The following is a 71685-nucleotide window of genomic DNA, read 5'->3' on the forward strand; positions in this document are numbered from 1 at the left end:
CTCCTTAGAAGTGTTAGTATGAAGTAGCCCTTTCTAAGAGTTGTGTGTTTCACATTCTAGCTTGTCATCACTACACAAAGCCAGTTCTTGTTTACTTAAACTGCTTAAATTAATTCTAATTGCAGGAATATTCCTGGGTGCAGCTAGTACCCCACATCCAGCCCCACCCCACCAGCACCCCACATCAACCCCCTCCCAAACCCAACCTGGCCAGCAGACCAGGTTTCAGTTCCCAGGGCTCTGAATCACTTCAGCTTCATCAGCAGGACTCCAAGTACAGTTTGGTTCAGTCACTCAGTCATGTTTGACTCTCTGGGACCCCATGGACTGCAGCATGCCAGGCCTCCCTGTCCATCACGTACTCCGAGAGTTTACTCAAACTCATTGTGTCCGTGATGACATCCAACGATTTCATCCTCTGTCGTCGGACATGGAGGACTCCAAATGTTATGCCAAAAGCTTTTTTCTTTCCATTGTGATTATCCCAAAGAATTTTAAGGTTTTATTAAAACTGTTCCAGTTACTTAAAGTAATGAGCATCAATGGTGCAACACAAGACGTGAGAGACCCTCAAGTATGCTCGGCCCCGCTCGGCCCCGCTCGGCCCCGCTCGGCCCCGCTCGGCCCCGCTCGGCCCCGCTCGGCCCCGCTCGGCCCCGCTCGGCCCCGCTCGGCCCCGCTCGGCCCCGCTCGGCCCCGCTCGGCCCCGCTCGGCCCCGCTCGGCCCCGCTCGGCCCCGCTCGGCCCCGCTCGGCCCCGCTCGGCCCCGCTCGGCCCCGCTCGGCCCCGCTCGGCCCCGCTCGGCCCCGCTCGGCCCCGCTCGGCCCCGCTCGGCCCCGCTCGGCCCCGCTCGGCCCCGCTCGGCCCCGCTCGGCCCCGCTCGGCCCCGCTCGGCCCCGCTCGGCCCCGCTCGGCCCCGCTCGGCCCCGCTCGGCCCCGCTCGGCCCCGCTCGGCCCCGCTCGGCCCCGCTCGGCCCCGCTCGGCCCCGCTCGGCCCCGCTCGGCCCCGCTCGGCCCCGCTCGGCCCCGCTCGGCCCCGCTCGGCCCCGCTCGGCCCCGCTCGGCCCCGCTCGGCCCCGCTCGGCCCCGCTCGGCCCCGCTCGGCCCCGCTCGGCCCCGCTCGGCCCCGCTCGGCCCCGCTCGGCCCCGCTCGGCCCCGCTCGGCCCCGCTCGGCCCCGCTCCTCACACGTCCCAACGCAGGCGGGTGTCCTAGGCTCCTCCGCCCCTCATTGTCCCTTTCCTCTGGAACCTGCGGCTTGGGAATATCTGGTATCTCCCCTCAAAGGACGTGAGTTTACAGCAATTACTGAAGCCGAGACTTGGTAGGTGCGGTCTCCCCGGCTTGTGTTGCACCATTGATGGCTCATTAGTTTAAGGTACTGTTTTTTGCTTTTTAGTCTTGTTAAGCTCCGCCCATAGGGTCTCCTCTACTCCATATCTGTGGTCTCGGGTCACTTGGAACCTTCCTAATCCACCAACCTTTCCTCCCTCAGTAAAGTCTGTTGTTACCTTGAGAGGCCCGTGGTCTAATTTCCTTTCAGTGGAAAATGCTGAGGTAACATATATCGTACACGAAACATATAGTAATTTGTTACTAGAGAGAAAGTTATTATAATTGAGAACTGGCACTGAATAATTTTGTAAATATACCAAAACACGTGTTCAGGAACTAGCTTAGACTTTGATCTTTGCAACTGGTGGTGGAGCTGGAGTTCTTTCTGGAGTGTTAGGGAGTCCTATTACTGTCCTTTTCTGGTTTATATGACCAGGGTCATAAATTGACTACAGAGACTCTTCATTTTAGGAGATTATTTTTAGTGATGCTGGTTACATGTATGAGCTCTAGAATCAGAGAAAAACATAAAATGGTCTCTATGCTCAGACATTTCCAACTCTTTGAGACCCCATGGAGTGTAGCCCGCCAGGCTCCTGTGTCCATGGGATTTCCCAGGCAAGAATACTGGAGTGGGTTGCCATTTCCTAATCTTGGGGATCGTCGGACTCAGGGATAAAACCCCCATCTCTTGCATCTCCATTGGCAGTATTCTTTACCGCTGAGTCACCTGGGAAGCCTCTTTGGTGTGATACTAGTGTTTAATTTGAATTAAAGAAGTGAGTTTTGGTTGGTAGTTTTCCAGTCAGTGAGACCCAGTGTGGATAATGCTGACTTATGGACTGCTGACAAGTACAGTGGAAAGTGGTATATAATAGTGAGAAAGTATCTTAAGAGATCAGAGAATCTGAAGTCATTTGAGAGATAGTTTCAGGTTTTGTGCATTACGGTTGACTGTCAGTGCTACAGTAAACCTAAGGTGATGATGTGGGGCAGTGGACAAGGAGCAGTTAGCTTCAAGTAATGAGGCCTGGTTATTTGTGGGAAGGTTGTTGGTGGAATATTGTCAGAGATAAAAAAATAGGTTGAAAATGCTTCTAGCTAACAGACCTTTGACAGAGAGTGACCCTCTATCAGGAGAGACTCGCCTAAACTTACCTGGACTTCCTGAGGAGGAGGATGGGCCCAAGAGGCTGTTGCTGATTTACCAAGGTTACTATGTCTGAACCTACCTGTTTTTCTCCAGCCTGCATTCCCCTCAGGGTGCGTTGTTGTTGGGCCTCTGCAGTGACTAATAAGCTTGATCTTTGAAGAAGTGGAATGTCAAGATATTTTTTTCTTACAGGTGTTAACTATGAGGTGTTACTAAGAGCTGTGTGATTCACATTCCAGCTTGTCATCCCTACACAAAGACAGTTCTTGTGTACTTAAACTACTTAAATTAATTGGAATTGCAGGAATATTTCTGGGTCCAGCCACCACCGCACATCAACCCCCACCCACCCCTACCCACCGCCAGCCCGGCCACCACACCAGGTTTCAGTTCCCAGGCTGAACTGCTTCAGCCTCATCAGCAGGAATCCTGTTTTGAGGAAACCTTACTTTCCAACGCAATTATCCCACAGAATATTAAGTTTTTACTTTAAAACTGTTACAGTTATGAGGAATCCATGATGCAATACAAGACGGAAAAGACCCTCAAGTACTTCTAAACCTTGGCAAGGTACTTGGGAACCCAAAGGGAGAACACAGCAGGTGTCCGCTCGGCCCCGCCCCTCACACGCCCAGGCGCAGGCGTGTGTCCTACGCCCCGCCCCTCCTGTTCTGGTACCAGTGGCTGAGGAGTTTCTGGTCTCCGTTTAGATGCAAGCCATTCTGCAGCAAATTCCTGAAGCCGAGACATGGTAGCTGCGGCCGACCATTGGGAACCTGAGGTAGTTGTTTGTTTTTGTTTTTGTTGTTAAGCTGCGCCCGTGGGGTCCCCTCTCCTCCCTATCCGTGGTCTCCAGTCACTTCGCACCTCCCTATTCTCCGACCCCTTCCTCTAGCCGAAATAAATTCAGTCGTTGCTGTGAGAGGCCCAGGGTCTGATTTCCTGTCGAGGTAAGATCCTGAGGTAACACATACAGTGCACGAAATATGTAGTAATTTATAAGGAAAAGGTCATTTTAATTTTGACATGGCAGTTGATGATTTTATAAGTATCAAATCACGTGTTCAGGAACTAGTTTCGAATTTCTGCTTTGGGACTGGTGCTGGAGCTGAAGTTCTTTCTCGGGTGTTAGGGAGGTGTATTACTGTACTTTTCTGTTTTATATGACCATGGTAGTAAATTGACCGCAAAGAATTCATTTTAGCAGGTTATTTTTAGAGATGCTGGTTACTTGTATGAGCATTAGAATCAAAGAGAAATATAAAATGGTCACAGTGCTCAGTCAGATCTCTTTGAGCTCCCCAGGGACTGTAGCCCGCCAGGCTCCTGTGTCCGTGGGATTTCCCAGGCAAGAATACTGGAGTGGGCTGTCGTTAAGTCACTCAGTCCTCTCGGACTCTGAGCAACCCTATGGACTGAAGGAGGCAGGATTCCTGCCCTTCACCATCACCAGGACTTGCTCAAACTCCTGTCCATTGAGTCCGTGATGACATCCAACCATCTCATCCTCTTTTCCGCCTGCCTTCCATCTTTCCCAGCATCAGGGTCTTTTCCAATGAAAAGAAACGTTAGAAATGTAATGAGTGTGGTAAATTCTTCAGTGTACTTTCAAGCCTAACTTGCCATCAGATGATGTACAGAGGTGAGAGCCCTTGAAAATACAATTGAGGTTGCAGTGCTTTCAGCAGTGGTTCATATCTTCTGCTTCATGAGAATATTCACACTGGATTGAGAACAAGTGATGTTGAATGTGGTCAGGCCGTTGAAAATCTACTTATTCTAAAAGAGTTCATCACCAGTGACAGGAATGTGAGCAACGTTTTCTCATTGGTCCCCCTTGCACCAGTAATCCAGTTGTTTGTACTGCACCAAGCAGTACTAATGTACTGAAGTTGAATAACTTTTAGGTTGTGCCTTAGACTTACCAAATACTTCATGAGTTACATTGCAGTGAATATGCTGAGGCTTCATGTTATTGTTCATTTATTACTAGATGGCAGAATATTTATCGTGAAGAGAAAGCACACAGATGTAAAGTGTGTGGCAAGGCTTTTACCCAAAGATCACAAGTTGGGGAACATATTGGAGCTACACCTCCCAAATGCAATGAGTGTGGGAAAACCTTTACGTTGAGTTCAGGTATTAGGACTTGAGCAATCTGATCATGAGAATGTTCAGTTTCTGACCGTGGAGCCTAGCCATGATGAAAGCTCGGTTTATGAGTCTTTGGGATGGACTGGATTCGGATCCCAGGTGCCAAGTCCTAGTGATGGGAGCTTCTGATCATGCTGAGGATTTTGACTCAGCTATAAGAAAAAGAATGCCTACGAGATTTCGTATCAAACAGCCTGCTCTGAAACAAACCTAAGTGTGGGAGTTGGCTACTAGAAGTGCATCTAAGAAGATATTGCTAAGATAGATATATTTTGACATGTGTTTTTGAAAATAGCATATAATCTGCAGTTTTTGAATGTTCTGAAAATGATTAGATCCCATGGTTTGATGGGGGTATGGAGTTCATCCATAAATCCCAAATCTTCGGAAGACTGTATTTTTCAGACTTTGTTACCCACATTTGAGAGAACGTTGTTGTCGTTCACTTGGACAGTCATGTCCGACTCTTTGCAACCACATGGACGGCAGCATGCCAGGCTTCCCTGTCCTTCACCATCTCCCAGAGCTTGCTCAAACTCATGTCCAATGAGTTGATGATGCCATTCAACCAACTCATTCTCTGTCGTCCCCTTCTTGTCCCACTTTGAATCTTTCCCAGCATCAGGGTCTCTTCTAATGAGTTGGCTCTTCACATCAGGTGACCAAAGTATTGGAGCTTCAGCTTCAACATCAACCCTTCCAGTGAATATTCAGGATTGATCTCCTTTAGGATTGACTGGTTTGATCTCCTTGCAGTCCAAGGGACTCTCCAGAGTCTTCTCCAACACCACAGTTCAAAAGCATCAGTTCTTTACCACTCAGCCTTCTTTTTTATTTTTTTTTATTTTTTTATTTTTTAAAATTTTTTAATTAGTTGGAGGCTAATTACTTCACAACATTTCAGTGGGTTTTGTCATACATTGATATGAATCAGCCATAGATTTACACGTATTCCCCATCCCGATCCTCCCTCCCACCTCCCTCTCCACCCGATTCCTCTGGGTCTTCCCAGTGCACCAGGCCCGAGCACTTGTCTCATGCATCCCACCTGGGCTGGCGATCTGTTTCACCATAGACAGTATACATGCTGTTCTTTTGAAACATCCCACCCTCACCTTCTCCCACAGAGTTCAAAAGTCTGTTCTGTATTTCTGTGTCTCTTTTTCTATTTTGCATATAGGGTTATCATTACCATCTTTCTAAATTCCATATATATGTGTTAGTATGCTGTAATGTTCTTTATCTTTCTGGCTTACTTCACTCTGTATAATGGGCTCCAGTTTCATCCATCTCGTTAGGACTGATTCAAATGAATTCTTTTTAACGGCTGAGTAATATTCCATGGTGTATATGTACCACAGCTTCCTTATCCATTCATCTGCTGATGGGCATCTAGGTTGTTTCCATGTCCTGGCTATTATAAACAGTGCTGCGATGAACATTGGGGTGCACGTGTCTCTTTCAGATCTGGTTTCCTCAGTGTGTATGCCCAGAAGTGGGATTGCTGGGTCATATGGCAGTTCTATTTCCAGGTTTTTAAGGAATCTCCACACTGTTTTCCATAGTGGCTGTACTAGTTTGCATTCCCACCAACAGTGTAAGAGGGTTCCCTTTTCTCCACACCCTGTCCAGCATTTATTGCTTGTAGACTTTTGGATAGCAGCCATCCTGCCTGGCGTGTAATGGTACCTCATTGTGGTTTTGATTTGCATTTCTCTAATAATGAGTGATGTTGAGCATCTTTTCATGTGTTTGTTAGCCATCTGTATGTCTTCTTTGGAGAAATGTCTGTTTAGTTCTTTGGCCCATTTTTTGATTGGGTCATTTATTTTTCTGGAATTGAGCTGCAGGAGTTGCTTGTATATTTTTGAGATTAATCCTTTGTCTGTTTCTTCATTTGCTATTATTTTCTCCCAATCTGAGGGCTGTCTTTTCACCTTACTTATAGTTTCCTTTGTAGTGCAAAAGCTTTTAAGTTTCATTAGGTCCCATTTGTTTAGTTTTGCTTTTATTTCCAATATTCTGGGAGGTGGGTCATAGAGGATCTTGCTGTGATTTATGTCGGAGAGTGTTTTGCCTATGTTCTCCTCTAGGAGTTTTATAGTTTCTGGTCTTACATTTAGATCTTTAATCCATTTTGCCACTCAGCCTTCTTGATGGTCCAGCTCTCATATGCATACATGACTACTGGAAAAAACATCGCTTTACTATACAGACCTTTGTGGGCAAAGTAATGTCTCTCCTTTTTAATATGCTGTCTAGATTTGTCATTGCTTTATGAAATAAAGACCTAAAATATATTACACTTTGCAAATAGAAAGTGAACAATTCTAATTCTGTTCATACTGAACATATAATCAATTTGAAATTACATTATGGATATTATTTAGTTTAGTGTAATTTCCTAAACAAGTTTTTGGGAAAGATACTTAACAGTCAGGCTTCCCTGGTGGCTCAGACAGTACAGAATTCGCCTGCAATGCACAAGACCTGGGTTCGATCCCTGGGTTGGGAAGATCCCATGGAGGAGGGCATGGCAACCCACTCAAGTATTCTGGCCTGGAGAGTCCCACGGACAGAGGAGCCTGGCAGTCCATGGGGTCCATGGAGTCCATGGGGTCACAAAGAATCTGACACAGCTGAGTGACTAAGCACTTCCTTCGAAGTATAGGATAGAGCATTGTAAAGAATAATGCACTTCTCATCAAAAGAAAAAGAAATGTTTTTTTCTCCTATTTTGCTTTCTCTTTTTAGGTTATCTATACAAAATTATGGATGCTAGGTAAACTTATTGTGCTAATCGTTTCACAGTGTACATATCAGTTAATTTTTCTCTGTAGCTTAAATTTACACAATGATATTTGTCATCGAAAGAATTGCTTATACAACCCCCTTTATGTCACTGTTTAGAGAGTTGGGTTTAGACAGGGAAATAATTAAAACACGTTGGATAAAAGAAACAATAACACAGTTTATAATCATTTAAAATGTCTTGCTCTTTTAAAGGCTTTGGTTAGTGACCCAAATGATCACATCTCTTAAGTCCTCCATCTCAGACACCCAGGTACTGACCCTGAGATTGTTAAACTCAGCACTATGCTGAGTTTGCTGTTTTGTAGGGTGTCAGTAGGGAATAGCCCATTTCTACCCAGGGAGAGTTTTGTTATTTGTAATATACACACTAGTCCCATTCTTGTTTCTTAAAACTGCCCAAGTTCCCAGATCCCTGAATTGCTTCAGCCTCACTAGCAGGATCTGAGCACAACATGCTGTGAAAAACAGCTTTTTATTGCGAATAAACCCTTTTAGTCTTAAGAGGAAGGATCTTGGTTCCGACATAACTTGAAGCTTTTACCTGAGCAGTGTTACAGATGTAACTTAATCCTGTCAAGGTAACAGGCCCCGCCCCCGTCCGCGCCCCGCCCCTCCCACGAGCAGCGGGCACGGCGATGCTCGCCCCGCCCCTCGTCGGAAGCCGCGGCTCTAATACCAAAAGCCCTTTCCCACGGACCCGGAAGTTGGAGAGCGCGGAGCCGAGGTCCCCGAGCGGCGCCTAAGGTTCCTTCTAGGGTACTACCCCTCCGGCTCACTCGTCCTCAGGGTGTGACAATTGTCAGCGACCTGAAAAGCCTGGCGCCCGGTGCTCGGCCCCGAATAAACGCTGCCGCTGCCATTGCGGCCCAGTTATTTTTTCGTTTGGGTTTTAAGAGTTTCTGAGGCGGTTTCGGTCCTCCGTCCGCGTAGCCACCGCCTCTGGCGACATTTTCCTGCTTAAAACCCTTTTTTACCTCTGGCCTCACCAAGTACAGCCCTCTCTCGCGAGTTAGAGTCGCGCCCCGCCGCGTCGCCTTCCCGACCGCTGGAGGCAGAGCCCGTCGCCGCCGCTCCCGGAGAGGCCGCGCCCTCTCCCCGGTCCCGGGATTCGGGAGAGCCCGCCCCGCTCCTGAGACCCCTTCCCTCCCAGCCCCTCTGTCCTCGCGTCTCCTAGGCCGCTCCTTGTGCCCCGCAGGGCCCCCCTTTCCTGTCAGCCCGTCCCCTCACCCCGCGTAGGTAGGTGACCTGGGCCAGCCCTGTGACAGCCAGTGCTGTTCCATGCCCAATTCAACTCGGTCAGAAAAGGTGCTCTTCCGCTCCGGGGGCGTGTCCTTCTGTCGCCCACTCAGTAAAGACAGGAGGCGGGAGGATCAGGAGAAGCAGAGTCAGGACGACTGAGAGAAATAACTGAAACTGAGGAGAAAAGCGTCAGGGAGAACCAACGCTAACTCTGAGAATGGCTGAGGGATTGCAAAGGGATAGTCAAGTCAAAGAGGTTAAGCCTTGAAAATACCCAAGTGGGTAAAATAGAGAAGTATTAATAAATTAGAAAGCCAGATCTCCAGGGATTGGAGAACAGCATAGGGAGAGCTGCCCTGTATCAGTGATGGGAGCAGGGAGGCGACGGGTGATGAGGGAGGTCAGAGGTGGAGAGTCCCGAACTGGGTTTTGGCTGGGTTTGAGTCCAGGCCTCTTGGGTTAGAGTCCCGAGTTGTGTTTTCACCCGGTTTGAGAAGGGGAGTAATCTGGAGCGCAAAGAGGGAGCTGAAATGGGGGAGGAGGCAGACACAGGTATGGATTTTTGAAAGACTCAGGAAGGTTGGAGAGAGGGGGAACGAATTGCAGCAGCCTGGGACAGGACACGTGTGAGGGAGGAAGTAGGACAGGAACAGGAGGGCAGAGGGGGAGAAAAAGAGACCCAGAGACCCAGATGAAATAAGGGAGATAGGTGAACAGAGGGGTAAGCTCGATCCAGGGGTGGCCAGTTGTTTGGATACAGACGATTTTAGTTCTACAGAGGAGGATGAGAATTTCAAAACTCCTGTCTACAAGGCTTGTGTCTTTTTTTAATACTTGTGGCAGAAGATGGCTTTCATTTGCAAACCCTGTTGAGCCTGGGGCAGTGGCTTGATTCACTGACTTCTGAGTGACCCTCTTCTCTTTTCCTGGCTTTTCCATCTCTTTTCGTATCGATGTCGAGGAAGAATAGACCTGGGGCAAGAAATGACTGACTCTGTCACTCTGTGGTAGCTTTTTTTTTTTTTAATTAATTTTTTGTGGCTGTGCTGTCTTCGGTTCTGTGCGGTGGGCTCAAGAGTTGTGGCTCCCAGGTTCTAAAGCACAGGCTCAGTAGTTGTGCACAGGCTTAGTTGTTTGTACTTGTGAGATCTTCCTGAACCAGAGATAGAACCCATGTCCCCTGCATTGTCAGGCAGATTCTTATCCACTGTATCACTATTGGGGAGCATTTTTAAGGCATTTTTTTTTTTAATGGATTCACATTTTCTCCTTTCTTTATGTATAGTGCTTTTTGTAGCTTGGAATAGGTCCTAATTCATTCAGTGTCTGTAATCATTTTTATCTTCAGAATTAAGCGTTTTTAGTTTCCAGTATTCTAGTCTTAATCACCCTTTTGTAAATATGATTATTCTCTGTTTTTTTAAACTTTGACACCAGATTTTTAAATTAAAAATAATTCACAATTTTTTTTTTTTTCAAATTTTTTTCAGATTCTTTCCTTGCCTGAGCACTTTCTTCCCTTCATCTCGTACATTTGAAATTTTCTTTGGTAAGTAGTAAATCATATTAGACTATTTTATGCCATGCGTAGCAAAAATGTCACCTCGTTTATCAGTTCTAATGAGGTAGATGAACGTAGTGCCTATTATACAGAGTGAAATAAGTCAGAAGAGAAAGACAAATACTGTATATTAATGCATATATGTGGAACTTAGAAAGATGGTACCAACGATCCTACATGCAGGACAACAAAGGGAAACACAGATGTAAAGAGCAGACTTTTGGACTCAGTGGGAGAAGGCGAGGGTGGGATGAATTGAGAAAATAGCATTGAAACATGTATACTACCATATTAAAATAGAATGATCAGTGCAAGTTCGATGCACGAAGCAGGGCACCCAAAGCCAGTGCTCTGGAACAACCCAGAGAGATCGGGTGAGGAGAGAGGTGGAAGGGGGCTCAGGCTGGGGGGACACATGTCGAATTCATCTAGATGTATGGCAAAAACCATCACAATGTTATAAAGTAATTATCCTCCAATTAAAATAATTAAAAAATAAAAATGAGGAAACTGTAAAAATAAAGTTAATTAGCAAAGATCACCTCCCCTCCCTTTCTCTGAATTCAAAGAGAAATACATCTTGGGGGCTTTTATGTATGGGACATCGTGTAATAAAATAGACATATTTTCAACTGTGGTTGTACCAAAGACATGGATTGTGTGTATGTGTTTACTGTGCACACACAAATGGATATTTCTGGTCTCAGCTCTTTACCAGAGAATAACGGAGGTGTGACATTAGATCTTGTGAAATTAAAGGCATTTCTTTGAGAAATGGGAAAATAAAAGAACATTTAATGTGATAAAACCAACAAAATGCTTCATTCTTTCCTTTCAACAAAAAAGAAAAAAGAAAAAAAAACCACCTAGTTTAACTGGTTAGTCTAATGGTCTGTTTTCTCCATTTTCTATGATCAGTGAAAAAAGTGAGCTGTGAGGTGATATGAAGATGTTTCCTTCAGGTCCCTTTTTGACTTTTCTGTGCAAATGAAGAAGGATGGGCTGGATTGACCAGGAACCTTCCAACAGAGCCTGTCTCTTCATGATGAAAAACATTGCTCAGATCCTATTTCTAAGCTGACCCCTTACAATGTGTTTTGTACCAGTGGCTAGATGTTTGCAATTCTGTATTTTTAAAATATTTTACTGCAATCTCATAATAAAGAATTACCTGCTTTGTATCAGTTTGACCCAATCTTGAATGAAGAGTTTCTTTTGCTCAGATACATGACAGATGTTCCTGGTGTTAAATGGGATGGGCAACAAGGACAAACTTGGCCCACTTGCCCTTCAGCCTCCCATTTCATTATTCAGTTATACCCGGTTCTCTTCACTCAGCTCAGATCTTCTCATAAACGGCTTCTCTCTGGGCCTGAGGGAGCCCACTTGTACCATGGAAATGAGAGACTAGACCGGAAACTAGACCAGAGACAGGACTAGACTTGAGCGTGAGCAGCACTGACCCCTGAAATGACTAGCCAAATTGTCTGTGTGTCTGTGTGTGGCAGTTCTGGTTTGGAGGGAGTGACTGGTGGTAATTAGAATTTTAAATAGATCTCAGTCCTCCCTAAATGAAAAAAGAAAAGGAAAACTGTAGGATGGAGGCAGGATCACAGGCTCAGAATCAGATGACTTCTATGAATAAGGCTAAATCTGAAGGGAGATTTCTTTTCACGTCCAGACGTTCAGACCTCCACTGGCTTTCATTTGTTCTTGGGACAGAAGCTTGACTCCTCGCTGTGGCTCCACAGCCCTCTGTCAAACTCAGGGCCCTGTCAGTGTCTCCAGCCTCATCCTGGGAGCTAACCGTCTGCTCACGGTTCAGCCTGTCGTCGTCTCATTTACTTTTTCTCTGTTTCCAAATACCAAAACCATTTCTGTCTGACATCGTAGTTCTTTTCTCACCTTCAAGTCACCCTGGCTCAGGCCCTTTGTCTCCCTTCAAGTCTAGGCTCAGAGAGGTTCCCCATCCGCTCCTAACTGTCTGTCTCATGTTCCCCAGGTTTATTGCCTCTATCAGTTGCCATCAGCAGAGATTCTTGCCCTTCTTCATGGGTTATTTTGAGTCCTTCCTGGTTCCCCTCTTTTTAGGGCTCATAGTGTTCCCCTTCTTCCCAGCGTGGTTGCAGTACCTGATACTGGAAATGTCTTTAGATGACAGCACTATGGGTTGGGCTGAATAATCCTCAGGGAAGACCAAGAGAACAGGGCAGGTGATGAAGATATTTCCCATGTTCTAGACATTTCAGCTGTAATTGATCTTTACCCCATGGGACTACTTAATTACTCAAAAGAATAGCCAAGAAATATAGGAAATCCTGAAAAGCCCTACAGAACTGGTGTCCTCAAGCAGTGGACTAAGATGTCCCCATGTTTAGTCTGCTGAGTTTAATCTGCTGCAGCCCCCAGATAAGCTCTGTCCATCCAGGGACCAGTCACCATCGTGGACAGCAGCTTTGCCATCTAGGAGTTCATGTGCTCAGTGTCAGCGATTGTGATTTCAGAGCGCTGAGGATGAGCAGAAATCCAAAACCTAACGGGGCAGGAAGGAGATGTTGCCCGCCCCCCAAGAGCTAGAATATCTTCCCAGTAGGTGTGGGTGGTAAGAACAGGAGATAGTGAGACCTGGAGACCCTTGATTTGAGATTTCCTCATCTCAAATGCCTTTGCACCTGGACTCCATAATGTCCCCAGGTGGTGGCTGACTTTCCGAGGAGGGCCAGTTTCTTGATTTTCATACTGAATGTGAGTGTCCTTTCGGTGGTAGCTCGTGTGCACTCCTCTTGTGATCCCCTTTGCCAAAGGCCCCTGTGCACTTTAGTCTTGCTTAGTCCAGTCATGCAGGGAGGAGAGGTAGACAAATGGGGAAAGCGGATGGAGCCTGGTGGGGTCTGCAGGAGGCTTGTGTCAGCACTTGGGGGCATCAAGGTGAGACCAGTGAATGGAGTGTGCACCCATCCCAAGTGTGGTTACAGGGACAAGGGGTGTGTGGGTCTGTTGGAAAAGAATGTCTCAGTTCAGGCTGGAGAACCTGGAAGTGGGTTTGTTGGAGAACCGACATGGAATGGTTTGAGGTGTTAAATGCTTTAGCTCATATTCCCTGGGACAGCAATACTGAGACTGAGATTTGCCTGCACAGGTTTGATTGGACAACTCATGACCACACGTGAGCAACAATGAAAGACGTGGAATTGGGCCCAGAGAAGTCTTTTCCACTGTTAGAACTGTGCCCTGGGCTGATCCCACAGGCACCTGTGGGTGCAGGAGGCTGGGAGCCTTGGGCTTGGGCTGGTTCTAGCAGGTGCCCCCATCACCCACTCCACTCGCTGGCTTTTGTTGGCTCTTTTAGCAGGCAGGCACCATAGAGTAACAGGGAACATCTCAGGTCATTCTTTGCATCAACTTTGGTATCATTGTGTACTTGGGGTTGCTGGTGAAGAAAGTTTCATGTGCGTTTGGAAAGATACCAAGAGAATCTGGAGTGTTTCCATGGAAGATGCTGAGGTCTCACTGGGCCATGTGCATCATTGGAATTATCCCTCTTTTTCACAGTCTTTGGAGATTTCGGTGTTTGACCTGGATCACTCACTGTAAATGAAAATATGGTGTCTTGTGTCTATGGATCCTTGGGTGTCCTCTTTTGTCTTTTGTCTCATGCATGAGTTATTAGGGCTTGGAATGCTTTGTGTTGGTATAAGAGGGTTCGAGGCTCATTATGGGCTTTGTGGAGACACTGTTGGACACCATGAAAGTTTGTAAGCTTGTTTGAGTTCCGCTGGGAAATTAAGAGTACTAAGGTTAAGATCTCAGAATGCTTGTTATAAGGTGGTCCTGCTCGGTAGGGATCTCTGGGCCCAACCTGAGAAGAGTCATAAAGTCCTGTAACGTAGGGGAAGATGGCTCCGATAAATGAGAGGGCAGCGATGCCACAGTGATCTGCAGCCCTGAGGCTCGTCCTCTAGAAGATGCAGCTGCAACTCTCTTGCTGCCAGGCCAGTGCCGGCTTCTCTGTTATCCACTACTATCCCTCCCAAAATAAGCACACACACAGGCACAGTACAGAACACACGGAATCTTACCTGCACTGTTGGTGGTAATGTAAATGGTACTGCTGTGTTGGAAAAGAACATGGAAGTTCCTTAAAAAATTCACATAGAAAGACCTACAGTCTGTCAAACCCATTTCTGACAGATATCCAAAGGGAAAGTGATCAGTTTTTCAGGGAAATGTCTGCAGTCCCATGAGTGTGACTGGATTTGCAAAGCCAAGGCATAGACACAGGCCAGATGTCTCTTGACCAAAGAATAAGTAACAAAAGTGTGGTATAGAAATATTTATTATATACTCTATGTTCCTGAACTATTTTTCTCCATGTATAAGTATAAAAATGAAGGATCCTGCATTTAGGCCAAAATGAATGAACCTAGAGAACATTATGCCAAGTTAAATAAGCCTGACAAAGGAGGACAGACACTGTATGTGGAAACTAGAATTGTCAAACTCATAGAGCCATCGAGTAATAAGGCTGTTACCAGGAGCTGGGTGGAGGGGGAAATGGGGCACTGTTAGTCAAAGAGTAGAGATTTTCAGTTGTAAACTAAGTAAGTTCTGGGGATCTGAGGTAATGCATGCTGCCTGTAGTGTTTCTATATACTTGAAATTCACCCAGAGAGAAATAATACAGTGTACTCATAGGTGGAAGTGTAACTTACTCGACTATAATAATTATTCAGTGTGTGAATCTATCACATGTTCACTTTGTACACAGTACATTTATAGCATTTTTGTTAGTTACACCTGAGTAAGGCTGGGAAAGAAAAGGAGAGTTGGGGGATGCTTCTCTCCTCTGAATGGTGCTCAGTCCAGGCTTCACATTTCATTGATGAGTCATTTTGCATACCCATGTTTTGTACCCTCTGACCCGAGATTCCTGTTCAGGTAGTTTGTGTTGGTCCACAGCTCGAGAATGTTTAAGATGCCCCAGTTCATTCCAGTCTGGATCCCTCACTGAGCATCAGGACTGTGAGTCCTCTCATTCTTGAGGGCTGAGATCTGGGCTGAGGAGGGGGTGCTCTGTTCTGAGTGGGGATGGATCAGGGCCTTCGGTGTGACCTGAAGGAGAATGCCTGGTCAGTGGAGGTGCCCCCAGCTGCTGTGTGCTGAGTCCTCACCAGGAGGGGAGTGTGATCCCAGGGAAAGTGTGGGAAAGTCCTGTGTTGGTCTCTCTGTGGGAGTTGATTGTCCTGAGTCCCTCCTGAGACAGTGGCCACAGGGGACTGTGTGTCCCTCATGGTGAGGGCTTCCCTGTGTGTGTGGTTGGGGCTCAGGAAGGGGATGTGTTGACTCTAAGCATTAAACAGCATGTTTTCACTTTCATGATAGACCTCTGAAGACTTGTGTTGCCTGAGGAAGCCCTGAAGTTGAGGAAGAGGAAAGAACAGGAGTCAGGCATGGCTGTTTCTCAGGTGAGGTCATATTCAGCCTGTCCTTCCTGAAATGCCCTTCTCTGGACTCGCTAATCGTGTCTGACTCTGGAGTGTCCTGTCTGACTCCTGTACACGTACACTCACCCGGGCCCTTCCCGCAGGGCCTGTCGTCTCCACTTAGATCCCATGTCCCCATGATCTGGTTACCTGGCCCTTGTGAGGAGGTTCCCCTGGGCACCGTCCTGGGCCGGGCTTCTCACCCACGGGTTGGAGACGGGGTCTCAGTGCTGTTGGGCAGCAGGGATTGCTTAGGGACCCTCTGGATGTGCTGTCTGCTCTGTCAACCAGGGTAAGGAAACTGCCCATGGAAGTCAGGTATTAATATGCACAATAGCTGGTAAAATCTGGGAATCAGATCAATTGAGACTGTCCTTTCCCTTTTGTGTATCTTGACATCCTTGTGAATATACCTTACATATACACAAAGAATTATTTCTGAGTACTGTGTTCTGTTCAGTTGGTTTATTTGTCTGTTTGTATACCAGTACCACATCACCTTGATTACCTTGTAATAGGTTTTGAAATAGAAAGACCTCCATCTTCCTTCTTCAGGAGTGTTGCTGTTTGCTCTTTGAAGAGTTCTGTGACTTTCCCATGTTTTATTCTGCTTCTACAAAGATTGCCATGGCAGCTTTGAGAATGAGTTAATTGGTTGATTGACCCTTTGTGTGGTTATTAAAGAATCGTTTTTGATATAGCATGTTTCTTTTGTAATCTTTATGAGTTTTACCTGTGAAACTTTGTCATGTGGGAAAGAAGATAAATTGACTTTGTTTTCAATTTGGGGACCTTTGATTTCTTTTTCTCATCTAATTGCTCCAGGGGTTTCAGTGCTTTGTTGAACTGTAGTGCAGAGTGTGCATCCTTGCCGTCTGGACCTCAGAGGAAAAGCTTTCATTCTTTCCCCATTGCTGTGCTCTTTTCATAATGGCATTTCTTATGTTGACGTTGGTATAATTTATTGTTTGTAGCTTGTTGAGTGTTCCATCTTGAAGGGTTGTCAAATTTTTGTCGAATGGTTTTTTCCTGCATCGAGATGATCCTGTTTTTTTCTTCCCTTTAGTATGTTAATGTATTGTGTCATATTAATTGATTTTTGTATGTTGACTTCTCGCCTTATGTGAATAAAACCCACTTGGTCATGGTGTCAGATCTTTTTATTTATTTATTTAAATTATTTTAAGTGAAGGATAATTGCTTTACAGAGGTTGTTGTTTTCTGCCAAATACCAACATGAATCAGCCACAGGTATACATATGTCCCCTCCCTCCCATCCTCCTCCCTATCCCACCCCTGTAGGCTGTTAGAGGGCCCCTGTTGGAGCTCCCTGCATCATTCAGCAAATTCCCATTGGGTCTCTACTTTACATATGGTGATGTAAGTTTCCAAGTTACTCTCTCCATACATCTCAGCCTCTCCTTCCTCCCCTCCCCCCTCTGTCTGTTCTCTCTGTCTGTTTCTCCAGATCTTTTTAATATGTGTTGAAGTTGGTTTGCAGGTATTTTAGTTTTGCATGAGTATTCGTCAGGGGCATTGGTTTCCAGTTTTCCTTTCTTGTGTCTTTCGGAAATCAGCAAACTATTAGAATCATGCTTGCTCCATAGAATTAGCAGGATCAGTGGTAATTATTTGTAAATGTTTGGTAGAATTTGGTCCCATATTTTTCTTAGAGGTTTCTGACTACTTTTTAAATCTCTCTAGTTACAATGGGCTTCCCTGGTGACTCATATCATAAAGAATCTGCCTGCAGTGCAGGAGACCCAGGTTCTATCCCTGGGTGGGAAGATTCCCTGGAGAAAGGAATGGCTGGTTAGTCCAGTATTGTTGTCTGGAGAAATTGCATGGACAGGGGAGCCTTGTGGGCTACAGTTGGTGAGGTCACAAAGTGTCAGACACGACTCAGTGGCTAACACTTTCACTTTCAACACTTCTTGATTTTTTAATTTCTTAGTAAGTAAAATACTTTGTATGTTTCTGAGAATTTGCCAGTATCTCCTGTATTCTGTCATTTGTAGGCATTATTGGTCATAGTACTTTCTTATCTCTAGAAACTTTCTTTGACTTCAGTTGTAATCACTCCTGTTTAATATCTGTTTTTAGTTATTTGACTCTGTTTTTCTCTTTTCCTTAGTCTAGGTGGGGGTTTTCCTATACAGTTTTTTCAAAACATCAACTCTTGGTTTGTTGATTTTTATATTTTTCTAGTCTCTATTTTCTCTGGTTTAATCTTTCTTACTTACCTCTTTCCTTCTGCTAAACTTGAGTTTAGTTTGTTTTCCGTTTTCTACTTGCTAGAGGTCTAGCAATAGATTTCAGATTTAAGATCTTTTCTCTTTTATACTGTAAGCATTTAACAGTTCAGACTTTCTTTTAATACAGTCTTTGTGTGTTATAAATTTTGTACTGTTGTCTTTTCGTTTTCATCCACATATTTAAAATTTTCCATGTGATTTTTGTCTTAGACCCATTTGTGGTGTAAGAGTAAGTTGTTTAATGGCCACATTTGGGGAATTTTCTTTTTTTCTTGTGTTTATTTCATTGTTGTTGGGGAAGATACTTTTATAGCATCAGTCTCTTAAAATTGTTAATTTTGGCCTAACATGTGGTCTCTCATTGAGAATGTTTTATATGTCCTTGAGATGTATGTGTTTTATGCTTTTGTTGGGCCGTGTGATGTGTACATGCTTGTTCAACTTGGGCATTGAAATCTCATACTATTCCTGTTTCACTATTTCTGTCTTCCTTTCCCTTAATGTTTGCTTCATTTGTCTGAGATAGCTAATGTTAGACATATATATATTTTTACTTGTTACAGCTTTTTGGTAGATTGACCATTTTATCATTCTATAATATTTATCTCATTGCACTTGTTTTTTCTTCAGTTTATTTTGTCTGATATAACAGTCTCCCCTACTCTCTTTAGGATGGACTGTCTTTTTGCATTCTTTCACTTTTCAGCTTTCCATGTCCTTAGGTTAGTGAGTACTACCTGTTTCAACTCTCTGACAAACTCTGTGTCTCTTGCCCAGTGTTTTTCCTCCTGTTACTTCTTCTAGTGGCCCCTGCTCATGGGCATCCTATCCTGGTGAAAGACAGGCACCCTGGACAGCTCCTTTCATGCCACTGTAATTTCAGAAGGAATGTATTGAATGTTTCCTTCCCATCCTGATGTTCCTTGAGATAGTCTTGCTTAATGACTATATTTTTTTCTATATTCTCTTTTGCCATGATTTTTAATTCTTCAAGAAGTTTTTTTTACTTTACTCTTGTGATAATTTTTTTTTGTCATAATCTAATGACTCTTCTAATTTCAAATCACTGTTTTATTAATGGAAAAAAAAGGAAAGAAAGTCTTTGGCTTCTGTTAATGCCTCACTATGTAAATTTAAATGGATCAAATTGTATTTGTATTTTTGTATATGGTAATTTTATTACGAATTGAGTTCAAATTCTCTCTTTTTTTTTTTTTAAATGTTTTTACCAGTTTTCTTTTGGTAGGCTAGTATAGAATCCTGTTGACAAACTCAACTGAGTACAAAGTATACATTTTTATCATCTGGAACATGCTGAAATACATGTGAATAAAAGGATGATGTAAAATTGTCCAAAAAATCTGTCAAGAGACAAATCCTCTCATTTCAGTTAATTTTTTATTTTTTATTTTTTCAGTTAACTTTTTATAGATATGTATGCATTCATGTGCAAGTCTGTGGTTTAGATAGAAGACATCTTGATTTAAAAGCTACATATTATTTTCTTTTTTTTCAGTTGAAATTATGTTATCAGTATAATCTGTGGCCTTGAAATTGTCTAAACAATCCTGTTAGTGTTTTAAGTAGTAAGTTGCCAACAGTTGTGTTTCTGTATCCATTTCTCTAATGACCTTCATGCCATTCCACATTGTTCAGCTTCGACTTTTTTTTTTTTCACATTAATACAATATTTATTTGCTTTCCTTCTGTCAAACCCTGAGCCCACCACTGTCCCCAGGCTGCCTGGGGAGTTACAGGAAAGGGAACACACAGGGCAGACACAGGAGAAAGAACTGTGGGAGGTGGAAGCTGCTCCTTCACGTCGTGAGGAAGATGAGCTAGACCACCATCAGGCCAAAGAGCCCCATGGCCTTTGAGAGGGCCAAGCCCAGGGCGCAGACGAGCTGCTGTTTCAGAGAAGGGTTCCTGGGTAGCAGTGGTGACGCTCCTGCACACGGTCCCACCTCCAGCCCTGGACCCAGCCTCCCCTGCTCTGGCCGCTCCAGCTCCAGGGCACTTGGCTTCTGTGTCAAAGTCCCTTGAAATGGCGCTGGTTTGGAAGCTGCGGCTAGGAATGAGTGAGATGGTCCGGGGACCCGGGGCTGCCACGCTGCCATGGCCCTCATCGGTCAGTGTCTCCGGTCCTTCACCACCGCGGACAGTGATCACTCAGCAGGCAGGTTCTCCCGATCAGGGACGGGGTGGAGAGGAATTCGGCGCAGGCGTCCATTTTCAGGGGATGAAGGCGCGAGGCCTGAGAGCTGCTCCCCCTGCAGAGAAGACAGAGGGGCGGGGAGGAGGCTCACCTTGGACTTCTTTCAAGTTTTCTTTAGGAGCCCTGTGTCAAAGGACTTTTAATGTTCTCCATATTACTTAACTGGTAGATGCTTAAGCTTCAGTTGCTGAGCCCAAGTCTCTGAGTTCAGGTGCTTAGTGTAACATTTCTAACCTTCTTGATCTGAGTCGAGTTTCTCAGCGTGTCTGTGACACGGTTTTTCTTTGTAAGGTGGGAACAGATCTTTCTTTAATGAGCTATTATATTGATGACAGGTTCTTGTCTGTAACTTACTTGTTTAATGTTTAGAGTAATCATGGTAATTTAGATCAACAGAAACCCTTCAAACACTTTGGGTCTTTGCTGCTGTTCTCAACGTCATAACTGTAAATTTTGACCTTTCCATTAAAAGTGCTGTGGACTTCATCATCTCTGAAGACACCACTCATGCTGTACCTCATCTGGATAATGAATTACACTCACTGGGTCCAACGTAATACCTGACACTTCTGTGTAGCCAATACAGTGTTGAGTTTTATTTATATATAGTTCATGAATTTTGAACAGTGTTGAAAAGTCCATATTAATTGGAGGATCTCATAAGGTCTTATGAAAAAGCATAAGAAATTAAAATTAGAGATCCATAATTTCTCCAGATACCCCTGCATGGATCTGTTAGAACACATACTTCAATCCAGTCAATTCTTAGGCCTTACTCCTTCTTACTATCCTTTCTCTTTTGCATGGAAATGAGAACTTTTCATGGCCCTTTTGGTGACATGTGGTTTCATTTCAGGAACAACTGACCTCTGAGGATGTAGCCATCAAATTCACTCAGGAGGAGTGGGAATTCCTGGACCCTGCTCAGAGGGCCTTGTACAGGGATGTGATGCTGGAGACCTACAGGAACCTGCTGTCTGTGGGTGAGGATGACTTGCTTCCAGAGCTGCCCTTGGGTATCTGCATTTTCCCTGTGTGCCCCTTGGGAGGCCCTGATGTCTTTCATCTGAGAGTTCTGGTGACTTGGGCATGACACAGTTTGACAAGGTTAAACTGACCCTCTTCAGATGCTGTGTCTGTCTCATGTCACATCTGAGGTTGTCCCAAAAGCGTAATTATGTCCAAAGCTCACTGGCAAATGTTAAAAGAAAAACACCAAGAAACCGATTTCCTGTTTTCTACCTTTTGACTTTTGACTCAGTGTTTAAAAAAATGCACAGCACTTTAGATTTCTTTCTTCTGATAACCCTGAATATCTATTTCTTTTTGTTTGTTTTTGCTTGATTGTTTACTTTTTTTTGGCTGCCCCATTCTGCATGTGGGATCTTAGCTCTCTGACTAAGATTCACACCTGAACCCCCTGCATTGGAAGTGTAGCATCTTAACCACTGGATCACCAGTGGAGTCCCAGAATTTCTGTTTCTGATCTGAATATTATCTCCACATTGGAGCACGAGAGAAAGCTCTAGACAATGGGGAGTGATGTAAAAATAGCCAAAGATACAAGGTATAAAGAAAAACCTGTATCTCAAAAGGGCTGTTTTTTTCTGGTTAGGAGTGGGACAAGCTGGTGGATTGGATCCTCTGTGGTTGTTACTTAGGAAGATGTAAGGAGAGTGGTAGAGAGATCGTCTTTTTGATCCTAGATCCGACAAGGGGAGCACATGTGAATCTCGCGGGCTCTTAGCTTGTCATCTGTAGGTCAGGCGCATGGTCCCATCTCAAGATCCTGTAATGTCTGACCTTCGTGTTGTATTGTTTTTACTCTTGTGCTGCTCTACCCAGTCTGGGAATGTCAACTGTTCCCAAGGTTACATTCTCCTTACTTTGTATCATTTTACTTCTTAAATTTCTTTGAAATATATTCCTGAGGATCTGAAATTTTATCTGGTTTCCTTGCTGTGATAATCCACCTATGTTTAATTGGCAGCCTCTGGTGAGTCTCTGTGGAGTGGATTTACTAGATTTACTAGAAAACTCTAATGGAGATACTATTCTTAATGTTATTTTCTTGCTCCGTTCAAAGTCACTGCTTGAAGCTATCCAGTAGAGTGGTCAGTATGTTCTAGGATTATGAGAAAGAAAGTATCACGAGGGCCTGATGCATCTTTCCAGGTTATTTTCTGGCTTTAGAGGCTGTGTTTCATTCATTTCACTTTCTGATATATTATTATTACTGTATAGAAATGAGGCAGTTTTCTATATATTTTGTATCCAGCAAGTTTACCCTGTTCATGATGAGGTCTAGTAGTCATCTGGTGGCACCTTCGGGATTTTCTGTGTGTAGCATCATAGTGACAGTTTTACTTCTTTATATTTTTTTAACTTAAGTTCCTTTTATTTCTTTTTCTTTTCTGATTGTTGTGGCTAGGACTTCCAAAAATATGTTCAATAGAAGTGGCAATAGTGAACATTCTTGTCTTATTCATGGTGTTAAGGGGAATGATTTCAGTTTTTCCCTGTTGGGTATGATGTTAGCTGTGTGTTTGACATATACAGTCTTAATTTTGTTGAGGTAGGGTCCATCTGAGCTGACTTTCTGAAGGTTTTTATCATAAGTGGCACTTGAATTTTGTCAGAACCTTTTCTGCATCTACTGATGATCATACGGTTTTTAGTCTTCAACTGTTATGTGGTGTATCATACTGAATAACTTGTGGATATTGAGAAATCTCGCATCCCTGCAGTAAATCCCACTGGATCATGGTTTATGATCCTTTTGTGTATTAGTAACTGTTTGAATCTGCGCTTTGGAACTCAGGGAAGGTCTAGAAGAATAAAGCCTTTTTCTACAAAAAGGAGTTGGAAGCCTCAGAAAGGCTTTTGTAACTGAGACAGTCCTCCAGAGTCAATTTCAATCCCTTCTTTTCTTTGATACTCCTCGATCTTGAGATGAACATGTGTGGAAGAAGAAGCGAAATGAATGTCCAATAGAGAGGTTAGTCATACTTGGCAGAGGAACCCAGGTTTAGATAGGCTTTTCCTGGATTTTCCTTCTGATTTTTGCTAATAAGATTCTTATACAATATCCTGGAATATTGTGTATGTTTTTCTTGAATATAAGCATGCCATTGTAACGTACAAAATTCACAGTTGGATACATTACATTGTAAATAGTATAACAGGTATTATCCTGCTTTCTCCATATATCACCACATACATGGTGATATCATATATCACCACATAGTCACTTCTAAAATCTCTCCTGTTTCTGTCCCATACCCATAGTATAATGCCCATAAACTTGCTGAAGCAGTTCTTTTCTTTTCAGGTCAGTATATTAGTTTGCGCTCTCAGTTATTTTCACAAAGACATGCAGTCCCAAGCTGATATCTGACATCAGCCTGTGTACCCTATGCTCCACGCAGGCCCTTTGTTAGTCCTGACCATTCCTCACATAGTACCTTGATACGGATGGAAACATTGTTCTTACCTACCACATCCCTGCACCTTCTACATGCTCTCACTGTAAAGATAATCTCTGGTCATTTATTGAACAAGTTTCTCAGGACATGACCTCAATCACTGTGTGCATCCATGATGACTCACAAACCAGTTCGAGATGGGATGGTTGAATAACAGTTAAAGAGTCTACTTCTGTCTTGTATTTTCCTTGATATTTTCTAAGTTCCTTGTATTTTTTTTTTCCTAATATTTTCTAATCTATTCATTCGGTGGGTGGTCATGTTTACAAATAATTTTTCTCAGTCTGTAGGTGCAGATTCATATCCTGGTTCTCTTACCACTTTGTGGGCCAATTGGATATATCTCCTGCTCTGATTAGAGAAAAACATGTTGATTTACCTGAAGCCTTTTAAAGCAAATGACTGCTGTCAGTTGGCTTACACTAGTGCATGTTTTATAGTAAATAGTCAACATTTACTTTTGTTTAAGAAAGGTAATATCTACATTCTGTCATGTTCTTGATGATATATATGACTTTATCTACATTGTATCTGTTTAAAATTTTATTTATTTTTTAATTGAAAGATAATTGCTTATAGAATTTTGTTTTCTGTCAAACCTCAACTCCATTATATCTTGTACGCTTTTCACTTGCTACATTTTTCAGCAATACTGTGTCTGACCCTAGTCAATAAACACACAAAGCACTCACTTTCTATTTATTATACTTTGGTGCCATTAAACCAGGTAATTAAGAATAGTGCATGGCTAGGGATTAGCCTTCCTTGGTGACTCAGCGGTCAAGAATTCACCTGCTAATGCAGAAGATGCAGGTTTGATTCCTGAGTCAGGAAGATCCCATGGAGAAGGAAATGGCAACCCACTCCATTATTCTTGCCTGGGAAATCCCATGGACAGAGGAGTCCTGTGGGCTACAGTCCACGGGGTCGCAAAGAGTCAAACACAACTGAGCGACTGAACAACAACATAGGTAGGGATTGCTTTGGTTCTTGGCTGTTAGAAAACTGGTGAATATTTTACGTCTCAATATGTCATTTACAGATGATGGTCTTTTAGCGTGTATTCTGCAATACAGCTGACACATACTACTTGTTAACATTGTAAAATGCCTTTTCTTGTTGGGTACGTAGTTCTATAGCAGATTTAGAAAACTGTTGTTTCCAAAAAATTGTTTTAGTCATCTTCTTCATTTTCTCATCTGTTTTCAATTGTAAACAACAAATTATGGATAGTTCATTATTAATTGGGTTAGCTTGGTTTTGGATTATTTACTGTTACAATATATAATATATTGCTTAGAATTTATTTATGTATAGTAAGTATGCAGAATACAATGATAGTGTAATATTTTTCTTTTCAATTTGAGACAACTGTCGATTGACATGTTCCTAGGGATCCTGGTAGAAAACTAACTCTGTTTTTGAGAGTTGCCATAATATTGTCCAATATGAGTGTGTTTGGCATATGGTTTTTAAAACTAGGCTACTTTAATGGTGAATTTATGTTATCATGCTTTCTCATGTTAAGAATTCTATTCCTTTATTGTTTCTAAAACCTTAAGGTCATCATTGTGGTGTTTCATAACTTGGTATATTACTTTTGGTGCAATAGATATTCAACATGAAACATTTATTTTTGAATTATTGTGAGCAGGTACCTATGGTTCTTTTTGTCTTGTAGATATCTCTCCTACACATGTGATCAAGCATTTACAACCCAAAGCAAACAGTGATAAACGAGAACCATTCCAAACATTGATGCTGGGAAGATCTGAAAGCTGTGAAATCAAACATTTTCATCTTTTGGGAAGTCAGGAAAATATGTGTGACTTTGAGTGTCAGGGGAGAGATGACAAAAGAAATCACAAAGGAACACCTGTAAGCCTTGATGGAAATGTGCCTGATGGAAGAGTTTCACATGATGGAAAGGATGTAGGAATCAAGCCCTTTGGAAACAGGCTTGGGTTTAACTTTCAGGATACACTGCAGATATTTCAAACTGGCAGGACAATTTCTGAATATAATGAGGTTGAGAGGTCTGTCAACAACAGTTTCTCATTTTCCCCACTTCAAAGAATTCCTCCTTGTGTCCAAACCAGTGTTTCTAATATATATGGGAATGATTTTAGGAATCTTTCAGTAATAACACAAGACCTCAAAGCACACAGGGAAAAACCTTATAAATGTGATGATTGTGGGAAAGCCTATCTTAAGGACTCATACCTCATTAAACATCAGGCCATCCATACAAGAGAGAAACTACATAAACATGAAGTCGGTGACAAATTGTTTGATCAAAGTTCACAGCTTGCACGTCATTTGAAAATTCATTCTGAAGTGACATGTTACAAATATAGTGAGTATGGCAAAACCTTTACTGATAGCTCACACCTCAGGAGACATCAGAAAATTCATACAGGAGAGAAACTATTTAAATGTGATATCTGTCACAAAGTCTTCAGTCAAAATGCACACCTTGCTGTTCATCAGAGGGTTCATACTGGAGAAAAACCTTACAAATGTGATGAGTGTGGCAAGGTCTTTTGTGTAAAGTCAATCCTTTTAAGGCATCAGACAGTTCATACTAGAGAGAAACCTTACAGATGTGATGAGTGTGGCAAGGCCTTTACTGATAGCTCAAACCTCAGGAAACATCAGAAAATTCATACAAGAAAGAAATTATTTAAATGTGATATATGTGACAAAGTCTTCAGCCAAAATGCACACCTTGCTGGTCATCAGAGGGTTCATACTGGAGAAAAACCTTACAAATGTAATGAGTGTGGCAAGCACTTTAGTCAGCTTTCACAGTTGATAAGTCATAAGAGATTTCATGCTGCAGAGAAACCTTACAAATGTGATGAGTGTGGTAAGGCTTTTCCTGTGAAGTCAACCCTTTTAAGGCATCAGACAGTTCATACTGGAAAGAAACCTTACAATTGTGATGAGTGTGGTAAGGCCTTTCGTGTAAAGTCAGTCCTTTTAAGGCATCAGACAGTTAATACTGGAGAGAAACCTTACAATTGTGATGAGTGTGGTAAGGCCTTTCGTGTAAAGTCAATCCCTTTAAGTCATCAGAGAGTTCATACTGGAGAGAAAGCTTACAAATGTGATGAGTGTGGCAAGGCCTCTCGTGTAAAGCCAGTCCTTTTAAGGCATCAGACACTTCATACTGGAGAGAAACCTTACAAATGTGATGAGTGTGGCAAGGCCTTTCGTGAAAAGTCAACCCTTTTAAGTCATCAGAGAGTTCATACTGGAGAGAAACCTTACAAATGTGATGAGTGTGGTAAGGCCTTTCGTGTAAAGCCAGTCCTTTTAAGGCATCAGACAGTTCATACTGGAGAGAAACCTTACAAATGTGATGAGTGTGGCAAGGCCTTTCGTGAAAAGTCAACCCTTTTAAGTCATCAGAGAGTTCATACTGGAGAGAAACCTTACAAATGTGATGAGTGTGGCAAGGCCTTTCGTGAAAAGTCAACCCTTTTAAGTCATCAGAGAGTTCATACTGGAGAGAAACCTTACAAATGTGATGAGTGTGGTAAGGCCTTTCCTGTGAAGTCAACCCTTTTAAAGCATCAGAGAGTTCATACTGGAGAGAAACCTTACAATTGTGATGAGTGTGGCAGGGCCTTTCGTGTAAAGTCAGTCCTTTTAAGTCATCAGAGAGTTCATACTGGAGAGAAACCTTACAAATGTGATGAGTGTGGTAAAGCCTTTCGTGTAAAGCCAGGCCTTTTAAGGCATCAGAGAGTTCATACTGGAGAGAAACCTTACAAATGTGATGAGTGTGGTAAGGCCTTTCGTGTAAAGCCAGTCCTTTTAAGGCATCAGACACTTCATACTGGAGAGAAACCTTACAAATGTGATGAGTGTGGCAGGGCCTTTACTGACAGCTCAAACCTCATGAGACATCAGAAAATTCATACAGGAAAGAAATCATTTAAATGTGATATATGTGACAAAGTCTTTAGCCGAAGTGATCACCTTGCTGGTCATCAACGGGTTCATTTTGGAGAGAAACCTTACAAATATAATGAGTGTGGCAAGCACTTTAGTCAACCTTCACAGTTCATAAGTCATAAGAGATTTGATACTGGAGAGAAACCTTACAAGTGTGATGAGTGTGGAAAGGCCTTTCATGTAAAGTCAACCCTTTTAAGGCATCAGACAGTTCATACTGGAGAAAAACCTTACAAATGTGATGAGTGTGGCAAAGCCTTTCGTGTAAAGTCAACCCTTTTAAGTCATCAGACAGTTCATACTGGTGAGAAACCTTACAAATGTGATGAGTGTGGAAAAGTCTTCGGTCAAAAACCACATCTTCGCCTTCATTGGAGAATTCATACTGGAGAGAGACCTTATAGATGTAATGAGTGTGGCAAGTTCTTCAGTCGAAATTCACACCTTACAAGTCATCGGAGAATACATATAGAGAAACCTTTCAAATGTTTCGAGTGTGGAAAATCCTTTACTCAGGTCTCAGCACTCACTAAACATCAGAAAATCCATACATGAGAGAAACTTATGTGAATGTGGTATATGGTAGAAGTCTTCAAAATTCAAAGTTCAAACTTCACACCCTACTGTTGGTCAGAGAACTCATACTACTGAGAAACCATACAAATATCATGAGTGTGGCAACATCTTAGGCTTCATGGGAAAATTCATACTGGATAGAAGCCAGATATATATGTGTTTATTAGTCAGGTTAGAACATGTCAGGTAGAACATGAATTCATTCTGGAAAGATTCCTCACCAATTTCACAAATGTGAAAGAAAAAACCCTATCCTCACAGCTCACATCTCGCCAGTAGCATCAGAGTATTTATCCTGGAGAAAACACACAGCAATGTCAAGTGTGTGGCAAGGATCTTACCCCAAAGTCACAAGGTAGGAACATAGTGGAGCCATACTTCCCAGACTCAGTGGTTGTGGCTAGTCCTTTACCTTTTTCTATGTATTCTCTGATGACTTTAGTTCAGGTACTCAGCCACTGGAGTAAGCCTATATTTGCAGAGAAGCTATATAGATCTTTTCGTGTAAAAGAAACCCGAATTCTAACTCAGCAAAGATGATTCTTTGGGACAGTAATCCACCATCTTTTTGGTCTCTTGGCTTTCTGAATAAAGTCACTATTCCTTGCCCAACAAATAGTCTCTCAGTTTATTGGCCTGTTGTGTGATGAGCTCTAAGAGCTTGGCTTTGGTAATACATTGATCAAATGGATTTGCTACACACGTTTCATGATGGTCTCTGGGAAGGAATCAGTGAGATGAAGGAGCCGATTTCATCAGATAAGATTCATTCACATCCTTGTTTCCTGGAAAAACACACAGCCTGAATTACAAAATTCAGTAGTGTGTGTGAATTAGCAACAGCGAGGGTGGAAAATAATGTAAACCTAAGATATGACTCATCATGGTCAGTAGGATCAGGAAGCCCTTCCGTACATAGTCCAGCCTGTTAGAAAACATAATATTCTACCAACTGACCTTGAGAAGAGTAGGCAAGATGTTAAAAGGATTGGGCTTTTCGTAGGAGGAGAGGGACAGTGACCAGGGACTGATGGTGTGCTAGGAACAATGCATAGGAAAAGGGTCATGTTCTCCATTGGATAGAAATAACTGTTGTATGTATGATCAAAGAAGAGTTACTCTTATCTGTGGAAATTGAAGATAGAGCTGTCACAGTCCTTGTAGACCGGGACCTGGGGACTGGAGTCGATGAGAAGAAGGACGCAGGGGACCCAAGTCTCGAGTGAAACAAGGGTGCTTTATTTGCAGAACCACATGTTTATATATCTTCATACAAGGCAGCTTTAGGCAGTAAAAAAATTGAGCAGAAACAAAGCCAAGTAAATAATCTTCGCCAGAAAGCATTCCATATCCTGAGTAAGAGGGGCATAACTCAATAGATTACCTTTAAGTGAAAGTTCACTGAAGGGAGTCTCTGAAAGGAATCCAAGGAGGTGCCTTATCTCGTGATCTCAGTCCTGAGAACTGCGTGCAGCTCTGCTCTTTCCTGTTTTCCAGGAACTGATAAGGAATAGAGAGTCCTTGAGAAATTGGCCCACAGAAGAAGAAAATAGCATATTGGGTCCCTTAAAGTTGAACGTCCCCTGACAGTTCCCCCTTTTTTATTTTTTCATCATTGGGGATGACTGTAGACACTTTTGTGAAAAAGGCCCTGACGAATTGAGTTTGTGTAGTTTGAACAATTTTAGTTGAAAGGCACCAGTACATTACCAATATAATCACCAGGATAATTATCAGCGTTATAGTTCCAGATCCAGTGCTATGTGTAATGCCTTGAAACCATCCTCGAGGGTCTAACCCAGAAAATTGAGCAGCAAGCTGTTCAGCTAAGGTTTCCAAATTGTTGGAAGAGAGTAGACTCTTAGAGAAGGTTTCAAGGATTTCCTTTTGCAACAATTGTACATTTAAGGAAGCATTATTCTGTATATCTCGTAAATGAAATTTGATTTGTTCCCACTTGTAAGCACTGTGGTTGAACCGAAGAGGAGTGATGCAAAATTGATGTGAATTCCAATCACAATTTAATAATACTTGTTTTTGTAAATCTATTAATTGATCTCCAACCCATTGGATGGCTGTTTTTAATTCCTGAATTTTGTCTTCAACTTATTCATCTACCTGTACCTGAGTGACCCATATAGTATGAGCATCTTTAGTCAAATTGTGAATAAAGTTTTGTGTTTGAATTGAAGTTTGTAAAGCAATGGCTGCGATGGCTATTAACCCCGAAATGCCAAGAATCAACCTTCCAGTGAATCGCTTAGATCATCAGAGTAATTTAGTGAGTAACTGGGAGGCAAGTCTTGCCATGGGACCGTCTTTCCAGGGTTATTGGCGATCTACTGGCAACCACAGACTATGTCGAGATCGAAGAATCCAAAGGGATTTGTATTTTTAGAGAAATAGAAGAATTAAGACAAGTATACCATTTGTAGTCTATACAAGCCACAGAACATAAAGTCTTATTAAATTGTAAGTTCCCTATGGCTATAACAAAAGGAAGGGGAACACAAGCTTGTATGAGATACGAATGATTATAATGAAAGGAATAGCTACTATGACTACGGCTGGTCCCCATGAAATAGCCAGTCCAAGTTCCAAGTTCTTTGGCGCTCACGGCAAGTTTCCAGATGTCCCATTGTTCAGGCCCAATCCGTTTATTGAGGATGATTCGAGGTGAGGGGGTGCCATTCCACCGTCAAGCCAGCCAAGAAGTCCTTTGTCATGGTAATGTTCCATCATAATATTAGTAATCTTCTATGCTACTTGAGTAGCATAATCACATATAGTGTTGTTAATATCATCTGAGCAGTTAGACAACCACATACCATGGGTTCCCCAATCAACAATGGTGTAATTGTCCACAAACATTAATTTCCATGTTAGCTTGACATTTATCTCAATACACAGGAGTATATTTAAAATCCTTATAAGTAAACCTCTTACATTCCAACTTTTGTCCTTTTCCTAGAATATTGGTACTATTGACTTGGTTCTCATAAAAGGACAGGGCAATGAACAGTCTAAACAATGTGCAGAAGTTCTTTTTTGGAGGCAGGATGAAAGCCCACGTTTGTTGACTAACATTAATACATAATTCTGCTTGGCCCATGCATATAGGAAGGATTTCATAGCCTAGAGAAATGTTAATTAATCTTCCTTCTTCCTTAGGATGAGAGGGCCCCTCCAAGCTCCAAGGAGGAGGCATATGCACTGAGTCATTACTGGATCCAACCGATCCTATATCTGTCCGTTCTGCAACCTGCCATAAAGGGGGGTTAGGTATATAAGCCCAGTAAGTGTGATTAATCAAGTCAGCCTGCACGGGGGAAGCAAAAGCAAGCATAGTGACAAAAATCTTTTCTGGATTCCAAGGCATTCCCTGTTGAGAAACCAGGTTTTCAGCTTGATTAGTAAGGGTTTTTATCTGTCCCAAAGCGGGGAGATCATAAGGTCGATGATGTCGAGTGCGGCGTTTGTTGTAAATGTTTAAGGTCACCATTGCTTGTACTAGAAACTCCTCTTCCTGGGGATTTTGCCATTTCTTCTCTATCTTGAATGCCAGTAGCTCCCCTGGGGCGGATCTTCCGAAGAGGGAGCCAACTGATTTCATTGGTTCCATCTGGAGAAATACAAGCATACCCCTTTCCTTGTAATATTAATTTTCCAGATTTCCATTGTTGAGTGAACCCGTCTTGATAACAGATGGGCAGAGGAAGGAGGGTATCCTTCAATGCTTCAAAATCTTTTTCTGCTTTTATCAAAATATCCCTTTGCAGTAAGTTTAAAAATTTTAAAACAAAGCTGTATTAACAATAGTTATAGGATTAAAGAATATATTGCGTTGGAATCTGTCGGGGTCCTTTAATGGACCAGAACCTGGCAGTCTGGAGTCAACGATAAGAAAGTGAAAGAGAGAGAAAGAAAGAAAGACAGGGGAACCCAAGCTCTGATGGAGCAAAGGTGCTTTAATGATCTTTCTGTTGTATATATAAGCTGTTGTACAAGAAATTTCTTTCGATAATGATAAAGATCAGAAAACCAAACATATAGCAACCGTTACCAAGGGATTAATAATGATCACAAGGTCAGGAGACAATCCATATCTCAAGAAAGAGGATGGAGACTAAGCAGTTTTGTAAGGAGAATGTTTACTGAAGGAGATTCAAGCCTGTCTCATCCAATGACCTCAGTCCTGGGAGCGGGTGCCGTTCCACTGGTTTCTGACAAGAGAAACTGCTAAGGAACAGAGGATTTCTGAGAAGCAGCACATAGGAATCCTCCTGTTAAACATTCCCTGACAATTCCCCCTTGTTTATTTACAATATTTGTAAAAATGGCTCTGACCATTTGAGTTTGTTTAGTTTTAATTTTTGCATGAAGGCAACGGTCAACGAGAAATATAATTGTCAAGACAGTCACCAAAACTACAGTTCCAGACCTGATGTTGTGAGTAATGCTTTGAAACTATCCGTGTGGCTCCAGCCCAGATAAGCTAGTTATTCAGCTAAAGTTTCCAAATTAGTGGAAGAGGGCAGATTTTTAGAAAAGGTTTCAAAGATGTCTTTTTGTAATACTTGTACATTCAGAGAGGCATTATCATGTATGTTTTGTAAATGAAATTTTATTTGTTCCCAGTTGTAGGTACTATTATTGACTTGAACAGGAGTAACAGAAAATTGAGTAGAATTCCAATCACATTTTAGCATCACCTGTTGTTGTACATCTATTGATTGATCTCCAACCCATTTGATGGCTGTTTTTAGTTCCTGTATTTCATCTTGAATATCCTCATCTCTCTGAGCCTGAGTGGCCCACATAGTATGAGCATCTTTAGTCCAATTTTGGATCAAGTTATGTGTTTGAACTGAGGTCTGTAAAGCAATGCCAGTGACGGCAGCAGTGGTGCAAATAGCTATTAATCCCAGAATGCCAAGAATCAGCCATCCGATGAATCGTTTAGATCGCCGGAGCAGTTTAGTAAGTATCCGGGAAGCAAGTCCAGCTATGGGACCTTCTTCCCAGGGCCACTGGAGGTTAATTGGTAACCACAGACTACGTGGAGATCGAAGACTCAGAAGGGATTCATTTCTTAAGGAAGTAGAAGAGTTAAGACAAGTATATAATTTGCAATTTATACAAGTTGCAGAATGTAAAGTCTTACTGAATTGTAAACTTCCTATAGCTAGAATACAAGGGAGGGGAACACAGGCTTGTAAGACATATGATTGATTATAACGAAAGAAATAGTTTCTATGACTACGATTGGTCCCTGTGAAATGTCCAGTCCAAGTCCCAAGTTCTTCGGAGCTCACAGCAAGTTTCCAGATGTCCCATTGTTCAGGCCCAATCTGTTTATCGAGGACAATTGGAGGACGAGGGGGTGCCATTCCACCGTCAAGCCACCCAAGAAGTCCTTTGTCATGGTGATGTTCCATTGCAGTGTTAGTAACCTTTGGTACTTGAGTAGCACAATCACACACAGTGCTGTTAATATCATCTGAGCAGTTACATAACCACATACCATGGGGTCCCCAATCGACAATTGTATGATTAGCCACAGACATTAATTTTCCTGATTTAGCCTGACATTTGTTCCAATGAACCAGAGCAAATTGAAAGTTCTTATTAGTAAACACTCTGCATCGTGTTCTTTGTTCGTTCCCTAACTCTTTCCCTAAAGTTTCAGTAGTATAAACATGGTTCACGGACAAAGAAAGGGCAGTAAATAATTTAAGCAACGTCGTAAAGTCCTCTTTTGGAAGCAGGGCAAAAGCCCAAGTTTGTCGGCTAATGTTTATGCATAATTTTGCTGGGCCCATACACAAAGGAAGGACTTCATAACCTAGAGAGATATTAATTAGTTTCCCTTCTTCTTCAGGGTGTGAGGGCCCTTTAAGGCTCCAGGGAGACGGCATATATATGGAGTCATTGGTTAATATTATGCAGTCATTGGTTAATTGGTCCTCTCTCTGTCCATTCTATGACCTGAAGTAAAGGGGTGTTGGGTATGTAAGCTCAGTAAGTGTGATTAATTAGTTCAGCTTGAGCGGGGAGGGGTGGCGGGGGTTGGGGGCGAATGAGGGGGTGAGGCCAAAGCAAGCAGGGCAACAAAAATATTTTCAGGACTCCAAGGCATTCTCTGTTGAGAAAGCAGATGTTCACCTTGTTTAGTAATGGGTTTTTATTTGTCTTCAAGAGGGGAGATCATAAGTTTGATGCCGCTGAGGGCAGTGCTTTCTGGAGATCTTTAGAGCCACCATGGCCCATATTGGAATTTCTTCCTGCTGGAGTGTTTGTTGTCTCGCTTCTATCTTGAAGACCAGGGGCCCCCTTGGGTTGGATGTTCCGAAGAGGAAGCCATGTGAGTTCGTTGAATCCATCTGTGGAAATACAAGCAGACCCCTTTCCCTGTAAGATTAATTTCCCAGATTTCCATTGTTTATTCAACCTTTCTTGGTACCATATGGGCAGAGGAAGAGAAGAGTCCTTCAATTCCTCAAAATGTTTTTTTGCTCTTGTCAAGATATCTCCTTGCAGTAAGTTTAGAAAATTTAAAACAAATAAAGCTATATAACAATAGTTATAGGCTTAAAGAATATATTGCGTTGGAATCTAGTAAAGTCTGCTGGATAAGGAAGATAAAAGTGTTCCTGTGTTTTCCCCCTTATTTAATTTTTTATTTGTAGTTTCAGTGAGTGATGTCTTTGTTTAACTATGTCTTGTGTTTGTGGATTATAAGGAATATCTGTAATCTGTTTAATAGAGAATGGATGTAAAAATTGTTTGAGCTACTTAGAAATATAGGCCATAATCTGTTTTTATAGTATTAGGTGTTCTCATTATTGCAACGTAAGCTCACAGGTGGGTTATAACTTGTCCCGTAGTTTCACCTCAGAGAGGTGTGGCCCATATAAAAGAAGAATTTGTATCGATCGAGACATGTAAGAAGGAAGAGGAAGAAAGTTCAGGGCAGTGAGTTACATCCATTTGCCATAAAATTCTCTTTCATTTGTCATAAACCTTTTTTATATATTTGTATTCATCATCTTATTTGCCATTTCTTATATCTTTTTATTAAAAGCATACATCTTTTTTTAGCAACTATGAAGTGTTATATTAGCAATTTAGCAATTATGAAGTGTTATATATTAGCATTTTATAGATTGGTGAATATATTTATTATATATATTTGTTTTATTATATAAATATTTATATTGATATATATTTATTGATAGTCTAAAATCTCCTTAGTTTTCCTGTAAGAGAAACTTTTTGTAAGAGGAAGTTAGTGTTCAGTAATTAATGTTTTAAAATCTTACTTTATTTGGAAATGATCTAGCTATTTAATAAACTTTTATTATTTAGTTTAGTACAATTTTAGGAGTTTAAGTTACCCATCCTAAGAGATTATTTTAGATAGACAATTTAAAAATATAATTATTTTTGTTAGGAAAAACGCTGCGGGAGGAAAAAAGCCGCCCCTAAGGACCGGTGGTAAAGGCCTTTTATTAAGCGTCGCTCTCGGGCAGAACTCCCGGGGGCTGGTGAGTGAGGAGACAAAGGGAGTCTGCAAGGTATGAGGGGTGGGGAGGGGTTTTATAGTCCGGGCAGGCATCCAGGCCAGGTCTTTTCATATAAGGAAGAAAGCGCGGGCTACACCGGTGGTCAGTGTCCGAGGGCTCTGTGTTGGTGCCTGATTGGACCAGGCTGCAGGGGGCCAGCCCCTGGAAGTTTAGCCAGCCTCCGGAATTTGCCTTGCAGCACTTTCCCGGGGCATGCCCAGACCTTTCATCCCGGCCTTTTAGTTATAGGACAAGGGGTGCCGGTTCTCTCTGGCTTCTTCCTGCTGAACGGGGGCGGCGAGGGGTCGCAGTGGCCGGGATGACAGGGAGCGTCTGCCGTTAATTTTGTCACAGAGTGTCCGTTGGAAGCCCTTGGTACTGCTGTCGCAATACCATCAGCTGAACCGTGTTGAGCCGTTGTTTGACAAAGGCCAAGAGCTTATTTAAGAGACAGGGCCCGAAAGTTAAGAGCAACAAGAGGATTATGAGAGGTCCCATTAAGGTCGAGAGCAGGGTGGTCAGCCAGGGGGAGTTTTGGAGCCATGATTCGAACCAACCTTGCTGGGCTTCCCGTTCCCTCTTTCTGCGCTCTAGTCCTTCTCTTACTTTGGCCATGGACTCTCTTACTATCCCTGTATGGTCTGCGTAAAAGCAACACTCTTCTTTGAGGGCTGCACAGAGGCCCCCTTGTTGTAAAAAAATCAGGTCTAGGCCTCGTCTGTTCTGTAACACCACTTCTGACAAAGAGGTTAGGGATTTTTCTAAGGCCATCATAGACTTTTCTATTCGTGCAATGTCTTCATCAGTGGCGACTCTCAGGGTGATTAGACCCTGATGTTGTGTGGTCAGGGAAGCAATGCCCGTACCCGTTCCGGCTGCCCCCAGGGCGAACAGCGCTGCTAGAGTAATAGCTGTAACGGGCTCTCTCTTATGTCTAGGAGCTGGGGTATCTTGGTCCCAAAAGTTGTAGAGGACCTCTTCTGGGTGGTATGTAACCTTGGGTACTACCACTACCATGACACAGAATTCCCTGCTCTGGTCGAAGACAGCCAAATGGAGACAGGGCGTCAGCCCAGTCCTTGAGCATACCCACCACCCCCCGATTTCGGGAATGACGTAGGTCTCATTGGTGAAGTTGGTGTCGTTGTCCGTCTGGGCGCACAGGGTTTGTTTATCTGTAGGAACCGTGCCTAAGCAGGTCCCCGAACCCCATACTTGTTTCATGGTAAGGCCCACCTTGCAGTCTCCCCAAGAGCACTGTGGTGGGTTAGAGAGAGTGGATAAGTTGTAGGTGGCATTTAAACCCACAGCCTCGTAGTAAGGTGGGTGTGAGGTGTAGCAAAGCCAGCAGGATTGAGTCGCATTAGGATTGGAGTGGTTAAGGGCCCCGTAGGTTTCTTTGATCAAGGCCCACAGGGGTTCTTGGGTTTCTGGTGGGTCTGTCTGGGTTAGCTGAAGAGAGGGGGTAGGGGTAGGCGAGATCACAACATTTGCGGCATTTGTCCCTTGTGGTGAGGGGCGGGGGGGGTAATAATCTGGTTGGGCCCCATAACATGGGTCTGGGCGGGTTGTAGGACTTGCTGAACATACAATGTTGCACTATTGCTTCCCGTACCATAGGTATCATATATCACTACCCCCCAGGACAGCCCGGAAATCCATCTATTTTCAGTTCTTCCCTGCTGTGTGAATGATAGTCGGATCTGGTCGCTGCATTGCCCTGGGTTGGAGGGTCGTCCCTGCCAATCTGATTCTGGAAGAGGACCCGTGAAGGACATATTGATCAGGTCTGGCCTGGTCACCGACCACTTCCGATACCCATCGTTGGAAGTGACACAGCCCCAGGACTTACAGTAGCGGCTCACCATTCCCCCACAGGTTTTTATGTTTTCTCGCTGATGTCCCGGGCAGGCATAAAACCCGAGAGACCTGACCCTACACTTGGAGTATCCTGATTGTTCGATTAACTTTGTAAGGTTAAAATATAAGTCCGGCCACCACTTATCTTTCGGTTGGGTGGCTGTGGTCCGGTTTAGCTCTTCGTAGGTCTCTCCATTTTTTAAGATCCATGTGACTTGAAAAGGCTGGTGGGGGTTTTGGTAGGTGTGCCCCCCTTTTTCCAGGACCCCCAGTACCCCCAGAGTAACCCAGAGTAGAGAGTCCCGCATTGTTCTGAGGTTGGGGTGAAGGGGGTGTGGCGGACAACCAGCCCTGTGGGTCTCGTAGGGTTGGAGCTGGTAACCAGGTCAGGGTGTCCCAAGGGAATAGCGCCTCAGGAGTAGGAAGCAGATGGCTAGGTATATGAGGGCCAGGGACAGTCGAAGAGTGGAGGACCAATCGCGGGGGGCCGCGGCCGCTAATCCAATGGCAAAAAGTATGGCCAGAGCTGTGATAGTTAGCAGCCACAGCGGGTGATGCCTGGTCAGCATCGGATATCGGGATGTGGTCCCCCAATTATTTTGGGATTGACGACAGAGGGGTTCGGGTAATGGTCAGTTTGGTCGGCCCCGTGAGGGTGGAGCGGTAGGAGTGATTGGGAGGAGGGGCCTGGGCCGGGGCTACCCCTGTCTCTGGGAGACCCGGGGGAGCTCGTTTGAGCCGGGTCAGGTGATACCAGGGCTCGTGTCCCAGCAGTTTGGCTGCCGTGGGAGTGGTGAGGATTACAGTATGGGGCCCCGTCCAGCGAGGTTGTAGCAGGCGGGGACTCAAGGTTTTTAGCAGTACCTGATCTCCCGGGGCCAGAGGCTGAGTTGGCCCCTCGTCGTCTGTCGGTTGTGGCAGGACCCGGTTTGCGTGTTCTCTCAGCAAGGATCGTAGGAGGGAGAAGAGGGGGAGGTACCCCGCGAGTGGGGGAGCCTCTCCCTCTGGGAGGTGAGTCAGGAGATAGGGCCTGCCGTAGAGCAGTTCAAAAGGGGTCAAACCTGTTTTGGAGTGTGCTGTGGTGCGAATGCGAGTGAGCGCCAGAGGAAGGAGGTCGACCCAAGACAGCCGCAGTTCTGAGGCAAGCTTGGTCAGGTGCGGCTTGATGATGCCGTTTACCCGTTCTACTTTGCCTGACGATTGGGGCCGATAGGGGATGTGGAGATGCCAGTCGATGCCCAGAGCCGTAGCCATCTGCTGGGAGATCTGTGAGATAAATGCAGGCCCATTGTCAGACTGGAGAGAGTTTGGCAACCCAAATCTGGGAATGAGATGGGTTGTCAAGACCTCTGCCACCGCCGCTGCCGTCTCTCGGGCGGTGGGGAAGGCCTCGACCCATCCCGAAAAGGTATCCACCAAGACCAGCAGATAGCGGTAGGTTCGATGTCTGGGCATGTGGGTGAAGTCTATCTGCCAATCTTGTCCGGGCATATGTCCCCTTAGCTGGTGAGTCTCCTGTGGGGGTCGGAGTCCTCCTTGAGGAGAGGTGGAAGCACATGTTAGGCAGGAGCGGTGGACCGCATATATGGTCTGTCTGAGATGCAGGGGAGAAAAGACAGGGCTGAGAAAGGAAAAGAGAGCCCTTGGCCCGATGTGGAGGGTATTGTGGATTTGGGATATTATGGCCTTAGCCTGGCGCTCAGGAAGCACCGGCTTATTATGGAGTAATATCCATCCCGACGGGTGCCTCTGAGCCCCTTCCTGTGCCAGCAAGGCTCTGGCTTCCTCGCTGGAGTAATCTGGGTTGAGGGTGGATCTGAAAGTCAACAAGGGCTCGGGGGCTTGTTGTAAGGTGATTTGTCGAGCCACTTGATCTGCCATATTATTACCCAGAGCGACACTGTCATGAGTATTTTGGTGTCCCTTGCAGTGTATGATAGCGACCTCTTTGGGCAGAGATAAGGCATCTAACAGTCGAATGATGTGGGGGGCATTACAGATGGGGGATCCTTTAGTGGTCAGGAAGCCCCGCTCTTTCCAGATTGCCGCGTGAGAATGGGCAATCAAGAAGGCATATTTGGAGTCTGTGTAAATGTTGGCCCTTTTTCCTTTTGCTAAGTGTAAGGCTCTAGTCAGGGCTGTTAGTTCAGCCTTCTGAGAGGTCGTCCCGGGTGGCAAGGGCTGAGCCTCCAGGACTTCTCAGGTGGTTACCACAGCATAAGCCGCCCTTCGGTTTCCATCAGGATCTCGCTTTGAGCTCCCATCGACGAACAAAGTTAGCTCTGGATCTGATAGAGGTTCGGAAAACAGGTTATGAGGTGGTTGCATAAGGGACTCAAGGGCCTCTGAGCATAAGTGGGCTGGGGGTTCTGAGAACAGGGGGAGGGAGGGCAACGAAGAAAGCGGGTTCAATTGTGGAGAGCGACTCACGGAAACTTGAGGATTGTCCAAAAATACCAGGTGAAACTGCTGGAGCCTGGATTCGCTGAGGTCAGAGAGAAATCTAGAGGCTAAAAGATCGCCAAGGCGATGAGGTGAGAAGATGGTCAGGGGCTGACCATGAATCAGCTTTTTAGCATCAGCGTACAATGTTGCCGCTGCCGCTAGTGCCCGCAGGCAGGGGAACCATCCCCTGGCTGTGGGGTCAAGTTGTTTGGATATGTAAGCAACAGGCAGCAGTTCGGGGCCAATCGGTTGCACCAGGGCTCCAAAAGCTATCCCTCCCTTTTCATCAGTGTATAGATGGTGTGGATAGTTGGGATTTGGGAGAAAGAGAGGGGGTGCAGCCAATAGGGTTGAGCGTAAAGCGTGGAAGGCCTTAGCCACTTCGGTGGGGGAAGACAGCGGTCCTGTGGGAGTCTCTTTAGCAGCGGCATATAGGGGTTTGGCCAGGGTGGCGTAATTTGGGACCCAGTGTCGGAAGAACCCCGTCAGTCCTAGGAAGGACAATATCTGGTCTCCGTTGGCCGGAGGACAGATGGACCTGAGGAGGCTACACCGATCTGCCGTCAGGGCCTTAGTGGTAGGGGTGATTTGGAGGCCTAGATAGACAACAGAAGTCTGAGTCAGTTGGGCCTTGGATTGTGAGGCTCTGTAACCCTGGGAACCGAGGAAATTAAGAAGAGTTGCAGAATGTTGTCGGGAGGTCTCTTCTGAGGGGCTGCAAAGGAGCAAGTCATCTACATATTGGAGGAGGGTGCTAGGGCAGAGCGAGCATCTGGCCAGGTCTCGGGACAGAGCCTGTCCAAAGTAATGGGGACTGTCTCTGAACCCCTGAGGGAGTACAGTCCATGTGAGTTGGGTGGTCAGCTGAGTGTCGGGGTCAGTCCAGGTAAAAGCAAAGAGGAATTGGCAGTCGGGGTGGAGTGGGATGGTAAAAAAGGCATCTTTGAGGTCAATGACGGTAAAGTGAGAGGTTTTGGGAGGTATGGAGGAAAGGAGAGTGTAGGGGTTAGGGACAAGTGGATGGGCAGGGACCACCGCCGCGTTGATCAGGCGGAGATCCTGCACTAGCCGGTAGTCTCCTGAAGCCTTTCGAACAGGAAGGATGGGCGTGTTACAGGGGGAAGTCGTGGGGATTAAAAGACCCTGTCCTCTGAGACGGTCGATGATGGGCTTTAGTCCCCTGAGGTTATGAGTAGACAAAGGAAACTGGGGCCTGGCTGGGAAGCAGGTGGGGTCTCTTAGCCGGATGAGGACTGGAGGGTGGTGCCGAGCCACCACCGGGACTCGGGTGTCCCAGACCTCAGGATTAACAGAAGAGGTTGGAGGGTCAACAAGTAACATTAGGAAGGCCCCTGACGTGGGGGCCGATCCTGGAGTCAGGTGAAGGGTGGCCTTCAGCTTAGCGAGTATATCTCTTCCCAAGAGAGGAGTAGGGCAGGAGGGGATGACCAAAAAGGAGTGGGTAAATAGGCAGGAATCTAATTGGCAGGACAGTGGTTGGGTTTGGAGTGGACACGAGGGTTGGCCGTCAATGCCCATAACCGAAACCTGGGAAGGACGTAAAGTGTCCCGAAAGAGGGAAGGACCGAATAGGTAGCCCCCGCATTAACCAGACTTTACCCGTTACCTGGAGCGTTACCCTGGGCTTGGCTTGGGTTATCGGGGTTCCCGAGTCTGGGCGATGTCAGCCATTGTTGAAGCTCAGCAGCTCGAAGGCCGGAGGAGGGCAGGAGGTCTCCCTGGGGCGCTCTGGTCTCCGGCCCCTAGAGGTCGGGGCCCGAGAGGCCTGGGGACAGTCACTAGCCCAGTGTCCTCGCTGTTTGCACAACGGGCACGGCTTGGAAGGAGGCCGCGGATTGGGGCACATCTTGGCCCAGTGTCCTTCTTGGCCGCACTTGAAGCAGGCCCCCGGAGGGGGGTTTTGGGACCCCGAGCCCGCCGCCAGCCGCAGGGCCACTATTAAGGCCTGGGTTTGTTGGTTTAGGAGGCTTGCCTGAAATTCGGCCTCTTGCTGGAGCCTTGCCGTTTGGCTGGCCTCAGCAGTTTTTTTACGGGCGTTATAAACTTTAAAGGCCATTTTTACCAGGTCTCGAATAGGGGTCTGAGGGCCGTCTTCGGCCTTGGCCAGTTTTTTTCGGATGTCAGGTGTGGATTGGGAGATAAAATGATTGGCCAAGGTAGCTGCCCCAGTGGGGGACTCAGGGGAGTCTGGTGTATTGAACAAGGGCCTCAGTCAGCCGATTAAGAAACATGGCTGGGTTTTCGTCGGGCCCCTGAGTCACCTCATCTAGTTTGAGGAGGTTTACAACCTTATGAGAGGACGTTTCCATCCCATCGAGGAGACACTCTATCATATAGCGTTCCCGCAGCTGGCCGCCACCCCCTTCCTGGTAGTTCCAATCAGGGTCGGTGTCAGGAACTGCCTGAGCTCCCGGGGGGCGCTCGGGGGAGGGGTTGGCACAGTGCCGCTGGTCGGCCTGAGCCCTGGCTGCTGTCCAGATGGCCTGCCTCTCTTCGGGGGTGGTGGTAGATCCCAGGATGACATATATGTCCTGCCATGTTAAGGCATAGGCGCGGGTCAGACCAGTAAACTGCTTAATGTACTGAGTGGGGTTGGAGGAAAAGGATCCCAGCTTGGCCTCGATCTGTGCTAAGTCCTGGAGAGAGAAGGGGACGTGAACCTGGGCTAGACCCTCAGCTCCGGCTACTTGTCGCAGGGGGAGTAGCGGGGCTGGGGGAGGGGGAGGGGAGGCCCCTGGAGGGTTGCTGTGAGAGCGAGTGTGGGAGCTAACCAGAGACGAGAAGGGAGTGACGGGGGGAAGGGGAGGATACAAGATAGGGTTAATGGCCGGAGAATCTGGGGTGGGCGGTGAAGCCTCAGGGGCGGGAACAGGAGCAAAAGAGGCCGGAGTAGGGTTAGAGGGGGAGGGGTTAGGAGGGGCCGGAGAGGAGGGGGAGGGGCGAGAGCGCAACGCCCAAAAGGCCTGAACATAGGGGACCTCAGACCATTTTTCCGTTCTCCGGCAGTAATTATCTAAATCACGGAGGACGTCAAAGTCTAGTGTCCCTGTGGCTGGCCATTGTGAGCCATTATCTAGGGAATACTGAGGCCAGGCCTGTGAGCACAGAAAAGTGAGCTGCTGGGGGCGGATATCTCTCTTTAGCCCTAGAGTCTGCAGGTTAGCCAGCAGGCACTCTAAGGGGGTGGAGTATTGGGGATCGGGTTTGGAGGCTGTCGATCCCATGGCGACCACGGGGCGTGGAGGCAACCCCCGCTTGTCCGAAAGTCTTCGGACGAGTCAAGGGGAGCCGGAGGTCCGTATAGTCGTGGGGAACGTCTTCCTCACGACCGCAGGGACCCGGGAAAGGCCGAAGCCGGAGGTCTACTCAGCCGCTGGGGACGTCTCCCCACCAGCTGGTGACCGGAAAGGCCGAAGCCGGAGGCCGAAGCCGGAGGTCTACTCAGCTGCTGGGGACGTCTCTCCACCAGCTGGTGACCGGGAGGGCCCAGTAAGTGCGCACTCGTTACAGGGCCCTAGGAGGTGGTCGTCAGGGAATGCAGGCCCCAAAGCCGAAGGGACTTACTCCGTATCCTGCCGTCCGGGGGGTTGGTCAGCCGCCTGGGTCCGAGGCTTCCGCGGCGGTGGAGCTCGAGGGGGCCTCAACGGCAAGTGCCCGGGGCCCTCACCTCGGGCCTCACGTTGGGGCGCCAGATGTTAGGAAAAACGCCGCGGGAGGAAAAAAGCCGCCTCTAAGGACCGGTGGTAAAGGCCTTTTATTAAGCGTCGCTCTCGGGCAGAACTCCCGGGGGCTGGTGAGTGAGGAGACAAAGGGAGTCTGCAAGGTATGAGGGGTGGGGAGGGGTTTTATAGTCCGGGCAGGCATTCAGGCCAGGTCTTTTCATATAAGGAAGAAAGCACGGGTTACACCGGTGGTCAGTGTCCGAGGGCTCTGTGTTGGTGCCTGATTGGGCCAGGCTGCAGGGGGCCAGCCCCTGGAAGTTTAGCCAGCCTCCGGAATTTGCCTTGCAGCACTTTCCCGGGGCATGCCCAGACCTTTCAATTTTTAATAGACTTTATCTAAAATTTTTCATCTCATTTGTATATTTATATATATATAGTTACTTTTTTGTTGACAAATTTAGTTTACCTTAAATCTAGGCACAGTAAAATTATTATATAATGTTGATGATGTAAGACCTGTCTTAATTGGATTAGCAAACAATTAATTATATTTATATTTAAGTAAACATTTAATATTGAATATTTTTCAGTTCACGTGAACTTGAATTTAAATAGAGCTCATTAATTTCATATCCAAAAACAAAGACATACATTGAGACCTAGATAATTTTACTTAGACACATACAGTTTTCTGCTTGAAATTTAAAATATCTTTTTGATATATATATATATATTTTTTTTTTTTTTTTTCTGAGTTCCACCAATTTGTTTATGGCTGGAGTCCCAAATAGAGTGGGCTGTGTATCCCAAGGACATGATAAGAGTTAACTTTAGGTTTTTTCTTAGGCCTATTTTTTTTTCCCATCCAGAATTGGAGCTCCAAAAATGTATTTGAACAAGTTAACCTTTTCCTAACTGCACGTGTAACAAGAACTTGTTTTGCAATTTGAAAAAAGATTTTATTTTAATCATTGTTTTGTGGAGTCTAAAGAACATCATGGCCTTTCAGTGTCAAAAATATCATTTTTCCTTTTTGTAGTTACAGTATATTATTAATGATATATTCATGAGAGAATTGCTGTCACATTGGATGTAAAGCCTTGGCTACAAAATTTTGACAAAGAGTAGGACTGTTAAGCATACCTTGAGGTAACACATTCTATTGAAATCTTTTATGAGAACCGATGTGATTAGGAAAAGGGAGAGAGAAAGTGAATCTCTCTCGGTCTAAAGGAGGTAAAGGTATATTCAAAAACCAATCTTGTAAATCAGTACTAATAATGTGCCACTTCTGAGGAATAGTAGTAGGTGATGGGATCCCTGGTTGTAGTGCACCCATAGGTTTCATAGATGCATTAACCTTTCTAAGGCCTGTTAAGAGACGTCATTTGTTAGATTTCTTTTTTATTACAAAAATAGGAGAGTTCCAAGGAGAGTAAGATTCCTCAATATGTTTTAATTCTAATTGTGTGTCTATAAGTTCTTTAGTAGCCTGTAATTTTTCTTTTGTAAGGGGCCATTGTTCTGTCCAAATAGGCTCATCATTCTTCCCAGTTATTTTAAGAATTGCTTTGTTTGTTAAATGAGCAGTGGCCCCTAGGAAAAATGTGGAATGTGTATCTGAGTTGTCCCTTCCTATTTGATTAAGGGGTGCATCTATCACATAAGGTCTTAAATGTTGCAGGCTTGCCTTTTGGTCCTTCATATGGGTAGATTTGAACATTTTGATAAATTTCTTGTACTTTGGTTTGAGAAATTCCTACAACTTGGCAAGAGATTTTTTGTATAGGCCAGGATTTGGGCCATAAATGTTTGGAAATAATATTAATATCAGATTCAGTGTCTAGGAGATCAGGAAATCTTTTTCCATTAATTTTGATATTTATATTTGGTCCGGCATATTCAGATACCAATGATGTCCATAAGGATTGTTTCTGATCTGTACTGCTGAATCCGCCTGTCCGTACATAATTAGAGGAGTTAATAGAAATGTAAGGCAGTAAGCACTGCCGGATGTTGAGGGTTTGAGGGAAAAGATAGAATTTGCCCCTGGTTTTTGTCGTCGGGGACCTGGAGGGGTCCCCTGTTTGGAGTTTCCCGGAATAGGTTTTCCCTCAATATCAAATTTAGATTTACAATCTTTGGCCCAGTGCATTCCTCTATGGCAGTGAGGGCAGATTCTTGAAAGTTTTTTATTAGCCTTCTTATGGTAGTCCCTTTTTAAATGGCTTTTATCTCCACATGTAAAGTATCCTTCATTTCCCATTCTAAAGGCAGCAGCCATTGTCTCAGCGAGCATTTGCATCTCTTGAGTTTCTGATCCTAGATTGTGACAAGCCTTCAAATAATCAATAATAGTCCTAGTCTCAGGAGTTGGAGCGATAGCTCTTTGACATTCCTGATTTGCATTCTCAGAAGCAAGTAATTTCTCTAGCTGATTTTTGGCTTCTTCTCTGATTACAGTATGGGAAATAGCAGTTTGTAATCTAGCTAAAAAAGGCAGGTCAGGTAGTCTGCTATTCTCATCTCTTTCAGAATTTTCCACAGTTTATTGAGAGCCACACAGTCAAAGGTTTGGCATACTCAATAAAACAGAAATAGATGTTTTTCTGGAACTCTCTTGCTTTTTGATGATCTAGTGGATGTTGGCAATTTGATCTCTGGTTCCTCTGCCTTTTCTAAAACCAGCTTGAACATCTGGAAGTTCACCGTTCACATATTGCTGAAGGCTGGCTTAGAGAATTTTGAGCATTACTTTACTAGTGTGTGAGATGAGTGCAACTGTGGGGTAGTTTGAGCATTCGTTGGCATTACCTTTCTTTGGGATTGGAATGAAAACTAACTTTTTCCAGTCCTGTGGCCACTGCTGAGTTTTCCAAATTTGCTGACATATTGAGTGCAGCACTTTCACAGCATCATCTTTTAGGATTTGAAACCGCTCAGCTGGAATTCCATTGCTTCCACTAGGTTTGTTCGTAGTAATGCTTCCTAAGGCCCACCTGACTTCACATTCCAGGATGTCTGGCTCCAGGTGAGTGTGAGTGATCACACCTTCTTGACTATCTGGGTCGTGAAGATCTTTTTTGTACAGTTCTTCTGTGTATTCTTGCCACCTCTTCTTAATATCTTCTGCTTCTGTTAGGTCCATACCATTTCTGTCCTTTATTGACCCCATCTTTGCATGAAATGTTCCCTTGGTATCTCTAATTTTCTTGAAGAGATCTCTAGTCTTTTCCATTCTGTTGTTTTCCTCTGTTTCTTTGCATTGATCACTGAGGAAGGCTTTCTTATGTCTCCTTGCTATGCTTTGGAACTCTGCATTCAAATGGGTATATCTTTCGTTTTCTCCTTTGCTTTTCACTTTTTTTTTCACAGCTATTTGTAAGGCCTCCTCAGACGGCCATTTTGCTTTTTTGCATTTCTTTTTCTTGGGGATGGCCTTGATTCCTGTCTCCTGTACAGTGTCACGAATCCCCATCCATAGTTCATCAGGCACTCTGTCTATCAGATCTAGTCCCTTAAATCTATTTCTCACCTCCACTGTATAGTCATAAGGGATTTGATTTAGGTCATACCTGATTGGTCTAGTGGTTTTCCCTACTTTCTTCAATTTCAGTCTGAATTTGGTAATAAGCAGTTCATGATCTGATCCACAGTCCGCCCCTGGTCTTGTTTTTGCTGACTGTATAGAGCTTCTCCATCTTTGGCTGCAAAGGATATAATCAATCTGATTTTGGTGTTGACCATCTGGTGATGTCCGTGTGTAGAGTCTTCTCTTGTGTTGTTGGAAGAGGGTGTTTGCTATGACCAGTGCGTTCTCTTGGCAGAACTCTGTTAGCCTTTGCCCTGCTTCATTCTGTACTCCAAGGCAAAATTTGCCTGTTACTCCAGGTGTTTCTGGATTTCCTACTTTTGCATTCCAGAAGGGTTCAGATAGGGAGAAAAGAGAAACGTTTCTATTTGTGTATAAAATATAATTTTACCAAATTACTGTCATAATTACTTTCAGGGGAAGGTTCTTTTTCCTTACACCTGGAAAACACATATTCAAGCAAGTGATTTTTCAGATGCAAACCGTAAAAGTTATAAGCATATTCTTCAGTCCTTCTGTTAAGCTTTGTGAAGTCATCAGGTTTTTCATTAGAATCCTTACCCAGTTCAGAAACTTGATATTTACCTGAAACTCCTTTCTATAAATCTTCTCGAAGAGCAAGTATTTTTGAGAAACTTGATTAGTGCTATGACAATATTTTGAGGTAGTAACTAGAATTATGCCTGATAACATTTTACCCAAACATATCAGAGTTTTAGGAACACCATGTAGTTTCTATGATATCTGTATTAGTAACATTTACCATACAATAGAACCTGAGACTTATTACTCACTTGACAATACTTCCCATGTCATTATGTATAGAAAATCAGCCTAGTTAGTGTAACATGTCTCTTTGGGGTATTTCAGGGGCCCTCTGAAGCATGGCAAAGTTAGCTAGAAATAAAGTTCTTCATTACAATGACTTAGGAAGTTTTGTCAACAAGTATCAAAAAGGTTTAGAACACTCGGTCAGATAGGATTATAGGTCATTGTGAAACAATCATTCTTCATATAGCCAAAGTAACAATAAAAGATTTCAGAACAAATCATTTAAGAGATAAAGAAACTTAAATCTGTTATCAAAGGCAGTTCACCATCTGAAGAAAGGTGTCATCTTAATAGACAGAAAAGCTAAAGTCAAGTTTTGCAACAGACAGAAAAGTGAAACTCAAAGCTAAATAAGTTTTACATTATTAAAAGGCAAACTTAATTAAATTTATTTTACACTTATTTTAAACCATGTACAAAGCTCACTTCTCATGGCTCACTTTTCACAAACCTTATCACTTTTTTTTTTTTTTTTTTTACAAGTTCGTCCATTTTTAATACTGAATCAGAAGAAGCTGTTTTTGGCCTCCCAAAATGCCCGTCCCTTTTTACTGAGATTAACATATTTCAGAATTTTAAGTAAACAGTTGCTGTAACTGGGTAAAGTTTCCCCAGGTCCATCGTCCAGGAACTGCCGGCATTATCGGCAGTGCCACCCAGTCTTCAAGGGGGATATCAGCCTGGATCTGCTCTGTAATTATTGCAGAGCTCCAATTTGCTTTAGCCGTGTCAACAGTTCCCCTCTCTCATGCATAGTTACTAGATCAGTGCATCCACCTATGCACTCTTTACCGATGAAGACCGGAGGTACCATTCTGGCTCCTGTGAGCTGTTGCAAGTAATCTTGAATCTCATTGGTGTCGCCGTTGGCTGTGATGTTGACAAATTCCAAACGCCCTTGTTTGAAGGGCAGTTGGCTGAGGAGCTCCTGAGTCCTTCTGCCGTAGGGGCAGGTGGGCTTGATGAACACAACCACCTTCCCAGATTGGATGTTGCTGTTCACGAATGCTTGAGCCATGCTGCCTCCCCCGGGAGGACACCTTGACTGCCAAGAACTGACTTTTATATTAGCATTTTTTAGATTGGTGAGCATAGATACCAGTGATAATTTCTAAAACCTTTGCTTTCTTAGAGAGAACATTTTAGGATGGCATCAAACAAAATGAGGGCAAAATGAGGACTGTAGCCCGGGAGGTGGCATCTCAGATAGCTCTGAGAGACTGCTTCAAAGCGGCAGTGGGGAAGGTCAGTATAGAAGGTTTTGGTGAACAGGAAGTTCGATAACATGAAGCACTTATTGTACAAAAGGTTTTTTGTTAGCCATGAGGATATGGTGTCACCATAAAAGGATTTAGTGCTTGTCTAGATAGGAGGAGATGCAATGATTGAGACCATAAAATCTGTTCCTAGAAACATTAGGGGAAAAAAACCAGCTATCTAAAGACCTGTCTCACCGGATTCCCTGGAGCATGGAGTGCCTCACTCCACAGTTGTTGAAGGTCAGCAGCTATAGCAGCATGGGGTTCAGTCTCCGTAGAGGCAGGTGGCAAATGCCTTTGTTGCTCAGTCACTGGCATTGCTCTTGGTAAATGCCACTTGTAGCTGACAGGTGTTTGCCATGACCAGTGTGTTCTCTTAACAAAATGTTAGCTTTGCTCTGTTAGTTGGCAACTGTTTGTTGCCTTCTTCAATCTGTACTCCAAGGCCAGACTTGCCTGTTACTCCAGGTATCTCTTGACTTCCTACTTTGGCATTCCAGTCCCCTATGATGAAAAGGACATCTTTTTTTGGTGTTAGTTCTCTGAAATCTGTAGGTCTTCATAGAAATGTTCAACTTCAGCTTCTTTGGCATTAGTGCTTGGGGCATAGACTTGGATTACTGTGGTATTGAATGGTTTGCCTTGGAAACGAACAGAGATCATTGTGTCGTTTTTGAGACTGCATCCAAGTAGTGCATTTTGGACTCTTTTGTTGACTATGATAGCTACTCCATTTCTTCTAAGGGATTCTTGCCCACAGTAGTAAATATGATGGTCACCTGGATTAAATTCACCCATTCTGGTCCATTTTAGGTCACTGATTCCTAGAAAGTTGATGTTCACTCTTGCCATCTCCTCTTTGATCACTTCCCATTTACCTTGATTCATGGACCTAACATTCCAGGTTCCTACGCAATACTGTTCTTTACAGCATTGGACTTTACTTCCACCACCAGAGACATCCCTAACTGGGCGTTGTTTTCGCTTTGGCTCGGCCTCTTCACACCTTTGGAGGTATTTCTCTGCTCTCTTCCAGTAGCACACTGGGCATCTACCAACCTGGGGAGTTCAGCTTTCAGTGTCATATCTTTCTGCCTTTTCATAGTGTTGCTGCTAGCAAAGTAATGCTCAAAATTCTCCAAGCTAGGCTTCAACAGTACATGAACCAAGAACTTCCAGACATACAAGCTGGATTTAGAAAAGGCAGAGGAGCCAGAGATCAACTTGCTAACATCCAAAAAGCAAGAGAATGTCAGAAAAACATCTATTTCTGCGTCACTGACTGCACTAAAGCCTTTTACTGTGTGGATCACAACAAATTTTGGAAAATTCTTAAAGAGATGGGAATACCAGACCACCTTACCTGCTTCCCAAGAAATCTGTAGGCAGGTCAAGAAGCAACAGTTAGAATGAAACATGGAACAATGGACTGGTTCCAAATTGAGAAAGGAGTACAAAGGAGTATGTCAAGGCTGTATATGGTCACTCTGCTTATTTTCCTTAGCTTCAGAGTACATCATGCAAAATACCAGGCTGGATGAAGCCCAAGCTGGAATCAAGATTGCTGGAAGAAACATCAATAAGTGACACCACCCTTAAGGCAGAAAGTGCAGAGAAACTGAAGTGAAAGAGTAAAAAGCTGGCTTAAAATTCAACATTGAAAAAAAAAAATTCAGCATTCAAAAACTAAGATCATGGCATCCGGTCCCATCACTTCATGGCAAATAGATGGGGAAACAATGGAAACTGTGAGAGACTTTATTTTCTTAGGCTCCAGAATCACTGCAGAAGGTGACTGCAGCCATGAAATTAAAAGACACTTGCTCCTTGGAAGAAAAACTATGACCAACATAGACAGCATATTAAAAAGAACAGACACTACTTTGCTCACAAAGTTTGTCTAGTCAAAGCTATGGTTTTTACAGTACTCATGTATGGATGTGAGAGTTGGGCCATAAAGAAGGCTGAGACTTGAAGAATTGATGCTTTTGAGTGATGGTGTCAGAGAAGACTCTTGAGATGTTCACTCTTGAGAGTCCCTAGGACAGCAAGGAGACCAAACCAGTCAATCTTAAAGCAGATCAACCTGGAATATTCATTGGAAGGACTGAAGCTGAAGCTTCAATATTTTGGCCACCTGATGCAAAGAACTGACTCATCATAAAAGACCCTGATGCTGGGAAAGATTGAAGGCAGGAGGAGAAGGGGGCAGAGGATGAGATGGTTGGATGGCATCACTGACTTAATGGGCATGAGTTTGAGCAAGCTCTGGGAGATGGTGAAGGACAGGGAAGCCTGGTGTGCTGCAGTCCACGGGGTCGCAAAGAGTCGGACACAACTTGAGCAACTGAACAACAACTCAAGAAGAGGAAGCAGAAGAGACAGATAAGGACACTCTCCCCCTCCCCACTTCTCCTTTTATTATAAAACTGTAGCCCACTAATTACTCAGGTCGGCATCCTCTCCCCCTCTGCTTGTAATCCTCACAAGTGTCCTATCTTTTTTTTTTTTTTCCAGTCAGCACAGGCTGCCATAGAAAGATGGTATAGATGTCTAGAGACACAGAAAGGATCTTGTTGCTAGCGCAGGAGACAGGGTAGGTGGTATGTGAGAAGGAAGAAATTTTACTGTCTGAGTGCTGCTCACAGGATCTGACAATCTACCTTCTTAATTTGGGGACTTTTCTGCTATGTTCTAAGTCTAACCCTGATTTATTTGGCTTCACTGACTCTTAGTTGTGGCAAGTGGGATTTAGTTTCCTGTCCCGGAAGGAAACCTGGGCCCCCTGCATTTGAAGCATGGAGTCTTAGTTACTGGACCACCAGGGAAGTCCTCAAAGATCTCTAAGCTGGTGAGCTTTGCATTGCAATGCTTGTTTTATGACTAGGCTTTAAAATGGAACTATGAGATCTCTATTGCGATATATGTATTGCTCAGGTTAATTTGTAGGTGAGCTCTATTTAACTGCCTTTTTAAAAAGTGCTTACAAAGTAAACATTTCTAAATATAACAGAAACTAAGCTAAATGGATTTCAGATTCATATGACTCAAGAAACATTTAGTATTAAATTAACATCTGGCATTAAAGTTTGTTGTTTGCTTGTTATTTAACAGAGACATGTCATTTAAACACATCACTTTTTTTTCATTTATTTTTATTAGTTGGAGGCTAATCACTTTACAGTATTGTAGTGGTTTTTGCCATACATTGACATGAATCAGCCATGGATTTACATGTGTTCCCCATCCTGATGCCCCCTCCCACCTCCCTCCCCATCCCATCCCTCTGGGTCTTCCCAGTGCACCAGCCCTGAGCACTTGTCTCATGCATACAACCTGGGCTGGGGATCTGTTTCACACTTGATAATATACATGTTTCAATGCTATTCTCTCAGATCATCCCACCCTCGCCTTCTCCCACAGAGTCCAAAAGTCTGTTATATACTTCTGTGTCTCTTTTTCGGTCCTGCATATACGGTTATCGCTACCATCTTTTAAAATTCCACACATATCAGTTAGTATTCTGTATTGTTGTTTATGTTTATGGCTTACTTCACTCTGTATAATGGCTCCAGTTTCATCCATCTCATTAGAACTGATTCATATGTATTCTTTTTAATGGCCGAGTAATATTCCACTGTGTATATGTAGCGTAGCTTCCTCATCCATTCGTCTGCTGATGGGCATCTAGGTTGTCTCCATGTCCTGGCTATTATAAACAGTGCTGTGATGACCAAGGGGTTCACGTGTCTTTCAGATCTGGCTTCCTCGGTGTGAAACATCACTATTAAGCACGTTTTTATGGTGCCCAGGTTTACTCAATGTCAGTAAGTATATTTGTTGTAAACTTTGTCAGCAAGAAAATTAACTCATGGACTTTCCTGGACGCCCGGCAGTAAAGAATCCCCTTACCAATGCAGGAGACGTGGGTTCGATCCATGATCTGAGAAGATCCCACATGCTGTGAAGCAAGTAAGCCCCTGCGACCCAACTACTGAGCCTGTGCTCTAGAGCCCAGGAGCCAGGACTACTGAAGCCCGTGCGCCCTAGAGCCCGTGCTCTGCAGAAGAGAAGCCACCACAGTGAGAAGCCAGGGCACCTCAGCAAACAGTAGCCCCTGCCTGCAGCAAATAGAGAAAGTCCGAGCAGCAGTGCAGACCCAGCACAGCCAAATTAAATAAATACATATTTTTAAAATCTGGTTTACACTTGGGGTATGCTTTGTACAATTTTTAGTGATCAAGACACTCACTTTCCTGGACAAATTTTACAAGCCTATGTTGTCAATTAACCAGATTCATTTTACAAACAAATTAATCTTATCTTGGCTACATTTGGGAAAATTAGGGTGATTTAAGAAGAAAGGAATAGTGTTTTAATAGATATTAAATTTTAGTTTGGCTGAGATCAGTATCTACTGTCTAAAACTCACTTTTTAAATTGCGCTTTTGTCATATTTTTGTAAAGCTTAATTGAGTTGTTAGGAAGATATTCCAGGCTTGGGTCTGAAGCTCAGCAGTGTAATCTATCTTTGGATGCAGATCAGATGCCCATAATCTATAACCAGGGGACTATATTTTCTAGAAATAGAAAAAAACCCACATCATTTAAAGATCTGTGTCCATGCTGGATAAATGCCTCTTATCAGGTATTCTCAGCATCCTGCACAAGGATACTGAAGGGAATCAACTTCCAGGATTTTCCCTCCTCCCCTGACCCTTTACTTCCAATTTGCATCTAGACTAGCTCCTGAAAGCTCCCTGTCAATGGCACTGGACACACCCTCTGTACTATTCCACTGGGACAGTTTCTCAGCCACTCACACCTGGCTGAGACTACTCGGAAGGGATAGCATCTAGAGCTGTAAGCACAAATCCTGACTAAACTGCACAGTGAAATGCGACACAGGACTGTGACTTCTGGATAGCTAACTACTGCTCGAGGGATGTGAGCGGCAAAGCCTGTCTCAGCCGCTGCTCCAACCAAGGCCACTAGCCCAGAGTCAACGGAACCCAAGGGTGAGGAGACTGCCCACTATATTCAGGAGCTGCTTCTCTGTACCCCGAGTTACCCAAGGGGCCAAATCTCAGCCCAGACAGCACCTGCAGCGTGTAAGTTTCGGACCAACTGCCCCATGGCTCCGCCTCTGTGAGAAGCACCTTTCTTCATGTCCATCTTTCTCCATGTCCATCTTTCTCCGCCTTTCTCCTTGTCCATCTAAGTCAGCAGAAGATAGATGGATACATTCTTCTGAGAACTGAACTTTCCAGGACCGAGGTTACCCAGTTAATGGGATCTTTTGATCTCATCCAAAGGGAGACTTGCAGACTTTACTCTCCCACAGGCAGCTAGGGTCCGTGCTGACCCAGTGGCAGCCCGAGCCCAAGAGGGCCACACGGCGGGCAGGGGGCACCGCCGCTGTCCCTGAGGCAGACCCGAGACTACATGGTTGATTAACAGAGGTTATGAAGACACGTAGAGTAAAATCTGTCACTTATGAAGAAGTGCAGGTAGTACAACAGGGGTGAGATGAAGATCGGAAAGCATTTCATGAGAGGTTGATAGAAGGTTTTAAAAAATATAGCAGGGGCTTTTCTGGTGGCTCACTGGGAAAGAATCCACGTGCCATGCAGGGCACATGGGCTCCATCCCTGATCCAGGGAGATCTCATGTGTCATGGAGCAGTTAAGCCCGGGAGCTGAAACTACCAAAGCCCAGGCCCTAGAGCCTGTGTTCTGAAACAAGAGAAGCCACTGCAGTGAGAAGCCCATGCTGAGAAAAGCCCACACAGCAACAAAGAGCATAGACAATATATATATGAGTGTGGATGCCTTCCCCCTCGAGGGACAGGCCCTTTTGGCTATGCATTTCATAGCCTACCCTGCCACAGACATCAGGAGCGAGATTCAAACAGCAACTGCTGGTCCTCAGACCCCTATGAGCGATTTGGTCCAAGTGGCTTATTCAGTTCTTGATAATAGGGACATGGTTGAAAAGGCTGAACGCTCCCAGAGAAATACACAAAGGGCTGAAATGATGGTTGTATCTTTGTCCACTCAGAGACCACTGGAGGGGAGGTCAGCCTTTGCAGGCCTAGCTGGCCATGGTGGACCACAAGGCCCACAGGTACCCAGACCAACCCAGGGTGCCCCGTGTGAGCAGAAGGGTACTGGAGGAGAGATGGTGGTAGACTCGCCCATTTACGGACAGCCAGAGAGTGGAGGAGGGAATGCCCCCGACACCTGAGATCCATGGGTGGAAATCAGTTCTGACTTTTTATTGAACATTTAGAACTAAATGAGCATTCCTTGAAAACTTAAATGTTTGGGAATGGAACGGAGCGTTCATAAAGAGATGTCAGAGCTAGGGAGTGTTTTGTTATACCGTCTAATTTAAACTGTAAAATCAGGTTTACTAATTTTTTTTCTTTCTTTTTTGACCACATGACGCAGCTTCCAGGGTCTCAGTTCGCTGAATAGGGATCGAACCTGAAACCCTGCGGTGGAAGTGAGGGATCTTAACCACTGGCGCATGAGGGAATTCTCCAACTTTACTAATCTTGATGAAAGGTTGTTGGTGAATGAAAAGACGCCGGGATTCATGGCCTCCGGAGGAGAAGAATTCAATCTGGGTCTAGAGACAAGGCTTGATCGCTCAGAACTTTCGTGTCATAAAGTTTTATTAAAGTATAAAGGAGATAGAGAGATCTTCTGCAATAGACATGAGAAGTGGGAAGAAAGAGTACCCGCCTCCTAGTCTTCAGCTGGATGTTATATAGTCACTGAAGTGAAGTCACTCAGTCGTGTCCAACTCTTTGCGACCCCATGGGCTGTAGCATACCAGGATTCTCAGTCCATGGGATTTTCCAGGCAAGAATATGGAGTGGGTTGCCATTTCCTTCTCCATATAGTCACTAGCAATCTGTTAATGAAAGAAAGGAATGTCTTAAAACTCAGAATGGCACAAGGCCGCTCATCCATAATATGCATTTTGGGGTAATCTTGACACTAGATGATTCATCTCAGGCCAAAAATCTTGACTTGAATCTTGTAGAAGGGCAGATTACCATACAAATAGTTTCATTTGCATAGATTAGGGGAACAATATCTGCGTGTAACATACTGGTTTGTCATATAGGTTCTCAGGCATTAGGGGGAATCTGGGGTAAATGCATAGTACATTAACATAGCTTAAGACAAATATTTCCATAAGAAAAATGCATTGGTTAACTCAAGGTTTGAGAATAGTTAGCTTCAGGTGAAACCAGGTGTTGTTATGGCAACAAAGTATTTTAAGAGAAAGCGCCTTTTAAATTTGTATAGAGAAGGGGGAAAAAATATCCCAAATTTGTTTCCTCCTGCGGTTTAAAAGAGATAAAAATGTCTGACACTTGCAGCCTACTTCCTCCATTTGGAGACCCCTGGCCTTCCTGCCTGTTACCCTCTCACTGATTCAGTATTTTCTTAATGGAATAAAGTAATAAATTTTGGATTTTGTTAATAAGTACACACCTAAAATTGATAAAAATCACATTATGAGTTTTAAAATAGATTTATTTCCTGACTGTATCTGCATTGCTTCCGTGTCCCTTCCCTGGCTCTGGCGAGTGGTGGCCGCTCTCTGGTTGTGGTGCGCACGCTTGTCACTGCAGTGGCTTCCCTTGTCTTGCAGCACAGGGTCTCGAGCGCGCTGGCTTCAGTACTTTTGTTGCAGGAAGGGGGACCCCTTCCAGGGCCTGAAACTGGGCTCTTGTCTAACACTTGGAAATGAATTGTCCAAGGAGACACATGTGCTGACAAAGCAAGAGATTTTATTGGAAAGGGCACCCGGGCGGAGAGCAGGAGGGTCAGGGAAACCAGGAGAACTGCCCTGCTGCGTGGCTTGCAGTCCTGGGTTTTATGGTGATGAGATTAGTTTCCGGGTGGTCTTTGGCCGATCATTCTAATTCAGAGTCTTTCCTGGTGCCACACGCATCGCTCAGCCAAGATGGATGCTAGCGAGAGGGATTCTGGGAACTGGACTGACACGCAGTGTCTCCTTTCAACCTTTCCCGAACTCTTGAGGTTGGTGGTGGCTTATTAGCTCCGTATTCCGTATCAGGATCGCCTGTCATAAAACAACTCATGCAAATAGTTACTATGGTGCCTGGCCAGGGTGGGCGGTTTCAATCAGCATGCTTCCCCTAAAAGTTTCACCTCCTGGGCTCTAGAGCTCTGGCTTAGGAATTGAGACTCAAGGGCTTAGTTGCCCCTCAACATGTGGGATCTCAGACCAGGCAAACAACCCACATCTCTTGCATTGCCCAGTGGATTTTTTACCACTTACCCGTAGGGAGGCCCACATATTTTTAAATACAGGTATTTTATAGAGATTGGAAGAAATCTTCTGTATGTTATTTTCTGCTTGTATTACTTTTTATTTTATTTTATTTTTTAACTAGAATACGGTAATGTTGAGGAGTTCACTGGTAGTAAGTACAGTGGCTAAGAATGTGCCTGCCAAGGTACGGTGCACGGGTTCCATCCCAGGTCCGGGAAGATGCCTCAGAGCAGCTAAGCCCATGGGCCACAACTACTGAGCCTGTGATCTAGAGCCCGAGAGCCATAAGTACGGAAGCCCGCACTCTCTAGAGCCTGTGCTCCAAAACAAGAGAAGCCATTGCAGTGAGAAGCCTGGCCACTGCAGCTGCACCTAGAGAAAGCGCACTCACAACAATGAAGACCCAACATAAGCAAAATAAGTAAGCTTTGAAAAAGCTTACTTTGTTGACAAAGGTACTGAATGAAGAAGTAAAATGAAAGAATAGAATGGGAATGCACTCCAACATTCTTGCCTGGAGCATTCCATGGATCGAGGAGCTGGTGGGCTGCTGTCAGCAGGGTTGCAGAGTCTGGCATGAGTAAGCAGGTAAACACAACTTTCACGCACAGCAGATTGAGCTCTGAAAAACAAATCTAAGCGTCTAAATTTCCTCTTGCAGATTCTTCAGTGACTTCCAGTAGCTTTTGGAATAAAGTCCTAAATCCATAGCTCTTGCATAAATTAGCTTCTGCCTGGCATCACCACATTTACATTTCCTGTGTTCCCCTCACAGTGGCTGACTTTCTGTTCAGTAAATATATTCCTGCCTCAGAGCTGGCACTCAGGCTATTCTCTCTGCTTGCAACAATCTTCCGTTTCCCACCTTGCCAATCCTAAGTGTTTCTTCCTCACACAGACCTTGACTGATTTCTCAGTGTAGGTTAGGACTTTCTGTTTAATCTTGTCTTAGCACTGGGCCTGTGTCAGAGCACTTATTTTGATAGTAACATTAAAATCGTGGATGAAATTTGTTGGCTGGCTGCTAGATTGTAAGCTCCGTCATGTTCACTGCTGTATTTCAAGTTTGAGGCGCAAAGCTGACACCGAATGAATTTTGATAGAATGAAAGGAAAAAAAAGATAACTTCTCTTGTTTCAAGCAATTGTTTGTTTACACATGCATGAATGAATGCATGGATATGTAGCTCCATGGTTTTATTAAAAAAAACATCATCTCATATGGTGTTTGCTTTGTAGCAGTTTCAGTTGTTATCTTAAGTGTATTTCATGGCATTAAGATTTTGTGCATCATCACATGAATGGTGTAAATTGTAGTAAGATTATTGACATTGTGTGGGTTGTGATGGGAGAGGGTATGACCCTATATCATGACCATTTATGCTCTTATAATGTATTTCAGCTTCCTTGAACTTGTTTCAGGTATCCTCAGGGAACTCTCTGTGGATGCTCTTTCCTTCTCTGGTCGTTAACTGGTTGATTCTTTAGGTTCAGTTGTCTCTGCCAACCACCTGAGCTCTGGTGCTGTTGCCTCATTTCTTAACTGTTTGATCTGAGCGATTTCTTAGTGACAGAGTTTTCTCCCCAGTAAGGTGGACTCTTTTTCTAACGTGCTGTTATGTTGATGACAAGTTCACCCGTGTGACGTCTTTAGAGTAATGCTTAGTGTGTAGGACGTGCTGAAACACCTGTCGTCAATGTGATGATGTCGTCATCATCACTATGTGTGTTCTTTTAAAGCAACTGTGGACTTTGTGGTCTCTGAAGACACCAGTCTTGCTGTAACTCAACTAGATATTGACACTGTGTCACTTCGTGTGTTGAATGTAACACTTCTGCATACACAACCCAGTGTTGGTTTTGTGTATTTTTCATGTGTTTTCCACATACATGACAAATTCATGTTGATTGCAGGAGATCATAATCTGATGAAAAAGAGTAAATTAGAAATTAGATTAGAGGTCAACAGTTTGCTTCAAGCAGCTTTTAATGGATCTATCAGAATATTACTTCAACTGAATTGAGCTTTACCCCTCTCACCTCTTCTCATTTTGTGTCAAACGAAGAATCCTCCTCAGGGCCCGTTGGTGAAATGTGTTTTCATTTCATTTCATTTCAGTTGACCTTCAAGGATGTGTTCACAGATTTCACTCCTGAGGAGTGGGAATGCCTGGACCCTGCCCAGAGGACCTTGTACAAGGACGTGATGGTGGAGACCCTCAGGAACCTGCTGTCTGTGGGTGAGGATCACTTCACTCTGAAGTGGGGATCTGCCCTGGGGTACCTCTGCATGTTCCCTCTGTACCTTTTAAGATCCCCTGTTTTTCCAGGCAAGAGTACTGGAGAGGGTTGCCATTTCCTTCTCCAGAGGATCTTCCTCACCCAGGGATCGAACCCAGGTCTCCCGAGTTGTAAGCAGATGCTTTACCATCTGAGCCACCAGGGAAGTCCTCTGTTTTTCTTGACTAAGCTCAAAACCTTGTTGACTCACACATGTAAAGCTTCGTGATTGGCATCAGGAGATTAAATTTGTCTTTCCTTCTGGTGACCTGCCAATGTGTGATACACAAGGAGTTTCTCCACAGCTTGAGCATTTATAAAGCTGATTTCAAACTTTGAAATATCCAGTTGCCTGTTTTCTAGCCCTGTGTTCTTGGTTCAGTAGTTCTTAGATAGAAACTATGTCGGGAGCCGCCGGGACGCGCCCAGGCCGTGACAAGGTCACGGCATGAGAGAGGAACCTGCAAGGCAGCCCTTCCCCTCGGGGTTGCCCCGGGGGCCCAATATGTCCCCTTTCTCTTTCTGTCTTACTGATGTTGGGTTTTCTATTAATTCTTGGGAATGTAACATATAGTGATCAGGCCTCCCTGGAAAAGTCCAACCCTATAAGAAGGATCCCCTAAGGCCGAGGCCTACTCTGCCTCCTCAGCATGGGGAACCTTATGACTAACCAGGAATGAAAGGCCTGTTCAGGTTTGTGGCAGACCATCCACCACGCAAGTGGCGTTACGCTTGGGAGGGCATCAGAAATGCTCATGATTGCTCCACCCAAGACACGACCATAAACATTGTACCAAGTCAAAAAGGAAAAGGCCACAGGCATAGATTGGCTGCTTGCTTAGAAGATGATAATGTTCTAGATTAAAAAAGCATAGAGGCATTGAGATTCAGAAGTAGATGTACCATAGGTTAATGTTCTTTGGTCAAGAGGATTTTCATTGTTGCTATTTCAGTACTTCTATTTGTCCACTGTTTCCATTCCCATAATCAACATAGAATATTACGGGTATTTTTGTAGAATTAGAAAATGTGTAGCATAGGATTTCAATAGAAGATTTATATTAACCAGCCACACTGCCAGTACCTCATATTAATAGAGGTGTTTTGTTGCTTCATAGTTAAATATTGTAGACTGAGATTTTGTGGTCTCAAGTAAAGTAAAATATCAGGGTTTTCACATGGTACTATTCTCAGAAATGTCAGACATGTTTTTTTTATAACCCTTCCCATGTATTGTGTTATTGTCCAAAGAATTTATATTATGTTTAGATTTTATGGAACATTGTTTTTGGCAGAATGAAAATGTTAGGTTATTGAAGCAGGAAGACTAATGTACGGGGCATTCAAGGAAAAAAACCCTGTAATTTGGAATGTTCCAGATGAATGCATATGGGAAAAACATGGGGAAGAAAAAATATTGACGGAAGCATGAAACCAATATCTGATGTAATACGAGGTGACTTACGGGAGGAGGTAATGTTTATTCTATAAAAGCTGAGCTGTCCAAAAAATAAAGAGCCTTTTCGTCCATGCAACCCTCCTTGTGTGTCCGTCTCCTTCCTCGCTGATGCCACTCATCCCTTGGGTACTCGTGGACCCGCTGGGGCTGGACCCAGGCAGAACTAGATCCCGGCTGCATATTGTAATGTATGTTATACTGTTCCCTGTGCATTCAAAAGGAGGCAGATGGTAAATTCATTGAGAAGTATTTTTCTGTTGGTTTATAATGTCCTCACTCCTTGGCTGAAAAAAGAGCTGGATTCTACACCTGCCAATGCAGGAGACCCGGGTTCGATCGTTGGTCAGGGAAGATACCACATGTCACAGAGCAGCTACACCTGTGTGCCTCGACTATGAGCCAGCACTCAAGAGCCTGGACGCTGCAACTACTGAGCCCACATGGGACAACTCCTGAAGCCCGTGCGCCCAGGAGAAGCCGCGGCAAGTGAGGAGCACGAGCGCGGCAATTGCAGCGTAGCCGCTACTACAGTTGTGAGAAACATTTTAGTGCAAATGTCGTGAGTGTGACAAAGCCTTTAGTCAGTGTTCAGGCCTTATAATTCAGAGAATTCATACTGTATGGAAAACATGCAAGTGAAATGAATGTGGCAGAGTTTCTAGTGCATGTTCAGCATGAATTAGACAGAACCCCATAAAAGTTATTTTTGTGGGAAACCCTTCAGTCACAAGGAGAGACGTTGAAGATCATCTGGGAATCCATACTGCAATGAAAACTTACACATGTAGAAAGTGCAGTAAAATATATCAACTTTTTGACCCTCAGAAAACTCAACCTGGAGGAAAACTACGCAAACGTGTTAAGTGTGGGAAATCTTTGATTCTATGTTCAGGCCTAACTCACCATCAGTTAATGTTTTTTTTTTGTTTTTTTTTTTTTACAATATTGTGATGGTTTTTGCTATACATCATGAATAGGCCATAGGTGTACATATGTCCCCTCCCTTCTGAACCCATCTCTCTTGCCACTGTATCCCTCCAGATTGTCCCAGAGCACTTGCTCATCCATTAAACTCCCACTGGCTCTTTTACATATGGTAATATATATGTTTCAGTGCTAATCTCTTAAATCCTGCCTTCCTATTTCTTTGGTTTTTTTCAATAGTTTTTCCTTAGCATTACTTTTTCTATCCACATATTATGACCCAGATTTAATGTTTAATTTACATTTCTTTCCTGCTTTACACTAAGAAATACATAAGTCTGTGGGTTATTTTGAGCCTTTTGTAACATTAAAATGCACGTAGACAATGACAGGGAGCATAGTAGGTGCCCTGTAAGTGTAAAGAAAGACAGTTCCTTTAAGACTGGAGTTCAGTCAGATAATACACATACAAATATTTAAAAATAGGGCCAAGTCGATAATTTGGGGAGAAATAAATTCTAGTGTCTTAAGACTTTATGTTTGACAATGTGCTTTGTTGCCCACAAGTGACAGATCTTTCAGAAACAGACAACAAAGACATGAGAGAAAATGTATTACAGTTTTTCAACAAGAAGTAAATTGCCTAATCACCATCAAGTGATCATGTAGTAACTTGACATTCCATTAGATTGAAGTATTTGCTTAAGTATTATATATTATGATGTAAACAAGATTTTCCCATATAAGTTTTTGAAGCTTTGTCATCAACTTTTATAAAGAAGAATGCATTTCTCATTAAAAGTTTTTTTCTCTCTTTAATAATCTTTAAAATTTATTTTTGGCTATTTTGGGCTATTAAGTCTTCATTGTGCTGGCTTCTTTCTCCTTTTGCAGCAATCGGGCTGTGAATTCTCCACGTAACCTTGGCTGGGGTATGGTTGGAGACTGGCGTTTTGAAGGTTCTTTTGGTCGGTCCAGAGGACTCAGTGTCTGTTCTATGGGCTGAGCTGAGCCTCTTTGCTGCACGTGGGCTTTCTCTAGCTGCAGCAGCAGAAGCGCCTTTCTGGTTACTTGCGTGCAGCCTTCTCATTGCTGGGGCTGCTGCTGTTGCAGAGCACAGGCTTTGGGGCACAGGCTCAGTACTTGTGTTGCTCGGCTTAGTTGCTGCGAGGCACGTGGCATCCTCCCACACCAGGGATCAAACCCGGTCCTGTGCATTGGCAGGTAGATTATGTAGCACTGCACCACCAGGGAGGTTCTACTCGGTGTCTTTTAACTGGGCGCTATGCATGTTAATACACTGCCAAACAAAACTGGGGTCATCCTATACATAGAAAACTATAAAACACTGATGAAAGAAATCAAAGAGGACACAAACAGATGGAGAAACATACCGTGTTCATGGATTGGAAGAATTAATATTGTCAAAATGGCTATTCTACCCAAAGCAGTCTATAGATTCAATGCAATCCCTATCAAGCTACCAACGGTATTTTTCACAGAACTAGACCAAAGAATTTCACAATTTGTATGGAAATACAAAAAACCTCGAATAGCCAAAGTAATCTTGAGAAAGAAGAATGGAACTGGAGGAATCAACCTGCCTGACTTCAGACTCTACTACAAAGCCACAGTCATCAAGACAGTATGGTACTGGCACAAAGACAGAAATATAGATCAATGGAACAGAATAGAAAGCCCAGAGATAAATCCACGAACCTATGGACACCTTATCTTTGACAAAGGAGGCAAGGATATACAATGGAAAAAAGACAACCTCTTTAACAAGTGGTGCTGGGAAAACTGGTCAACCACTTGTAAAAGAATGAAACTAGAACACTTTCTAACACCATACACAAAAATAAACTCAAAATGGATTAAAGATCTAAATGTAAGACCAGAAACTATAAATCTCCTAGAGGAGAACATAGGCAAAACACTCTCCGACATAAATCAAAGCAAGATCCTCTATGACCCACCTCCCAGAATATTGGAAATAAAAGCAAAACTAAACAAATGGGACCTAATGAAACTTAAAAGCTTTTGCACAACAAAGGAAACTATAAGTAAGGTGAAAAGACAGCCCTCAGATTGGGAGAAAATAATAGCAAATGAAGAAACAGACAAAGGATTAATCTCAAAAATATACAAGCAACTCCTGAAGCTCAATTCCAGAAAAATAAATGACCCAATCAAAAAATGGGCCAAAGAACTAAACAGACATTTCTCCAAAGAAGACATACAGATGGCTAACAAACACATGAAAAGATGCTCAACATCACTCATTATCAGAGAAATGTAAATCAAAACCACAATGAGGTACCATTACATGCCAGTCAGGATGGCTGCTATCCAAAAGTCTACAAGCAATAAATGCTGGAGAGGGTGTGGAGAAAAGGGAACCCTCTTACACTGTTGGTGGGAATGCAAACTAGTACAGCCGCTATGGAAAACAGTGTGGAGATTTCTTAAAAAACTGGACATAGAACTGCCATATGACCCAGCAATCCCACTTCTGGGCATACACACTGAGGAAACCAGATCTGAAAGAGACACGTGCACCCCAATGTTCATCGCAGCACTGTTTATAATAGCCAGGACATGGAAGCAACCTAGATGCCCATCAGCAGATGAATGGATAAGGAAGCTGTGGTACATATACACCATGGAATATTACTCAGCCATTAAAAAGAATTCATTTGAACCAGTCCTAATGAGATGGATGAAGCTGGAGCCCATTATACAGAGTGAAGTAAGCCAGAAAGATAAAGAACATTACAGCATACTGACACATGTATATGGAATTTAGAAAGGTGATAACGATAACCCTATATGCAGAACAGAAAAAGAGACACAGAAATACAGAACAGACTTTTGAACTTTGTGGGAGAATGTGAGGGTGGGATATTTCAAAAGAACAGCATGTATACTATCTATGGTGAAACAGATCACCAGCCCAGGTGGGATGCACGAGACAAGTGCTCGGGCCTGGTGCACTGGGAAGACCCAGAGGAATCGGGTGGAGAGGGAGGTGGGAGGGGGGATCGGGATTGGGAATACATGTAAATCCATGGCTGATTCAGATCAATGTATGACAAAACCCACTGGAAAAAAAATAATAATGATAAAAATTAAAAAAAAAAAAAACTGAAAAAAAAAATAAAAAAAAAATAAAACAGCAAAAAAAAAATATATATATATTAAAAAAAAAAAAACTGGGGTCATCAACCAATAACTGGGAGACCTGAAAACCAGGAGAGACTCCCCCAAACTTATCTGGCCTTGCTGAAGACGTGGATGGACCCAAGAGACCCTTTCTGAAATACCAAAGCTAGACTGTCCAAAGCACAGTATGGTGCCTGCTTTTCTCAATCCTGCATTCCCCTCAGGGTGCACTTTCGCTGGGCCACCACAGTGATTAATAAGCTTGATCGTTGAAGAAGTGGAACGTCAAGACATTTTTCTCCTTAGAAGTGTTAGTATGAAGTAGCCCTTTCTAAGAGTTGTGCGTTTCACATTCTAGATTATCATCATTACACAAAGCCAGTTCTTCTTTACTTAAACAGCTTAAATTAATTCTAATTGTTGGAATGTTCCTTGATTCAGCTAGCACCCCACATCTAGCCCCACCCCACCAGCACCCCACATCAACCCCCACCCATCCCCAACCTGGCCAGCAGACGAGGTTTCAGTTCCCAGGGCTCTGAATCACTTCAGCCTCATCAGCAAGACTCCAAGTACAGTTTGGTTCAGTCGCTCAGTCATGTCCGACTCTTTGTGACCCCATGGACTGCAGCGCGCCAGGCCTCCCTGTCCATCACCAACTCCCAGGGTTTACTCAAACTCATTGTGTCGCTGATGCCATCCAACCATATCATCTTCTGTCGTCGGACATGCAGGACTCCAAATGTTATGCCAAAAGCTTTTTTCTTTCCATTGCGATTATCCCACAGAAGTTTAAACTTTTATTAAAATGTTTACAGTTACTTAAACTAATGAGCAATCAATGGTGCAACACAAGACTTGAGAGACCAAGTACTCCTTAACCCTGACAAGACACCTCTAGAACCAAAGGGAGGAAGAAGCAGGTCGGTGTTCGCTCAGCCTGGCCCCGCCCTTCACAAGTCACTCAGTGCTTGAGCTTGACTTCGGAGACAAAGAGACGCCACTGCGATGCGAAGCCTGGGCACTGCAGATGCACCTCCATGCAGTGCAGCCACAAGCAGAGAGAGCTGGTCACGGCAACGTAGGCCCAGCATAAACAAACCAAAGAAGCTGTGAAAAGGAAACAGCATAACAAACTTACTGAAATACACTTGATTCATTTTTAATGTCCAAAAGATGCCAAAATGCACATGAACAGGAGAAGGGAATGGCCACCCACTCCAGTTTTCTTCCCTGGAGAATCCCATGGACAGAGGAGCCTGGCAGGCTACAGTCCATGGCGTCCCAAAGAGTCTGACATGACTGAGTCAACTGAACAACAACCTCCTCACGTAGCAAAGTGAGTGCTGAAAAACAACCCTAAATCTCTAACTTTCCTCCTACGGATTCTTAAGTGCTGTCCAGTTGCTTTTGAAATAACATCCTCAGTTTATAGGCCTTGCAGAAATCAGCCTCTACCTGGCATCATCCCATCTTCTTTCACTATGTTGCAGTCACACTGGCTGGTTTTCTGTTCAGTAAATATCTTCCTGCCTCAGAGCTGGCACTCAGGCTGTTCTCTCTGCTTACAAAACTCTTCCATTTCCCACCTTGCCATTCCTAATTGTTTCTTCCTCACAGAGACCTTGTCTGATTTATCGATGTAGGTCAAGACATTCTGTTGAATCTTCTCTTGGCACCAGGCCTGTTTCAGAGCACATATAACAATAGTAATGTTAAAATTATGGATCTAATTGGGTGGCTGGCTGCTAGATTGTAAGCTCCGTCATGTTCACTGCTGTATTCCCAGTTCGGGACACAGAGTTGATACTCACTAAATTTTGATTGAATGAAAGAAAAAAAATAAAGACAACTCTTCTTGTTTCAATCAATTGTGTGTTTCTATCTGCATGCATGAGTGCATGGATATATAACTCTATGATTTTATTACAAAACCATCTTATAAATATGGTTTATGCTTAGAGCAGTTGCACTTGTATCTGAACTGTGTATTCCATAGCCTTTAATTTTTTCTACCTCATCACATGAATAATGTAAATAGTAGTCAGATTATTGACATTGTGTGCATTGGGGGGATAGAGGGGATGACCCTGTATAGTGACCATTTATGCTGTTCCATTGCACTTCAGCTCCCTTGAACTTCTTTCAGGTATTCTCAGAGAACTCTCTGTGTATGGTCTTTGATACTGTTACGTAACTCTTTGATTCCTTAGGTTCAGTTGTCTCTCCCAACCACCTGAGCTAAGGTGCTGTTGCCTCATTACTTAACTGTTTGATCAGAGCTATTTCTTAGAGTGACAGAGTTTTCTCCCCAGTAAGATGGACACAGATCTTTCTCTAACATGCTGTTATGTTGATGACAAGTTCATATGGGTAAAGTCTTTAGAGTAATGCTTAGTGTGTATGAAGTGTTGAGACACCTCTCGTCAGTGTGATGATGACATCCTCATCACAGTCTGTGTTCTTTTAAAGCCGCTGTGGACTTTGTCGTCTCTGAAGACTCCAGTCTTGCTGTAGCTCATCTAGACAGTGAACGTCACTCAGGTTGCCGATCTGCATCAACAACCCACTGTTGACTGCAATTTGTATGTTTTTCATGTCTTGTCCACACCCATGATGAATTCATGTTGATTGGAGGATGTCATCATCTTATGAAAAAACAGGAAATTAAATTAGAGAGCAACCATTTGCCCCATATAGATTTGCATGGATCAATGAGAATATTGCTTCAGCTGAATTGACTTTACCTGTCTCACTTCTTCTCCTTCTCTGTGAAAATAAGAATCCTCCTCAGGGCCCATTGGTGAAATGTGTTTTCATTTCAGGCACAGTTGACCTTCAAGGATGTGTTCAAAAATTCCACTCCCGAGGAGTGGGAATGTCTGGACCCTGCCCAGAGGACCTTGTACAAGGACGTGATGGTGGAGACCCTCAGGAACCCGCTGTCGGTAGGTGAGGATCACTTCCCTCTAAAGTAGAAATCTACTTTGGGTTATCTCTGCCTTTTCCCTCCCTGTCTCTTGGGCGCCCTGTTTTTCTTGACTGAGCTGAAAGCCTTGTTCACTCAGATATGGTAAGGCTCCGTGATTGGCATCAGGAGGTTAAACTTGTCTTTTCTTTGGGTGACCTGCCCACTGTGTGATACACAGGGAGTTTTTCCAGAGCTTGAGTGTTTATAACACTGATTTCAAACTTTGAAATATCCAGTTGTCTGTTTTATGCCCCTGTGTTCTTGGTTCAGTAACTCTTGGAAAGGAACTAGATACCTGATACATACTAAATAGTAAAGTAATTTGTAAAATATTTTTCTATCTGTCATAATGTCCTCACTTCTTGACAGACAAAAGAGCCGGGATTTTCCACCTGCCAATGCAGGAGACACGGGTTCGATCCCTGGTCTGTAAGATCCCACGTCAAAGAGCAGCTAAGCCCGTGGGCCAGAACTACTAAAGCAGCATTTTAGAGCCTGGAGCTGCTATTAATGAGCCCATATGGGGCAATTACTGAAGCCTGGGCACCCAGGAGAAGCCACAGCAAGTGAGGAGCCCAAACACTGCAACTGGAGCGAATCCCCTACTTGCCCAATTTGGGGAAAAGTCCAAGCGGCAATGATCACTCACTCCAGCCAAAATAAATGAATAAACAAAATTATTAAAGATAGCAAATGCATTTGTTTTTCAAAAAAGAAAGTTTGGATTCTTGAAGAAGTCAAGTATGACATTTCTTCTGAGCGGGAATTTGTGATTCTTACCTGAATCATAACTCTATTTTCGTAGCATGAGAAAGATCCCTGGATTGTGGAGAATGAGGTGCTAGTAGCAGAAAATCAGATGAGTGGGAAAGGATCAACAATGTGATCCCAGGTCAGCTGTCACAAGGACAGAGAGGAAGTCACAGCATTCATCATGTTTGGGAAGCTCTCCAAGTGTGAGAGTTCTGTGAGAAAACAGATACTTAGTGTTTGTGAACTCTCAGAGGAGATTTTTCTTCTCCGCAACTTCCTGCTGTGTTCTTTGACGTGTGAAAAGTACATCACCCTCCAGTGGTGCTGTAGTGCCCACAGAGACAAAGGCAAGGACTTTTTTTTTTTTTTTTTGGCTGCGCTGGGTCTGTTTCCTGTGTGGCCATTTCTCTATTTGAGACAAGTGGGGGCTGCTCTCTGCTTGCAGGGTGCATGGCTTCCCGTTGCGGTGGCTCCTTTTGTTGTGGAACACCAGCTCTAGGCACACGGGCTTCAGTAGTTTCACTCCACAGGCTCAATATCTGTCGTTCATCAGCTTAGTTGCTCCCTTGCATGTGAGATCTTCCCAGAACAAGGATCGGACCCATGTCTCCCTCATGGGCAAGCTAACTTTTTACCATGCGTCCACCAGGGTGTTAGGGAAATTAAAAAAATAGTCCTGTTTAGGCTTCAAGACAAAGCTGTACATTCCTCTGTGCTTGCCTCCAACCTGCCTGGACACACCCTGACTGTGAGTACCCTGACTGCCTGCTGCAAGTGCAAGGCTTGCAGCACCATAGATAAGTTAGCACACGAATCTTGAGATTGTTCAAAAAGGCTCTGACCAACCCAGCCCCAGGCTTAGGAACATCCAGGTTTCATAAGACAAAACAAACAGCATTAAGATGAAACCAGAGCTGCTGTTTGCTCACAGATTGATGACATCAGTTTGCATCCTGGGATGATAACGAGGAACCCCGAACTGCAATGTTAAAGCCTCACCCATGGGTGGACATGCTGCCTGGGACCTTTACCCATTTGAGACTCCAGATGTGCTGTGTCCTGGGACTTCCCAGGGCTGTTCCAGTCTGGATGTTGGTCAGAAGCCAATTCGGTGATGTATCCTCTGCTGTTTCTATTTCCTTGTCTTTTCAGTTCAGTTCACTCACTCGGTCATGTCCGACTCTTTGCAACCCCATGAACCCCAGCACGCCTGGTCTCCCTGTCCATCACCAGCTTCCAGAGTTTACCCCAACTCATGTCCATTGAGTCAGTGATTCCATCCAACCATCTCATCCTCTGTCCTCACCTTCTTGTCCTGCCCTCAATCTCTCCCAGCATCAGGGTCTTTTCAAATGAGTTAGCTCTTTGCACCAGGTGGCCAAAGTACTGGAGCTTCAGCTTCAGCATCAGTCCTTCCAGTGAACACCCAGGACTGATCTCCTTTAGGATGGACTGGTTGGATTAATATATTGAAAGTCAGCTAGATAATTCTGTAATAAATATTGGAATATTTCTTTGTATAGAATGAGTGACTTATTTTCTTAAGAAATCCTTGGAATATGAAACGAAAGTTAAAACTTTTGGCAAGGCATTAATTGGCGCTGTGAGCAGGATTTGTGAGACAAAACGCCACTCTTTAAGAAGCTAGAGATTAAGGTTGATGACGTTTTTATTCCCAGATGGGAAGATTCACCTTATTACTCATGAGCTAATACATGGGACATCTTCTGTGGATTGTGTGACAATTGGAACCGTAAATTAAACAGAGCTGAACCCTTAGAAGTTACTGAATGTTCGTGACTCTTGCCCCTTGAGAAAGGATAAGAATCTGCCCTGCTGGATGAGAGGCTGTATCCTCCTCTCTCCTACCGTGAGGTACATAAAGCGAACTTAAAACTGTCTCAGAGAAGTTACTGGAAAAATAATTATGCAATTAGTGAGGATGTTTGTCCATGTTACAGTGTCAGAATTATATTTTGGTTGATCAAACCCTCACTTTTTAGGTCGGCTCTCTAGTGAGCCGGCCCACAGCTCCAATAGTGTCCCCCACTGCCCTTTCTGTCTCCATTCTCTGTCCTGTGTGTCCTTAAACCCCTCCCAACCCCTCTGTCTCCCTCTCCATGAGCTGGTCCCCTTCTAACTGCCCCTGTCTCTTGGGGGGAGAGTGAGCCCAGCTTCTCCCACTCTAGCAAGTTTTCTTTACCCCTTCAGATTCTTCTGAACAATCCGAGACCCCCATCTGCCCAGAGGGACAATCCAAGATTTTTATCAGCCCATCTGCCCAGAGGGACAATCCAAGATTTTTATCAGCCCATCTGCCCTTGTTTTCACAGTCAATTTGAGCACTC

General features: G+C 43.9%; 2 protein-coding genes across 14 annotated transcripts; one reads left to right on the top strand and one right to left on the bottom strand.

Annotated features, from left to right (window-relative positions):
* The first annotated feature begins 1187 nt into the window (after positions 1 to 1187).
* On the top strand, positions 1188 to 28848 carry LOC133054763 (zinc finger protein 665-like). 13 transcript variants are annotated; one of them, XM_061140061.1, is made up of 7 exons: positions 1189 to 1377; positions 2992 to 3057; positions 3198 to 3268; positions 10185 to 10243; positions 15638 to 15720; positions 21065 to 21191; positions 25375 to 28848. In XM_061140061.1, the coding sequence occupies exons 5-7, from the start codon at positions 15706 to 15708 to the stop codon at positions 28209 to 28211; spliced, it is 2979 nt and encodes a 992-aa protein (XP_060996044.1). In that variant the 5' UTR covers positions 1189 to 1377; positions 2992 to 3057; positions 3198 to 3268; positions 10185 to 10243; positions 15638 to 15705; the 3' UTR covers positions 28212 to 28848. The 13 variants fall into 13 exon arrangements, 11 of the variants coding, with proteins under 11 accessions (XP_060996045.1, XP_060996044.1, XP_060996049.1 ...); XM_061140066.1 differs by having other exon boundaries at positions 1189 to 1323; XM_061140062.1 differs by having other exon boundaries at positions 1188 to 1377; positions 2992 to 3268.
* A 20057-nt stretch (positions 28849 to 48905) lies between these two features.
* On the bottom strand, positions 48906 to 49226 carry LOC133051781 (glutaredoxin-1-like). Its single transcript, XM_061136410.1, has one exon. It carries the CDS (start codon positions 49224 to 49226, stop codon positions 48906 to 48908), a length of 321 nt encoding a protein of 106 aa, XP_060992393.1.
* Positions 49227 to 71685: the final 22459 nt, after the last annotated feature.

This window comes from Dama dama, chromosome 4 (assembly GCF_033118175.1).
Source record: "Dama dama isolate Ldn47 chromosome 4, ASM3311817v1, whole genome shotgun sequence".
In the NCBI taxonomy this organism is placed as follows: Eukaryota; Metazoa; Chordata; class Mammalia; order Artiodactyla; family Cervidae; genus Dama; species Dama dama.

Excerpts from the sequence above, each read along its gene's own strand:
- LOC133054763 (XM_061140062.1), top strand. Across the intron at positions 21,192-25,374 it reads CAGGAACCTGCTGTCTGTGG|ATATCTCTCCTACACATGTG; the intron begins GTGAGGATGACT and ends TTTGTCTTGTAG.
- LOC133051781 (XM_061136410.1), bottom strand. The coding sequence starts at position 49,226 with ATGGCTCAAGCATTCGTGAACAGCAACATCCAATCTGGGAAGGTGGTT.